At 34.4% G+C, this 72,089-nt stretch overlaps 6 protein-coding genes and 3 pseudogenes across 6 annotated transcripts; 4 read left to right on the plus strand and 5 right to left on the minus strand.

Annotated features, from left to right (window-relative positions):
• Nucleotides 1–158: 158 nt before the first annotated feature.
• On the minus strand, nt 159–1,303 carry LOC139880980 (DNA-directed RNA polymerases II and IV subunit 5A-like). Its single transcript, XM_071865528.1, has 4 exons — nt 1,103–1,303; nt 740–919; nt 396–509; nt 159–284 (listed from the first exon to the last, which is right to left on the minus strand). Exons 1-4 carry the CDS (start codon nt 1,301–1,303, stop codon nt 159–161), a joined length of 621 nt encoding a protein of 206 aa, XP_071721629.1.
• A 1,752-nt stretch (nt 1,304–3,055) lies between these two features.
• On the minus strand, nt 3,056–4,010 carry LOC139880966 (L-type lectin-domain containing receptor kinase IX.1-like). Its single transcript, XM_071865518.1, has 2 exons — nt 3,824–4,010; nt 3,056–3,738 (listed from the first exon to the last, which is right to left on the minus strand). The coding sequence occupies exons 1-2, from the start codon at nt 4,008–4,010 to the stop codon at nt 3,056–3,058; spliced, it is 870 nt and encodes a 289-aa protein (XP_071721619.1).
• Nucleotides 4,011–28,734: 24,724 nt separating this feature from the next.
• Nucleotides 28,735–29,148, minus strand: LOC139880967 (uncharacterized mitochondrial protein AtMg00820-like). The gene has a single exon (XM_071865519.1). It carries the CDS (start codon nt 29,146–29,148, stop codon nt 28,735–28,737), a length of 414 nt encoding a protein of 137 aa, XP_071721620.1.
• A 7,095-nt stretch (nt 29,149–36,243) lies between these two features.
• On the plus strand, nt 36,244–37,996 carry LOC139880968 (protein FAR1-RELATED SEQUENCE 5-like; annotated as a pseudogene).
• Nucleotides 37,997–43,530: 5,534 nt separating this feature from the next.
• Nucleotides 43,531–46,153, plus strand: LOC139880969 (uncharacterized). Its single transcript, XM_071865520.1, has 10 exons — nt 43,531–43,669; nt 43,747–43,874; nt 43,974–44,082; nt 44,193–44,232; nt 44,386–44,475; nt 44,592–44,691; nt 44,804–44,943; nt 45,061–45,163; nt 45,331–45,818; nt 45,898–46,153. Exons 1-10 carry the CDS (start codon nt 43,531–43,533, stop codon nt 46,151–46,153), a joined length of 1,593 nt encoding a protein of 530 aa, XP_071721621.1.
• A 33-nt stretch (nt 46,154–46,186) lies between these two features.
• LOC139880971 (iron-sulfur cluster co-chaperone protein HscB homolog) lies at nt 46,187–48,617 on the plus strand (annotated as a pseudogene).
• A 759-nt stretch (nt 48,618–49,376) lies between these two features.
• On the minus strand, nt 49,377–52,586 carry LOC139880972 (putative pentatricopeptide repeat-containing protein At5g06400, mitochondrial; annotated as a pseudogene).
• Nucleotides 52,587–53,847: 1,261 nt separating this feature from the next.
• Nucleotides 53,848–55,345, plus strand: LOC139880973 (fra a 1-associated protein-like). Its single transcript, XM_071865521.1, has 2 exons — nt 53,848–54,080; nt 54,943–55,345. Exons 1-2 carry the CDS (start codon nt 53,848–53,850, stop codon nt 55,343–55,345), a joined length of 636 nt encoding a protein of 211 aa, XP_071721622.1.
• A 9,781-nt stretch (nt 55,346–65,126) lies between these two features.
• Nucleotides 65,127–67,556, minus strand: LOC139880979 (fasciclin-like arabinogalactan protein 15). Its single transcript, XM_071865527.1, has 2 exons — nt 66,257–67,556; nt 65,127–65,188 (listed from the first exon to the last, which is right to left on the minus strand). Exons 1-2 carry the CDS (start codon nt 67,554–67,556, stop codon nt 65,127–65,129), a joined length of 1,362 nt encoding a protein of 453 aa, XP_071721628.1.
• Nucleotides 67,557–72,089: the final 4,533 nt, after the last annotated feature.

Raw genomic sequence — 72,089 nt, forward strand, 5'->3', positions numbered from 1 at the left:
CCAAACTCCTAAGGACTTCAGGTATCGGAGTTCACCTTAAATATTCCAGTACAGACAGATAACATAAATATTGGAAGGGGATCAAAAACACCATTTCTGTGTTCAAATGACCATCTTCTAATACTAATATATTCTGAAAACAAAAGTCAGTTTACTGATCAAACAACATACCGGTAGGTGACGTATCTGCCAGCAGTCTCACTAGGTCGGATAATCTTTACTACTTGTCCACGCTTCAGTCCATAATATCTTGCAACTGGATCAGTCAATTGAATACGGGGAAGCTGAAATCCACAAAACAATAACAAAAAAAGTCATCATCAAAACAAGAATAATAAACACAATGTATTACACATCTATGACAGCAGCTTATCAGTTGAAACAAAATCACTGACCTGTGTTTCCTTCACAGTATATCTCTCGAGCAAAGTCTTCTTCTCCTCAGTTGTGAGGACTTGATGTTCAGGAACAAGAACATGATCTTTTACATTGACCAGAAGCTCCGACTCCTGTGTTACAAATTTTAATGAAATATTAACATTATTACCCAATAAAAGAAATTGACAGTGCTCTAACCATTACAATTTACAACATTAACAAACCAACCAAGTACCCTGACCATTTTTACAGACCAAGTATTCAATTTTCAAGCAGACTTGAATCCCCAATATTTATGACATAGTTTTCGCTTACTACATTCAGATTTACAGGATGAGGAATAATGGAGACATTGTTATACCTGGAACACCTCTAAGTGGTATTTCCCGGAGGCCTCGCCAAGGGCTGACCGAGCCATGGGGGTCAATGGTCTTTGAACCACCAAGATACCTCTGAAAACATTGTCAGATTTCATCCGGCCCATGTAAGTCTTCATTGTCTTTACTCCAACCTTATCTTCATCTGGGAAGAAAACATAAATCTGGCACACAGGTAGCAAACATGAAATTTAGTCACATAACTGGTGTCCAGTTACAAAATGGGGGATACTGGTCATTGTAAATTCTACACAGTTTAACCAGGGCTAGTCCGGCACATGCTTTTAACATTATAGGTTTGATCACTAAATTCCAGTAAGAAATCAGAAGAAGAATAGATAAGATACCTGCTCTGAGCTATCATTCCGTTTAGTTTTATTAATAATCAGGTCTTCCCTTTTTATGTTTTCTCCAAATTTGCTTAGGAATTGTTCTTTAGTAATGTTAACTTCAGAGTCACCAACAAAATATCCACGATCTCTGAGCATCTGCATCACGGTCTTACGAATTCGGTAAAGCCTCCTGATTTCTTCCTCGGATAAAACCATCTTGTACCTGAAACAATGTAATGAATGATTTATGAGAGCCTGTAAAAACATGTATTTTTTCCACAGGAACTTAATAGCAGCAATTAAATTTAGTTTAAGTTTACACATCGTCCATGATACAACAATCATTAAGGCATCAGCCTAAGTGTAAAATTCCATATCGAACAACAAAATACAAGACTGGCGTCCAATAAATTCAAGCAAGCTAAATAATAATCGACAACGACACACAAGAGGGCACTTGAAGCTTTAAGCGAAACAATTGAAATTGAAAAAATGCCACAAACGAATCGAGTAAATCTAGCATAAACTCGATCAAGCATAAATGAATTGGGCACAATAACCACAATCACAGCACGCAAGTATTTCGTCAACTCAGTATTCCGTCAATCAAAATTAACAACAAGAACCAACACCACATTAACTCGATCAGCTTTAAATTTCGAGTGACACATCAGGATTTACCGAAATTGAGAGAGGATTGATGTTTGCTTTTGATCAGATTGGAAAAAAGTGACGAATGGAGGCTGTAGTGTTGACGGTGAACAGTGACGGAGTGGTGGTGGCGATTTACAGAGAAGTAGGACGGTGGTGCTTGGTGGTCGACGGCGGAGGGGAGGACTAGTGGAGACGAACTGAACAGAGGCGGCGCACGTGTGGTGGTGGTGGCGTGCGAGCGGGAGGAGCGTCGCGCGACGAACAGAGAAGGCGCGCGTATCTTTTTTTTTTTTTTTTTTTTTTTTTTATTTTCCGATCTACCTGCAAAAATAATAAAATAAGCATGGGAGAATACCAACAATCTCACGAATGAAAAAAATAAAGCTATTTTTTTTTTTTTTAAATTAAAAAACAAATAAAGCTAAAGATTTTTTTTACTTCAATCTTGATCCTTTAGGGTCCGTTCGTTTTGCGGTTTACGGATGTTCGAGCATGCTTAAACTTGTTCCAAATTGTCTCGAAAAACGTGTTTTTTTATTAAAAATGACAAAAAATACGTTTTTCGAAACAATTTGGAGCAAGTTTAAACATGCTCGAACATCCGTAAACCGCAAAACGAACGGACCCTTATTCTTTATTGACCATATTTTTTTTCTTAAAAATCTCAACTTCTTAATTTATTTTAATTTACCATTGATCTTCAGACGTTCTAAAATCTTTAATTTCCATGATCCTCGTTAATATTTTCTTTAAATTTCTTAGTCACTTAACATATATATTTTTTTAAGTTAGTCACTTAAAATACTTAAAAAAATATTTATAAAATCAAAATTAGTAGAGATATTTAAGTTGAAGGTCCTTTGTTACACGAAAACGCGTTGAGAGATCCTGTGTTGAAAAAAAATTGATTTAGAGATCTTGTTTTAAAAGAAGCTGAGCTGGAAATCCTCGTGTTGTTTTACCGTTAATTCTCGCCGACATGTCACAAACGTGGCTACATGAAGGTGACATGTACATCGTTTCCGTTAAACCCATAATAGCCGATATGTTACCCCATCAATGATTAGAAAAAAATGATTATAATTGGACAAGTTATCCCAAACACAAACACTACTATGCCCGAACCGAATCGATATGACCGAACCGATCACATTCAAGGACATTTCAGTGTACACGTGCTTTTTCATCCACATCATTTGCAATCTAAGGAAAAATAAAAAATCGATTCTTGTTCAACAAGAACATTTCCCAGAAACGAAAAAAAAAATGAAAATTGAAATTAGCACTGGTGAATTACTTTTTGTAGAAGCAGATTTAAACCCAGATGTCAATTTTCCTTGTCTTTGGCCTATACAAAGCGTAAGGATGCAAACAAGCAAGGCCAACTAACAATGTCCTCTTTACTTGCTCCTCTTCAAAATTTCCTTCGAGTGATGGGTCAATTGCCTTCGTCAACTCATTCCTTCCATACAATTCCCACACATAATCCAACAAATTGTCCACAAATCCTATGATTCCTTTTGATCTTCTCCCACTTACAAGCTCGAGCACCACCATTCCGAAGCTATAGACGTCAGATTCCGGTGTTGCCTTGCCCGTGAAGCTAATTTCGGGGGATAAATACCCTCGTGTCCCCGCCGGCAAAGTAGTTACCCAAGAATCATTCTCTAGCAACCTAGCTAATCCGAAATCACCCAAATGAGCATTGTACTCGATATGTAACAACACATTGTTTGGCTTGATGTCGCGATGAACGACAGGGTTGTGGCATTCCTCGTGAAGGTAATGCATTGCGGATGCTAAACCTATTAGGATTTTGTACCTTGCTTCCCAATCAAGAAATCTTTTCCCAATATAACCATCAAGACTACCATTAGGCATGTATTCATATACCAACAGAAGATTATCCACATCATGGCACCAACCTTGAAGTTGCACAATGTTTTTGTGCCTCAATCGTCCTATTGTGCAAATTTCCGCCATGTACTCACTTTCACCTATATAAATTAAATAATACTAATAACACACAAAAAGAAAATCATATAGGATTAATTTTCGTAATCGTATAGGATTAGGACGAACCTTGTTTGGAATTGGCCGAGATTTTCTCGACGGCAACAGTCAGAGAAGGATCGGACAAAATGCCTTTGTAAACACTTCCAAATCCACCAATCCCCAATAAATTCTCTCTACTAAAGTTTTGAGTTGCCTTTGCTAGTTGCTTGTAAGTATAAGTCTTCGGCTGATAATTGGCTGCAGCCTTTGACATGTTTTCTAACTCGGCCTATCTCCGAATCCTTTCCCTTCTCCTCCTCAACCACCTCATATTAAAAGCCACAACCACCGCTACAACCACCAAAATTGTCCCGACAATGGTTGTCAGCACGCCGATACTGACCTTCTCCTTTTCACTTAACCCACTATCAACAGACGGCATAGGCACTGAGAAAAAACTCCAGTTTAAAATCTGGTGGCTCTCCGGTTTTTCCTTACCAGTCGCTGCCGTGAACCCCATAAACCGTTTTGGGATGACGTCACCCAATTTGATCGGCTGATCAATGACTTCAGCTAGTGCTGTGCCATTGTCATACCCCATGTAAACTCGGAGCCTCTTTTGTTTCGGATTGTAGTTGATGAGACTTTGATTTCTTTCCCTGACGCGAGGAATATTCCGGTGGAATTGAGGCTCACGGCGGCGACAGGGCTAGTTATGCTCTCCGTGTCTATGCCTACGTGGTTGCTATATGGATCGAATTCGTTTACAAATGTGTCTAGCTCTACCGCTATTTGACGAACCACACCACCTATACATTTAGAAAACTGCAACTTTAAATTTCTATATTATTGTAAATGGTCTATGTAGATAATTATGATTAAAATCACACACATATACATGAGTAATGTTTGGGATAGAGACATAATATAACGACTAACATAGAATATTTATTAAACGATGATATGTGACATAAAAAATCTTGAATTTCTAATATTATTTATTTAAATTCAAAATAAACACAATTAAAATATTATATTTAGTGACATATGTCATCATATTATGAGTCACTATATCAGTCTCTATATTGACAGACAGCTCCGAATCGATCCTTACAGCAAAAAAGATGACACGGACACTATCCAAACACAATAAAACAGTTCTAACATTTGCAGCTAAGGAAATTCTATCAACAGAAAAGAACTTTGATGATCACTGCCTCCATAACATGAATTTGATGATGAAATACTTAAAACTGGGCTACCTCACACGGTTTGGGGTTGGAAATCCTAAAAAACTAAGGCTAGATTGTTTAGTTGTTCCTAAATACCAATACAGGATGAAAATTTTAAAACTGAAAAAACAAATGAAGAACTTTCAATTTTCGATCTTGATTTCATTAAAAGCTCATAAAAAGAATAAAGTAATAGTTAGAGAGTTTATATAGTAGTTCATACAAAATTTTAGACGTCATAATCTGCAAATTACAAAAACTGTAAAATGGAATTGCTGACTTGTAAGAAACTGGGAAAAGCATACTTGCTTTTAGGACCACAGTCGGATCAGCTACCATGTTGCATTTTTCACACGATTTTGCTTGGCCACTACTCTTCTCAAGTTTTAATCCTTCAGTTAGGTAGAAAACGATAATTTGCAGCTGGAAAAATCTCTTCTTCATCAAAATTGCAGATTAGACTTCAAGTGATTCAAAACGTTGACAACATGATCAAAGACATCCACCATTGTATAAAGCTTCAAAACACTCTAATGAATGATTCTATAACTTACTTCTTTAAAAAATTTAACTGAAAATGAAAATGGCTATTAGACTTATTGAACTGTAAACTAAAATAGACTAATGGCAATGATCAATCTCCTCTTCTCATGCTGAAAATTTACAGAAAGTTCCTCTACAATTTTTAAATGCATAATGTAGTTTCACGGAATCGAAAGGAACAAGAAATCTATTCAGCATACAAAATCCCCAATTTCTCACAGTAAACTCAACAACACAACTTATCGAGCTTGTGAATTATTCATTATTAAATAATTGATGAAATTGACTTAACCATTCGATTCGCAGCATCCAATATAGTGAATTTAGAGCTTTAAATCGATTGTTTTGATCAACTACAGCAAGAGAATTACTAAACCCTAACTTTATTCTTCGACAGACGAAAAAGGGAAGTTCTAAAACACAGTTTCATTGCCATAAATGGAAACCCTAACCTTCAATTTGGGCATTCGATTATGGAGATTTGCAGACAAATTACTCCTAAAAACGTTGTAGTTGAGGTCTTCCTGATCAGTTTGGCCGGTTGCCTGAGCTCCGACTATCCTCCGATCGTTCTGCAGATCGGTTTTCGTCTTCTCAATCGACAAGTTTTCAGTTAAGCCGACGAGGTCCCTCACTTTCAATACAGGTACACCAAAGTCCTCACATTTTTCACCATGTGCAGATAGGTCCAATCCTGCAGCAGTGTATCTTTTCTTCTCTGCAATCCCTGAATCAATCATGTTCCCATCTCCGGCTGCCAGTTTCAAGCCAGTCTGTTAGAACTTCATTTTAAATACTTCCAAAAAAGTTTTTTCAGCAATTCTATCCAAAACAGTTGCTTGATTTTCATTCTTTCTCTTCCCAATTCTTATTTTGACATCGTTGTTCTTCCTCTTATTTTTCTATTCAATCCTTGCATTGATTAGACTATCCAAAATATCTTGGCCTGCTGGCCTCACAAAACAAGCCAACTCAACATATATCAAGTCTCCATTCCAATCATTTCTATACATACATATATAAAGTTACCTTGAGTTTTCTTATCCATGATGCCAAGATAGGATCCAAAGCTCTCGAGAGGAGAAGGACTGTTATCGTGAGCCATGATGAAACTCATGCCATCAGCGAAGCCGTCGGATTTCGAGAAAGGAGTGATCTTCACCGTGAAATTGGAAGAAATCATGATAGGCCATGAAAGTATAGGTTGGTTAAACAAAACTCTTCCGATTTGATTCTCCATGGAAACGGTGTCGTTCACTTGATTAGGCTCGGGTCCTAAGCTTAAATAGCCATCTCCAGCTCTAATTGATCCCATGCATTTCAATCTGCTTCCATTGCTGCAACTGCTGAGATTGAAAGTAGCAAACCTAAATCGAGTTTCGTTCATGGCGAATGTCGAATAATAGAAGGAGAAGACGAAGAAGAAGAAGAGAAGACTAAAAAATTTGGTCATTTGGTCGTTGGTTTCTTGGATTAATTGGATTAAGTCAAGTGTTTATAATTTTATTTTTTTAGAAAGTCAAGTGTTTATATTAATTAATTATTTTTTTGAAACCGTGTTTATATTAATTAATAAACATATAACCATCATAGAAATGATTTATATTAAAAATAAACTTAGAGCTCGCACTATATAGACTCTTTATTATTATCATATAAAAATTTCATGATGAAAGTTACACGTGTGAAAAATATTTTTGAAAACAAGAAAGACGAAAGTCATCACTTGATGGCTAAGGTTTGTGACATGGATTTTCCACATATATAAATATATATTTGGTCTTACGAAAAATTTATAATATTCTTTGCCCTTTTTTTTTTTTTTATGCTCTATCTATATATATATATATATATATATATTTTTATGTTCTATCTATATTGCCCTTAACTTTTAGGCTTAACGTCCCATCTTATATTCATTTTTAGTAGTCTCCTGTCTTTATCTATTTAATTTCTTTAATTAATTATTTTCTATCTCAGACAATTAACACCACAAACTTAACAACTCTAAAGTCTATAATCTGATTGGATTAAAATTTCTTTGTTTAGAAAAGTCTCTGCTATTGAAAGTGGAATTTGATTGCTATCTAATTCAAAACCACAAACCTTTGGTTGGTCTCTCTTGGTGAGCACATCATGATCATATATAAACTTTAGATAAAAAATTGAAATTTTGTAAATAAACACAACATTTTCGATTTCTTAATTATTGCAGGGTTAACTATTTAAGTGAAGCAATTATATTTGTATTGAGATTTCGATGTACAAGTATATTTAATTATATAAATATTTAACAAACTAATTATTTTAATAAAGATTTTTCTATAGAATGCAATGTTGATTAAACATCACTCCATTATCATAAATTCTCTACAAAATTTAATATAAAAATTAATTATTTTAATCCATCGACTCTAATTAATATAGTCAAACCCATAATTAACTAAATTTTGTTACTATTTTATATTACTAAATAAATATTTTGTCTGATAATTAGATATATATATACTTTGTTTTGTAATAATATATAAATTGAGTTTATATATATAAAATTTTTTGTTATATCATATTACCATTGAATTCTTTTACCATATGAATTTAGATAACGAAAACTTTTAAGCAAAAACTTATAAAATATAAATTAATTGTTTGCAAATTCAACTTTACAGTACTTCTCAATTTTTTAAATATCAAATAAATTATATATTTATTGAATTTATTTAACTATTTTCACATATTATTGTCATTTGTTTATAAAATTTAATTGTTATACAGTAAAATAATCGAATTGAATTAAAATATAGTAGCTATAATTTATTTCTATGGATAATGTAAATTCTTCCTTCTTTTAAAATAAAGATTTAAAAACTTTAATTGATTTGTAGAAAAAGGTACAATAATTTTTTTATATAAAATTACTATTAATATTTGACTAGAGTTAATTTGACAAGAGTTAAACCACTGATTTTATATTAACTTTTGTATTTATTTAAAGATAATGGAGGTGATATTTATAAAAGGCGTATTTAAATTTTGTTTTGACCTTTTAAAATAATAAATAAAATTAAAAATTACACATCAAAATTAATTTAAATAATAAAATATAATTATAATAATTCAATTTTATTCTGATATAATGGATATAATATAGATATAATTGCTTCTCCTCAAAAGTTAATTATGCGAAACAGTCATGCAAATTCCGTTGAGCTAAAATTGGATTTTTTTTTATATGGTAAATGTAAGAATTTAAATTTATTGTTATAATATAAATTTGTTTTTTTTTTTTTAAATTCGATGAGATGGTATTTATAAAAAGTTTATTTAAATTTTGTTTTTATCTTTTCAAATAAAATAAAATTACACATCAAAATTAATTTAAATAATAAAATATAATTATAATAATTCAATTTTATTCTGATATATTGGATATAATAGAGATATAACTGCTTCTCCTCAAAAGTTAATTATGCGAAACAGTCATGCAAATTTCGTTGAGCTAAGATTCGATTTTTTTTATATGGTCATGTATAAATAATAAGATGTAAATTGTAAGAATTTAAATTTATTGTTATAATATAAATTTGTTTTTATTAAAGTTCGATGTACCGTAATTTATTTTGACCCCCCTCCAATCTCCATATGTTGAGAAGGAAAATTAAACTGTTCATTCCCTCGCTATTATTATCAAACATATGAATAGATATCAATATTCAATAGTATTAGTTAGTGGGCCCGTTCGTTGGACGGAAATATCGTACATTTGAAAATTAATAATTTAAATATATTATATAATAATTATATAATAATTATTATATTAAAAATTATTAAATACTCCCTCCGTATATAAATAGAAGACGTTTTTACTTTTTAGGTTCATTGAAAAATTGATGTATCTAGTCATCATTATTGTCTAGATACATTAAATTTACAATAAATCTAAAAAGTGAAAACGTCTTCTATTTGTATACGGAAGGAGTATATGTCAAATATTATATCAAAAAAGAATTATTTTAATTTTATATCAATTATAATTATTTTGATTTTATTTCAAAATTTACAATCCTATTAGAATCAAAATTTTATTTTATTTTCAAAAACAATAAATATAATAAAAAGTAAAAATTACATATCAAGATTTGACTTAATAACAAAAATTATAATTACATCTAATAAATTCAATTTTTCTTATTATTTGAAATATAAGATATGCTCATTTTAACTAAGAATAAGAAAAAAAATTGAATTTTTTTATTAAAAATAATAATTTAATAAAAATTTAAAAAGGAAATAATATATATATTATACTTTGATTAGAAGTATTTTTTTTAATAATACTTCCGTTTGAATAGGATAAAAGAATATATGTCCGTTTTAATTATTAATAAGAAAAATAATATAATAAATTTTAATTAAAAAATTATTATTTATTTGAAAAATAAGATATGCCCATTTTAATTAAGAATAAAAAAATTTGATCGATTTTATTAGGAATAATAGCTTAATAAAAAATTTAGAAAAATAATATATATTGTAATTTGATTAGGAATTTTTTTTAATAATACGCTCGGTTGAATAGGGAAAAAGATTAACATGCCCGTTTTAATTAGAAATAGAAAAAAATAATATAATAAATTTTAATTAATAAAATTTATTTATTAAGAAAATTAATATATCTAGTATATTATAATTGTATTAGGAATAAATTTTTATATAATAGATAGAAAAATTGATTAGGAATAAAATTATTATATTAGAAAAAAAATTGGTAGAAATTTTATTAGGAATCATTATGTTTTTATTGTGTTTTGATTTTTTAATTAAAATAGGGAAAAAAATAATATCATTGATATAAAATTATAACTTAAAATCTAATTAACTCAAATTCTAAAATATATGTGTCAAATTGCTATTAATCAATAAAAATAAAATTTTCAATTAAATTTACAATTAGAACAAATTGAAACAAATTTAAAATTAAAAAAGTCTCACTATTGTCTATAAGATTTTGACGCCATCCTATAATAAAACGATCTATAATCAAAAAAATCGAAAAGATAATTATTTCAATATAATTTCGTTGATTACACAACAATAGAATGTTATTATGGTGGGACAAAAATCAATCACAATAAAAATAAAACAAAGCTTCTATTAATTAATTAAATAATTAGCAGTTGATGAGGAAAAAAAAAATCCTACCAAAACTTCTTTTTGAAAAAAAAAAAAGCTAGCTTAGCAAAAGAAAATCGTACGAGAAACTTTTATTCTTACGAGTATAAATTTAGTATGGTACATATATCTATATATATACTAGTAAAGTAAAGATAAAAGAGAATATAATCTCATATGATTAGGAATAAGTTATTGGTAGAATTTTATTAGAAATCATTATTTTATTGTGTTTTGATTTCTTAATTAATTAGAATAGGAAAAAAATATTGACTTGAAATCATAAGATTTCGAACTAAACTCAAAAATTTGATTCCTAAATTAAACGCCATGTGTCGGACGTTAATTCGACAATAAAATAAAATTTACAATTAAATTACAATTGAAACAAATTGAAAAAATTCTCTTCATTATATAGAACAAATTGAAAAAATTTACTAAAAGATAATATTTTTCTTGATTTTTTTTAAGATTAATTAAAGCCATCTATAACTCCAAAAAGATTACTAACTTCTCAACTCCTTTTTTTCTTTTGAAGTCAACACAGGAATTTTATTACTCATTCATTGCATCAAAATCGACACAAGAAATCAACGTGTTCGGCAAGGTACTAGAATCAAACAAAACATAAGGACTACTAATTGACATTTGAGCTAGCATGTGTACCGCCTTATTACCATCTCTTCGAACTAAAGAAAATAAACACGAATTAAAACTACTCCTTGCCTAATGCTTTATCTCTTGAATCAGAATACCACAGCTAGCAAAGCTGTCATCAGCAACCTTCAATTCCGACGATTTAAGCGTCTACGAGCTGTGCGTGATCAACAAGACTATCGACGCGTGGTGGTCGGCGGAAGAGTGTTTACTATTGCTCTTTCTTGGAGAGTATATGTTTTGTATAGTGCATAGTTTGTCCATGATGGAAAGAACATATCGGTGTGAAAAATAGACCATGAAGTGTGCGCCCAATCATGAGCTTTTTAGACTTCCATGACTTTTATAGACATACATAATGATAAATGAGATTGGAGAAACATATTGGTGTGAAAAATAATAATTTTATTGATGTGGGAAACGTTCATACACAAACAAAGAAAGAAAGGAGCTAGCTAGCTTAGCTAGTCTTCTCATTCTCCTGCCTTGAAATTAAACTCTCTTAATCTCTAGCCTTACCCTCTCTAATATTCTAATCCTGAATACAATATAGGAAATGTCTTTACACTGAGAATTCATTATTGGGCAAGGTTTTAGGCGTGTAACATGCTTTCTTTGAGTTACTACGTGCTTCATGCAATTTTAGCCTCTATAAGCTCTTGTCGTGTTGAAGCAATGTGTGTAATCACGACATTTAGCACACATTTCATGCGTTTTTAGCACATGTCAACTCTTGATGTGTTTAAGGCAACATGTCTATATAATCGCAACATTTTGTCATTCAAGTTGTCGCGGTTAATAACGTTTCCAATCGCAACATTATTGTTGTTGTGGTTAAGGTCATATCGATTGTTGTCATGATTCAATAACCTGGAATGGTCGCGACAAGTCTACAACTTCAAATTATGTCGCAATACACAATTTTTATGTCTCGCGACATGTTTCCATCTTTAACTTTTCCATGTATGACGATTGTGACTTGTTGTGATCTGATCAACCTTCATCTTATGTCACAACAACCATTTTATGGGTTTTCACGACATCCTCTCACCTTTAGCTTATGTCAGGACTGTTGATCAAGGTAATGTCATGACATAATCTCCAACTTGATTTGCCGCTTCTCTTTCTTGATTCTCGTGATCGTAGATGCTTTGATGGTTATGACAAAGAATAGAGAACTTTATCTTCTAATCATAGATGATTTCATTTTCCCCAATTATTTCAACTTAAACGAACACTAGATTACCTAAAGATAGATAAATAACCTGAAAAATGCACAATCCGCACAAATAAATCATTTGCAGAGGAAATTTTACCATCGACTTAAAAGATAATTTAGACCTCAAAATAGGATCAACACACTGGGTTTTTATTAGGGACCCAACAGTAGGTGACTTATTGAGAGTTGCCATGACTTTGAGTGAGGATGATACCGGCCAACATAACTTTATACTCATCTTCATTGTTTGTACCCGTCCGGGCTAAAGAGGATAATGTAGTCCCTGTTGCCTGTATTATTTGTTAGTATTTGACGAGTCTTTCTAAGCGAAAGTTTCTCATTGATATTTAAAAAAAAACTTTTGAAAGAATTTCACAAGTGTATATATGCTCGACAGCCGTATGAGTTATGCTGTAAATAGGCAATGAGAATTAAGAAGATTCTCACTGAGTTGAAGGATAGTGCGATCATTATTTAGCTATTCAAAAGTTGCTATATCCATTGTCGAGAACCCTATTTATCATCACAAAATGACAAAGCATATGCATATTAAGTACTCTCTCCGTCCTTAATTAAGTGTCATCTTTCATATGCAAAATATATAGGAAAAATGATACTTAATTAGAGACGGAGGTAGTATTTCTATATAAGACAGCTTGTTGCGCAAATAGGAGATACAACTTGTGTTTTATTCTGGGAATTTACAGGTTGTTGATATCTTTACTAATTTTGTTGATATCTTTACTAATTAAAGCCTTGACTAGAACCAGATTTGAGTTTTTTGAAGCAGCTTATAGGGATATACTCTTCTACCGTTCAAAGATGAGATGTTGGTTGAAGGTTGCAATTCGAATAGCAAATACTTCCATAATGGTCAAATAAGAGTAATGCAATAATTTCAATTAAATAAGGGTGAAGTTGTGTTTTCGGATCTTGTAAGCTCATACTATGTTCAGGCCTTTTTTATTCACTAATCACTAGTAAGGGTCCCGTATAATTGCATGATTTACTTATAAAATCTAATTATAGAATTAAACTCTGGAATGGTATATGGTCTATTTATATAGATGATTGTTTTTAATCAGGAAGAATGGGAATAAAAAAAAGAACATAATGAGATTTTGATAAAGAATAAAGAGTTTAATTAGTAAGTTAATTTGATTAGGAATAAATTTTTAAATGATAAATAGGAAAATAAAATCTATGTCCCGAAGTTATATTCATCGATAAAACGACATGTGTTGAATTTTTATTTGACAATAAAATTTACAGTTGAAACAAATTGAAAAGTTGTTTTTATTATCTACTCCCTCCGTCTATTAATACATATTTTTTTAGCCCTTCTAGATATATTTAAGAGATATATATATATTCATTAATATTAATTAAATACATCTCATTTTGATTGTATGAAGAAAAATTAAAAAAACATGTATTAGCGGACGGAGGGAATATAAGATAAGAATATTCAAGGAGCTAGCAAGTTTCTTATGCCATATAAATAGACATTGTTCTGTATTAGGTCAGTTAAGACAACTATCCTTTAACACAAAATATATTAATTTGTCTCCCTCAAAAACCTCGATTGTGTTCATATTATCTAATCATATTTAATCCGGCCAAAATCATCCGGTCTACATAAGTAATGAATGAATACATACATGATGAATCACATCTATAAGATTTTATGCTCATCAACTCAATTTAGAAGAGACAACAAAGGAGAGAGTTGATCTTAAGTCTATGCTTAATGAGTTGCATTGTGTAACTCGTGCTTAAAATCTTTACGGAAATAAACATCAGCTACCACCAAACAGATTCATGTCCATAATATAACTTTGGAAGCTTCATCGTTTAGGTCTATTAGCTAGTTTTATTAACTAGCAAGATAAAATCAAATACTACCTCTGTCTTGATACGGAGGTAGTATGACAGAAGAAGCTCCTACTCTCTATCTGCTTGTCTCGACTCTCGACAAATAACAAAACTATCAGCTTATTTTGTGATTATAGTTGTCCTTAATAATAGCAAACTGATCAACATCAGCGTTTAGCTTTTGTCCTACGATCCTAAACCTTCTTTCACTCAATTCCGAAGTTTGATAGTCAGAGTTAGCAAAGAGAATCACAAATTAGCAAACTAACTTTGAGCAAACCCTAAAAAGAAGGATCATAGATAGAATCATATGCATCAATTTATACATGCATACATGAACGTTAGTTAATTGAAATCACAAAATAAACTTACAAATTTTAGAGACGGATTCCGGAGCTTGTTTGTGCTTTCAAGTAGTAAAGTAACTGCGCCGATCATCAAGCAAATGAAAAATCAGTGTCATATTCATACCATAACAGAAGCACTTTGCATCATTTTTAAGTAATGAGCCCGAGGAAGCAATGATTTTAGTTTTTATTATTAATATTATGTATATAATAATAACATGGAAGAAGGATCGATCAGACATTAATGGAGGATTGGACGTCGTCTACCTGATTGAGTTAAAACAAATATTGATGAAATTTCGTTTTGAACTATTCGTATAAACCCAAGGAGAGGGTTTAGACGACCGGGGTTTTGGGATTTGGAGGAAGGAAAAATGAACCCTTTTTTTCGTTTTGTTGTCGTAATTGGAATTTTAATTTCTCTCGCTATATGTGGTTAATTAAAATCCATATGTAATTCTTAAAAAAAGAACAATATTTTACCGAACCGAAAGCACCTAAAGTTGACACCATTAATATCCCACATCAGATAGCTACCAATTGCGTATTTCCGTTATAAATTCATGGGTCACCCTCCCTCCTTGAGTTAGCTTTTAGAGTTGCGTAACTCGAATTTTCTCAAAATGGTATCATAGAATAGTCCGTTTCCGATGTTCCGAATTTAGCGTGCCTTCGGCTCTGGGCCGTCATTAACTCCATGCACCGGGCGTCATGTGAGTACCTTGAGCATCCTTATTTGCTCTAATTCAATAACAATCACCTTGAAACAAGTTTGACAAAACCATCTCCTCCCACCCTAATTTTCAGCAATAAGAAAATATATCCATCTACCTCCTACCACACTGTTCGGATGCATGTCGCTATATCTGACAGTCGAGAGGGTGGTCATAAACACAAAAACACTCACCGCTTCAATCCTCATATATCTAAAAAAAACTTCTTATCGACACCCTAACATCGATAGAATATGAGGGAACCTAAGAAGTCTCAAAATGCATGTATAGGCTCCAAATCTCGTATAGAGGTAGAGAGGTGACTATATCAAAATAAAACATCTACTGCGAACACAGGGCTCACAAAAAGAGCCATGTCAACACAATATCTATCCACTCCCTAAATATCCCGATAAAATACAAATCCCAATTTTCGAACACTCCATAATTGCAACCTGCATGATGATGCAATCTATTTTATCATTTTTTACATTTTTTATTTTATCTCCATTCCAAACCGTCTTAAATCTCTTTTTTGTTTATTCCAGTATAACCCGTGTCGGAGCCAGGGGCAGAGGGTGTGCCACGACAACCGCCAAGCTGAGAAAAAAATTATTTAGCATGTGTTTGTATGTTATTTATAAATAAAATTTTGTATAATTGAGAGGTTAAATCTATACCACAATCAAGTTGATTAAGGCTTTTAGATATTAGGTTGATTTGTGTGTTTGTTGACGTAGTTCGAATCCCGTGACCTATTGATGGAGGATCATGCCCTCTAAGTGATATATATGATCGGCTCTAGTTCTTTATGTCTTCGTTCCTTCCTTTTCACCCATGACGTCAGAAGGAAGAGAGAATGCCCTAGTTTTCCTACGATTCTTGTTGCTCAAGAAAGAGACCATAAAGCAACAAGAAAGAAATGAGAGGATATTGTAGGATAAAGGAGGAAGATCAAGGATGAAATCATCACTTAACCAAGACTGCCACACGACACGATTTGAATTAATTTGATCGAACCATTTATTCAATGATTGAATTAATTTGGATCGGTTTTGTGCCTTTAATTTCTGCCCATATGTGTGTCGTTTGGGCTGGCTTTTCGTTTGAAACAATGCTTTAAATTACCAATTATGTGTGTTTATGAGGGAGTGTTAAATGTGTGTAACCAAAAAGAATTTGGAGGGCCAGGATATCTAGCATTTATTTTCCTTTTAAATTTGCACATTCTTTGGAAATAAAAATTGAGAATTTGTAGAGTAAAAACGTGGGAAAAACCTTTTTGTTGTGAGAACAACTAAATCATCTTAGTTTTGTGTGTTATTCTAAAGACCACCAGTTTCGTTGATTAATCTGAAAATCGTCCAATTTGTCGATTTACTCTGAAAATCGTCAGTTGTTTGTCCATCTCCTTTCCACCCACCACAGTTTATATAGTTCCACCAAAAATATTGTTTCTCTCTCGATACTCATCCGATTAGCGTGAATCCAAAACCACAATAAAGAAGACTTCTTGAGGTACAATTTCGCTTAGGTTTCGATCAATTCTGATTCGAATTGACCCCATTATCGTTGTTCAAATTCTGCGCCAAAACAGTCGTTACACTTTTGCAGGCCAAATTTTCAACGAGCATAAATCACAAACCACTCTGTAGGAAATTTTTATTCCAGTTCCATTTGAAAGAAGACATCTTTCTTTTCAATTTGACATCAAGTTTGACCCTTTTGCGTCCATAATTCCGTCCGCAATCAACCTCCAAAATCGATCCTTGTTTACTGCCCACAAAACAGTTTTACAATTTTTCTTGTTTCCACTTCTCCGGCTAAAACTCTCTCTCCGTCTCCGTCACCTATTCTTTTCTTTTCTCTTTTTTTTTTCCATCATGCTTACACTTTGCAGTATTCACCTACAAACAACTGACATCACTTTTTTTCCATCATACTACAATTAACAGTTTTCACCTAGAAACAACTAACATCACCTACAAGTATTTTTTTTTTCTTTTTTAGGGTGCTTCTTTTATGTGTTAAATAATATAATAAAATAGTTTATATATACATAACTAAGAAATATTGGTTTATAACATAAAAAAAGATTTAATAAAAATAAAAGAAAGTATATTTTTCTATATAAAGTCTAATAACTTCATAACAATTAATGTGTTACTAAAATGATTTATAAAAATAAAAGAGAGTATATTTTTATATAAAATCTAATAACTTTATAATAGTTAATATGTTATCAAGATTATTACGAAACTTTTGAAGATTTGAATTTATTTTAATATAAAGAAGTGTTTGGCAATTGACGACATAAATTTTAAACATATTATTGATCAATTAATTCGACAACTCTAAATTCAAATCATGGCTTCATATTCCTGATTATAACAAATATATCACCATAACCACCGGTACAACCGGCCGGTGCTGGTTGACTAATATTAAATCCAATCGATCGATATTGAGTTGGTGTTGACCTTCACCAGTCCACCGGTTAATAGTAGTCCCTACTAACACTATTTTCAACATCTTGGAATTTCATAAAATAATTTTAATTATTTTTGTCATTATTTTTATACTAGAGTAATATTCGAATATTATTTTGGGATTGGTATAAATTAACCTATGCATTTGATACATATATATTGTTTTTGGAATTTTATTTTATATATGAGATAATATATTTTATACTGATAAATTTTGTATATTTTAAGTTCGTTAATAAATTTTTGTTTCATACTTCATTTCATAGTCTATTACATTAGAAAACTACAAATGAAATGATAAACAAACAAAGAACTAAAAGCTTACTAAATTGAATTATCGGAAAAAAAAAAAGCTTACTAAATTGTAACTTAAAGCTAACATTTTCGCCGTATCCTTTTGTTCTTCTTGATCTTGGATATTCTATTATCGATTTACCAAGACTTGAAAAGATACTATCATTTACATACACCATAAATAAATCTGTAGCACAGATAAGTCATTTATGTATAATTTTGGTCAATCTCTGAGCATAAAAATAATATAGCAAATATTTGGTTAGCACTCAATTTACACGACACTAAATCTGATTTGAATAATTATATTTATGTTGTCACCCAATTAAAATGAGTTACATTTTTCAATCAATAAATTAAATAATAATCAAAACTATACATGAGCGGTGTTAGTTCAAACAAAAGTCGCATTATCTAGCCAGAGAATGAAATAGGAACAAATTTATTTAACAAAATAAATATGATTTTATGAATCTAATGAATGATATTAGTTCATACCAATCATGCGATTTCTGGTGTACTCCTTGAAGTAACATGTCAAGAACAAATATCTTCCAAAAAATTTATTCAAATAATTACAAAGATTTTCAGGCTCCAATGCAACAAATTTATTTTCAGAATCAATCAAGTCAAGAGGTTTTCACCATTCCCATTGCTACACACATTCATAATTCCTCATTCGATATGCATTATGAAAATTTAACAAAACTAAAATTAAAATTTATCAGGAGTACTATGCCTTGCAATGTATTCGAAAAAATCGTATTGATTCTCTCATAAGTATTTTGTGGTCCTCTTATCATGCAATTCTAAAAATAGGATAAATTCCTAAACTAAATATCAAAAAAAATCGATCAAAGCCACAATGGCACAATCCAAAATGGCAAAATGCAAGTGCCGAAATTGAGAAATGAAAACTGAAATAAGATTGATATTTGAACAAAAAGGGTGCATGCATGAGATTAGAGATAAGAATGAGATCATATCCAAAAGACTGACGAAAATAAAGTAGAAAGGCATGGGAGAAATTGTCGTAATTCTTATCAACAGAAGAACAACGAAACTTAATGATGATGATACAGATTTTGAGTTTTGACCGGAGATGGTCAGTGACTCAGTTAGACTGTTTTTGACCGGATTCAATTGAGACAAAGAAAATCCATACCCTATTTATTACTGATTAAATCCAAACAATAAGATTGATTTTTTATTCTTTTTTAATATTTGAAAAGGCAATTATAGTAAAAATTACTATTAAATATAGAAAGAAAAAATTTCATTGGATAATAATCCGAAATTAATGGGAGGCCTGAGAATCTTCCAATTTTAAAACTCCGTTTTAATATATTTCACTATACTGATTTAATAAAGGATATTTAAGAGTCAATTTTCATTGGATATCAATTAAATATCTATATATTTTGAAATTTGAATCAATTAAATATATCGGTTTATTAAAAAAAGTCAAAAGATTAAATTGATTTGGTTAATTAGTTATTAATGACGTCAAAGTCTTACAAGTTTACAACTAATCAGAATTTGATCGTCTCTCTCCAATCTTCCTATGATCCGTCACGAAGCTACGGAGTATATCTAAAAAGCCCTTGAGAAGAAAAGAATCACGGATGTCGTTAGCGACGGTGTGCGGCGAGTTTAAATTTTCTTTTGAACTTAGTCGAATATATTTTTTACTCAATCAAATAAGGAAGTTAAGATCTACGAAAACTTTGTATAAATATGTGTAATATGTGGATAGCAGATGGATGATTAAAGCATACATTGATAGCAGATGGATGATTAAAGCATTCATTAGATTCAATCGAGACAAACTTTATTCATTGGACATGATAACACTACTAGAATGTATCATTTTATCAGCGAATTATTTCCAGCAGAATGTATATCGCTGCTAATTCGCTATAATTACCGGCGATTATGTAGCCGGTATATTATTTTCAACGAATTTGCAGTACTGGAGACATTTGCAGCGGCAAACATCGTCGGTAAATATTTCCAGCGATATTATCGGCGCAAGAAAATTGCTGGTAAAATGATTTCCAGATAATAGACACTACTGACGAAGATTTCCAGCGAAATGATCCGCCAGTAATATTTCCAGCGATATTACCAGCGCAAGAAAATTGCTGGTAAAATGATTTTCAGATAATAGACTCTACTGGCGAAGATTTCCAGCAAAATGATCCGCCGGTAATATTTCCAGCGATATCACCAGCGCAAGAAAATTGCTGGTAAAATGATTTCCAGATAATAGACTCTACTGGCGAAAATTTCCAGCGAAATGATCCGCCAGTAATATTTCCAGCTATATTACCAGCAAAGCATTTCGCTGGTAAAATGATTTCCAGATAATAGACTCTACTGACAAATATTTCCAGCGAAATGATCCGCCAGTAATATTTCCAGCGATATTACCAGCAAAACATTTCGCTGGTAAAATGAAATCCAGATAATAGACTCTACTGGCGATATTACCAGCAAAGCATTTCGCCGGAAAATTATGCAACTGTTTTCAGCGATATTGCCGGCGACTATTTTCGCTGGCACTTTTGGCACGGTTCTTGGACCCGCGGAAATACTAGCGAACTTTCCGCGATATGTAATATTCCATCGACTTTGCCAGCGAACCCGCAGCAAAATGTAATTCCTGCACATTAGTGGCGAATGTTGCGCTGGTAGGTTTATCATTTGATTTGATTGTTGAATTTTGTGTCTGACAAGATTCTCTGTAGAAAATAAATAAATAATGAATTTAACTTGCATAATTAAATTAGTCGCTGGAAAGTGGTCGGAAATTTTCCTGGAAAGTTTTAGTTCCAGCGAATTAGCAGCGAATGTTGGGCTGGAAAACTAATATTATGATTTGATTGTTGAGTGATGTATGTAAGGTGATTCCTGACAAAAAAAGAAAGTAAATATGGTGATATAAACGTTTTATATCAGCTACCTATACTTAAAGGAGTCATCGAGTTACGATATACCGGGGACTTGAGAAACAAAGTTGTCTTATTCGAGTGCGATTGGTTTGACCCCACAAACCGCAGAGGTACAAGAGTGAATAAACAATTCAACATCATCGAAGTTAAACGGGGAGGTCAATATGGAAAATATGATCCTTTCATCACTCCTCAACAAGTCAGGCAAGTTTACTACTTGAAATGGCCAGCTAATGTCATCAAGGACTGGCGAGTGGTGATTGAAACCAAGCCGCAAGGTATGATTGACATCGACAAAACTTTGGAAGTCGCATATCAAGCAGAATGTATTCGGCAAATTCATACATCTATCGATGACGAGATTATTGGCAGTGATTTAATTGATTATGATGCTCCACTCGAAGAGGTGCAAATGGTGGCCATTCAACAATCGGATGGATTTATCGACGATGAAGATGAAGGACATGTTAATGATGCAAATAATGAGGAGGAAGAGTTTAGCGATGATGATGATTCGTTTGAGAGCGATTAAAATATCGAAAACCTCTAAAATTTATATGTATGTGGAAAAAATAATAGTCTATTGTTACTCCTTTCATAAAATTATAGCTTCGCCATATATATTATACATTAATGTTCTGCTTTTACAAAAATTTGTCGTGAAAAAAATTTAAAAAAATTTGACTAAAATTTGACATTCCCCCCAAATTTTTAATATACTTGACAAAAATTTGACAAAAGTTTTAAATAATTTGACAAAAATTTGAAAAAAAGTCCTTTAACATTCCCCCCCCACCCCCCCCCCCCAAATTTTTGATGAAAATTGAAAAAATTTTGAGCCTTTTTGTCTTTGTCTGCCGCTTCATTATGTGTTCGCATGTAAAGGAAAGCTAGCTCTAATTAATCTCAAATTTGTTTCCTTAAAAAAAAAGAAAAAGTCAAAATTGCAGATCTCACTCTCGGCGACCCACAGGTACTCCCTCTCGGCGAACTGTGGCTGGTGTCTCGGTGACCCAACTGTACTCCCTCTCGCCTGAACTGTGGCTGGTCTCTCGGCTACCCAATTGTATTCTCTCTCGCCTGAACTGTGGAGTGTCTCTCAGCTACCCAACGGTACTCCCTCTCGGCGAACTGTGGCTGGTGTCTCGGCGACCCAACGGTACTCCCTCTCGCCTGAACTGTGGCTGGTCTCTCAGCTACCCAATTGTATTCCCTCTCGCCTGAACTGTGAAGCGTCTCTCAGCTACCCAACGGTACTCCCTTTCGCCGGACCGGACATTGCTCCGTCTCACTCAAGTCTATCCCGCTCATTCGACCCTACCCTCACTCAGTTATGAAGATGAAAGGTTTGGAGCCCTCTCCCCAATTCAATTTCTTCATCAGAAGTTATAATTTAACCAAATCTCTCTTGCATGTCAAATTTTTTGTGTTCGAACAGTGAAATTACAGCATTTAAGTTTTCTATTGAAGCTTTGGGTTGACTCTTTCAATGCTGTATAGCTGATCTGGGTTTTCTATTCTCTGTTTTTGTCTTTTGTGTTGTTTTGTTTTGATGATTCAACTCGTAATTTGTAGTTAAAGTTGTGTTAGCTGTCATTTTAATCTCGAAATTTTCCTTTATAATTGAGTTCTGATTGATTCATGGTGGTAGACCTTTGGAAGACTTTGATTTATTTGAAGAATTATGTTGTCGATTGCTGCCAATTTTATCTAAAATATTGATCATGTCATAAACCATTTTAGTTAAATTATACATTAATTCTTCTCTTGTTGATTTTGCTACTTTTTCCCCATTTTGAGAATACTCGAGACATCCTCCAAATTCCGTTTTGTTTGTATCTCATTGTGCATAATTTTAAGGCAATTGTAATGTTATTATCCTTTGCTCTCTGGCACAAATTTGAAACGATGCAAAATTTTGGTTACTTTTGTTTTCTCTCTGGCACATTTCTGAAATAGCAAGTTCCGTTACTGAGTCTTGCTCCAACTACGGTTGGGTATTATAAGATAAGTCAATGATAGCTTGAGAACTGAGACTGTGCTTTAATCCTCTTTTTGACAACTGGGCATTTTGGGTCTGTGGGCATCATTTTATTAAATTTTGTTATCTGTGCTATAGGCTTATAGATTCTGTTGGAGGGAATTCCTCACTAGTTATATGTTTTTTACTACCTGTCCCAGAAGTTAGATTCAGAATTACTTTATGCGGACTTTGAATTGTAAGAAAATGTTACCTAGAAAAAGTCATTTTCCGTTCTGTTATGCTATAATTTGTCGTGTTCGAAAACAATATGCTTAGTTTAGTTCATATAAATATGATCAATCCACCATGTAGCAAAATTAAAACCTGTCATTGTGATTCAGAAATGATTAAATCACATATAAAGTAGAGGCCTGTTCTGTTAAAGGTAAGTTTGAACAAATAATGTGTTCTTGTGTTTTGTAGTAATGACCTGTTCTGTTATTATGTTAGGTATAGTTTAGAATCTCACTTGATTAATCATTCTATTAGATATAATTTTAATTAGTGACAGTAGTTAATTGATGATTTCGTATGGCTGCAGGTAAAGTCAATGGAAAGAAAAAGAATATGAATGGAATTTTCATGAAAAGGACTCCAGAAATATTGAAAAACAAAATTCACGGAGTCATGAAGAAGTATGGTATGCCTCATTGCTTATCTACATCTCCTCCACCAGTAAACAATCCTCCATCGAAACAACTTTCTATGCCTCATCGTCTCTCTACATTCAGAAAGCACTCCTCCTTCTTTCCTACCTGCTGGTTTTACTACGTCACCTTCACCTCCATTGGAACACGCTCGGTTCACAACATCTTTTGGGAGTGCTCAATTGTCGGCTAGGAATTTCCTTCCAAGACAACCGCCTACACAGATGGAAGAGCAACATGTTGAGGATATTGATAATGTTAATGATGACGATGATGATGAGGAGGAGAATGACCATGAAGAAGACAATGAAACAGTTGAAGAAGAGTCTCTTCATTTATCAAATTCACAAGGAAATGTATCTGAGCGGGGGAGCAGAGTTGAACAGACAATGAGGCGAACAAGTAAATTTATAACAATTGGTGATGATAACAAGTATGTATTTTCAATTTTATTGCATTATTTATTTTTGGCATGTTAGTACAAAACATAATTATATAATTTTATACAGCTGGGTGGCAAATACTGTGGGTGCAAGTGCCTTGACTGAGGTTATCAAAGGATTCTACGAAGATTGGATAAGCTGGAAAATGGTCACAGAGATTTCAAAACGGACAATGTTTCTGGAGTGGAAAGTAATAATAAATAAATTAAATAAATGTATTGATTTTGTTAGTGATGGTTGGTATTTGTAAAATTTTATTTTATCGACTTTGTTAGGGAATGGTGGGAGTATGATGAGGATGATCGTGACATGTATAAGATATTTAACCGACGGGGAAGCAAACGACTTTCTGACATGTTAGCAGATGCAAGGAAATCACCAGATACGAAACCTGAATGGATTGGGAAGGATGAGTGGATATCATTACAAACTTATTGGGGAAGTGAAAAGTTCAAAAAATTAAGCGAAACAAATAAGAAAAATCAAAGTTCAGAGGCTAGTGCAAAGCATACTTGTGGCAGCGCTTCAATGGCGACGGCATTCCTGAAATTGGTTTGTACTCGATTCTTTCTTTACGATTGGGTTTATATTTTAGTTTTATAGCTGACGAGTTCTTTGTCCATACCCACAAGAACAAAAAAGAGAAAACATGGGTTGATAAGAAATCAGAGACTATATATGTAAGTTTTCTATGCCTTTTTTTCTGTGGTATTACCTTTTTATTTTGACATGGTTTAACGAAATGGCGGAAATTTCTGTCCTTGGTATAAAAATACATTCTAGTAGTGGTAATCCTTTTCGATCTCAAAGTCTCTTTTTTTTTTAATTAATAAAATCTTCGGTTCCATTCTTCATACTCTTTTATGAAAGTTAGCTAGATCGTTTGTTTGGATGTCTATCCTGGTTCCTAGTATAATTTGTAATTGTGTGAAAATTGTAGTTGGATATTGTAGCGAATATTTCGATGGAATATCCGCCGGTAATTATACCAGCATTTATGTCGCCGGAACAGTGCTGGTAACGATGGAAGACCACGACCAGAATATGGTGGCGAAAGTTCCGCTGCAAAAGTCGCTGCTCGATATTATCGCTGGTAATATCGCTGCCAAAGTCGTTGGTATAATTTACTTATTATGGTGACGAAAGTTTCGCTGCAAAAGTCGCTGCTTGACAATATCGCTGGAAAAGTCCCTGGTATAATTTACTTATTATCGTGGCGAAAGTTTCGCTGCAAATGTCTCTGCTTGACAATATTGCTGGTAATGTCGCTAGAAAAGTCCTGGTATAATTTACTTATTATCGTGGCGAAAGTTTCGCGGGAAATTTCGCTGCTCGAAAAATATCGCTGGTAATATCGCTGGAAAATTCCCTAGTATAATTTTCCAGCAAGCGTTTAAGCGGCCATCTATTTTCGTTGGTAAATCGATGGTAAACCGCTGAAAATCGTCTTTCCAGCGGATTTCTAGCGAAATGGTGGAAATTTCTGTCCTTGGTATAAAATTACATTCTAGTAGTGTAAATAAGATTCAATCGAGACAAACTTGATTCATTTTATTCATTGTACATGATAAATAAGTTCATAAAATATATAATTCTTCTTTCGTCTATGAACTGTTGGTCGATCAAGTACTCTCAACGCCGGTAAAATATAAAATTAGTGGATCTAAAACAGATAAATAGAACAATACGACATGAAATAGAACAAAAAATTTGTAATCGAGTGAATGATAATCATATTTATGCTGAAATTTGAATCTAATATGAGGCTAATCGTTGAAATCTAAGATATTTGGATCCTAAATACTAGTTTAAGTTTCGATTTAGTTCTAAAACTTCTCTCAAAATTACTAATGCAACATAAAATTAAAGGCTTTTAAAACAAAGAAACAAAGATGATGAACTTTAATGAAAATATTTGAATCTGATTTTTCATTAACACTAAATCTCATAAACCGAATAAGGAAGGAAAGAGATCTTATATACTGATCTCTATCAACCCTAGACGTCATAAAATTTTGATTCACAATGCTGGAAAAATAAATTACAGGTAGGAAAATGAAAAGTAAGAAAAAAGTATTTTTAGAACCACTTCTACTCAAAATATCAAAATGCTCAAAACGACCGAATTTCGCTTGCTCTTCACCTCATATGGATCCATTTTAATCTTCAAGTTAAATTGTAAACAATCGAGATGATGACTTTACTGCTGCTGTAACTAAACTTAAATTGCAGAAATCACAACACAAATGCTCATAATTGACTTTTGCACTTGACTTTTGATTCAGGCTCCCAAATGATAAAGTACCAATCCAGAAACTACTAAACTTTTCCAACTCAAACTGATTACACTACTACCGAACTTTTCCAACTCAAACTTCTTTGATTGATTAAAACTGAAACTTGGATTGAAAATGCAGAAATTAAGCTAAAACAGCTACTTTGAGTACCATGATCATTTTTGAGCTCTTTCATCACAAAGTTTGCATACAAACATCTTCACAAATACTAATGTGTGCTTTCTAAATCAAAATCCCAACCAAAAACAACTTGCAGTAGAAATCCCCAAATCACAGCAGTCATGATGAACAATCGACAACTTGAGCATACATTTTATTCATTACTACTTAATCGATCAAATTGACTTAACCATTCGATTTGTAGCATCTATTATAGTGAATCTAGAGTTTTGAATTGATTGTTTTGATCAACTATAACGAAAGAACGACTTAACCCTAATTTATTCTTGGCGAAAACTAAAACCCAGAAACACTATACCTAAAACCCTAACTCGAATTGGGGCTTTTCAACTGAGAGAATTGTAGAGCAATTACCGATTATGTCGTTGACCGGCATGATTCCCTGAGTCGACTGGCATAGGTCCGGTGATCCGCAAAATCGTCCACCGTCCGGCAGAAAGTTAATTGCATTTCCGGTGACGTGAGTTTCAAAAATTACAACAGCGTCCCTGACTTTTCTTGCAGAAGCACCAAAGTCCTTGACCTTTTTTCAGTGTTCAATTTCATCCTTCATAGACAAACTAGCAGGGTCTTCTCCAATCTTTCCTGAATCATTTCCAGTCTATCCAGTCTTGATTTCTTTCATCTCAGAATCATCCAAGCTTCCTAGAAGAGATTTGATAAATGCATTGATGTCGATTTTGATTGCTTTATCCACGTGAGATTTGGATTTCTTCAACTGCAAGTTTTTTATAAGCTTTTTTCTTCTTAGCTTTATTTACATTGGAGCATATCGAGCCTTCAATCGTGTCCTGAAATGCAGGTTCCATGAAACAAACCACTCAAATAGCTCCTCCTTTATTGAGTGGGACCTGCATTCCTATCATCTTTTCCAAGAAATCAAACCTCCATTTCTGAAGTGGTTTGATGAAGATATCTGCAATATGAAATTGTGTTCTATAAAACACAATCTTGACAACTCCTCCTTCTACCAGCTCCCTCGCAAAATGAAACTTTACCTTTATGTGTTTGGTCCTCAAATGGTCACTTAGATTCTCTGCCATTGATATAGCAAAAGATGAGTCACAATAGATTGTAATGCAGTCGTTCTTCAATTCACCAATGTCCAACAAGACTTTTTTGAGCTATTCAGCTTGTTTTGCAGCCATGTTCAAAGCCACATATTCTGCTTCAGCTCTGGATTACGCAATGATATTTTGATTCTTTGATCTTCAAGTGAAAATCCTACTTCCAAAGCTGCTGTAATATCCACTTCTACTCTTACATCTCTTTCATACTAAATTCCTAGATTAATGTTGTGCTTCACATATCTCAGGATTCTTTTCAAGTAAACTGCATGTTGCTTTGAAGGATTTGAATTGAAGCAGGCCATCATATTCACAGGATAAGCCAAATCTGGCCTAAAAGCACACAAGTACATTAGAGAACCTATCATGCTTCTACACAAAGTTGTATTAAATTCATCACTTGGCTTTGTTGGCTCCATTTTCAGTTGATTCTTCATAGTTGTAGAGATTCCATTGCAGTCTTCCATCTGGAATTTCTTTAGCATGTCGTCTACATATTTTGTTCTGATGTATGAAGATTCCAGTGTCACTTTGCTCTATCTCCAATCCAAGAAAGTACTTCATTTTGCCCAAATCTGCCATTTGAAACTCAAAATCCATCAATCCCTTGAAATCTTCCACAAGTTTTGAACTTGTCTCAATTATCAGTAGATCATCAACATAAAAAGAGCAAATGAGTTTTGCTCCTCCTTGACACTTGACATAAAGTGTGGCTTCACTCTGACTCCTTGTGAATCTATTTTACATCAGGTAAGTATTTATATTAGAATACCAAGCTCTGGGATATAGTGCCTTGATAAGCCTATACACCTTGTGTTCCTCTCCCTATTTTACAAAGCCATCTAGCTATTTTAAATAAACTTCTTCCTTCAAGACTCCATTGAGGATTACACTCTTCACATCCATCTGATATACTTTCCAACTATTACTTGCTACCAAAGCCAATAACATCCTGAATGTGTCCAATCTTGCAACTGGAGCATATGTTTTTTCATAGTCAACTCCATAATCTTGCTTATATCCCCTCACTACTAATCTTGCTTTGTATCTACTAACACTTCCATCTACATTTAGTTTAGTCATATACACCCACTTTGTATCTATCACCTTTGTGTTCTTAGATGGCTTGACTACTAAGATCCAAGTTCTATTGTCCACAATTTCATTCCATTCCTCCATCATAGCTTGCTGCCATTTTGGATGCTTTTCTGCTTGCTTGTAGGTCCTAGGTTCAGTGCTTACAGTCATAATTTCTTCCATTTTTTCATCAGGAAAGTTTTTTGCAATGCATATGAATTCCAGGATGTCCTGGATCTGCAACTAGTTGTGCCTTCTCATAAATTGACTTTAAGCTCTTCTTTTTTCTCGGCTACATGTCTTCTGGAGTTGTGGTGTCAATATCTGTTTCTTGAGTTCTAGGATTTTGTGGACTTTCATCGTTGTTGAGCGGCTCTCCTCCTGAATTTGATGATTCAAGAATTTTCTTTTCTATGTTGTTGCTGTCTCCTTTAGTCACAGGGGAAGTTAACAAAGGTGTTTGAGTATTGTTAACTCCTCCTAGAGTTGATTGTGGTGTACCTGCATCAAAATGGACAAACTGATTAGGAAATACTGGTGATCCCTCATCATCTGATGAGTTTTCACTTAGTATCTCATCTATAAGTGGTGGTTGCATTAGTATCTCATATAGAACTCTCCCTAGCTCACTCACTGTTGGTTCGATCCATTCAAATTCAGTATTTTCATCAAATTTAGCACTCATAGTGACTATGATTATCTTTTACTGGCTCTCAAATCCTGTAACTCTTAGTCTATCCAGAGCTATATCCCATCATAATCCCTTTCATTATTTTCTCTGACATTTTCTTCCTTCTCTGTTCAGGAATGTGTACACAAGCTATGCAACCAAACATCTTCAAGTGATGAACCTTTAGTTTCTCTCCAAACATCACCTCAAAAGGTGTTTTACCCTTTAAGGCCTCAGTTTGTAGTCTGTTCTACAGATAAGCAGTTGTGTTGCAGGCTTCGGGCCAAAATTTTCTTGAAACATGCATATCAAACATCAATATTTTTCCCATTTCTACCACACTTCTTTCTTTTTGAAACTCCATTTTGTTCTATTTAATAAGGTACAGTTAATTGCTGGAAAATACACTCCTTTTCACAGTATGCTTTGATCTCATTTGAAGTATATTCTCCACCTCTATCACTTCTAAGGCATATCAATTTACATCTAGCTTCTACTTCAGTCTGTGCTCTCTACCTTTTGAACATTCCAAACGCTTGGTCCTTTGTTTTTATGAAATATATCGAGGAATATTTGGGGAAATCATCAATAAATTCTAGATGATACCTATTGCCTGCAATAGATGGCATTTCAATGGGACCATAAATATCAGTGTGTACTAGCTGCAATTTCTGTGTTGATCTCCAATAGCTCTGTGGAAATGAAGCTTTCTGGCTCTTTCCCTTTACAGAAGCCTCACAGACACCTTTCATCTTTGCACACGACTTTAGAATGCCTTGTACAACTTCATTTCTCTACATTGCATGTATATTGTCCAATCCTGTATGTCCAAATCTTCCATGCCACAACTGTGTTGTTTCTATAATAATGCTATAGAATGCTCCTTCTACATCTTCCATTATGATTTTGAACATTCTATTTGTCTGTGAAATTCTGTGAACTAATTCCCTTTCTGAGTTAAAGATCAAACACTCTCCATCTTCAAAGTATACAACATACTTTTTCTTAAGTTACTGTCCTACACTAATTAGGTTTTGATCTAACTCAGGAATGTAGTAAACATCTTACAAAATGGACTAACCAGATTTTATTTCTAGCTCTACAGTTCCTTTTCCTTCTACATGCACCATTTCTCCATTTCCAAACATGACTGCATCACCAACATTTGAGTTTTTCTCCACAAATGCTTCTTCCTTCATTGTCATGTGATTGGAGCAGACACTATCTATGATCCATGTATTCCTTTTCTCTTCAACTTTTTCCACAAAACAGCTTTCTACCACAAATGTACTTTCTTCAACATGATTTTCACTTGTCTGACCTGTTTGAGAAGTTCCAACATCTTGGTTTAGAATGTTTGAGGTGTTTGGTTGGTTTGAAGGAGTTCCAGGATTAGTTGAAGGGCTAGTTAGGCTTGGACAGGTTTGGTGATAGGCTATTTGAGATACTTGTGAATATCCATCAATGTTTTGAGGTGCAGAATAGTTCAACTGATTCATTGGAGCTTGCTATGGTTGAATCTGAGGTGCTGGAGGTCCCATAGCATAGTTTGCTTGGTATGAAGTTGTTGCAAATTGTTGTTGTTGTCCAAGTGGTGTGAAATTTTCATTTTAGTTTGGATGTTGAAACTGTTGAGCTTATCTTTGCAGTGGATGAACTTGAGGCAATCTTCCATATTGTCTACTTTGAGGATTTTGTTGATCATCACACCACCTGTTGTAACAGACTATTTCAGCGTGGCCCTTTTTTCCACAGTAACTATAAATGGCCATTTCATGCCAAAAGCAATTTGCTTCAGAGTGATTATTTTTCTTGCAATGCCTACATTCTGGAAAGTTTCTCCAATTCTGTGGTCTTTGGCTTTGAAAATTGTTGAATCCTCTTTCTCTAGATCTTCTAGGCCTTCATGTTTGATTCTATTGATAAAACTGGTTCTGATAAAGCTGAGTTGGTGGTCTTTGGTAACTTGGCTAGTAAGATTGATTCTGGTCGGCTTATTAAATTGATAAGGTTGATTCTGGTAGATTTGATGGTTCTGTGGCATTTGTTGTTGCAGAATTTGACTTGTAGCAGGCTGTGATTGAATTTGTTGAGCTTGGTTCATTTGCTGAGAACTTTTAGGATTGGCTTCTTGATTCAGTTGGAATTCATTTGTTGGAATGGTAATTGGTGGAATCTGTGAGTGTCTGAATCTTTCACTTTTAAAAGCTGTAGCTTCTTCTTTCTCCTCCTTATCTCCATACCTATTCTTATGAATCTCTAATGCATTGAAAAACTCTTCTAAGTTCACCAAATCAGGATCTCTATTGACCTATCTATCAGACTTTCTTCATCATACTTAACATTGTAGAACTTCATTTCCTGTAAAATCTCCATCAATCTAGTCCTAGTACCATTAACAGTCTTCTCTTCTCGCATTTTAAAGTCATAAAACCTATTCTCGGCCCTCTTAGCTTTTATCCTTCTTGATAATACAGTCCCCTCATATTCTACTTTGAGAGTGTCTCAAATATCTTTAGCAGCCTTGCACCCAACTACTTTCCTCAATACACTCAAATCTACCATACTCCTTAACCAAATATGTGTCTTCTTATCTTTATCTAAATCATCATGTCTTCTTTTCCTCTGAGTTTCAATTGCCTCTACACCAACAAGCGGCTCAAAAATACCATTCTCTACTATGCTAAGACACCCTGAAGTATCTAAATGATCCCTAGCAATCACAGACCACATATCAAAATTTTCCCCTTAAATTTCTCTATTCTAACACTATCCTTACCTATATTAGCAGCTACTAACGCCATCTCCTCCTGTTTCCTTCACAGATCCCAGTAAAATAATCTGAGGATCTGGATATCACTGTTGGTCGACCAAGTACTCGCAATGCCGGTGAAGTAAAAGATCAATGGACCTAAAATAGATAAATAGAACAATACTAAATGAAACAGAACAAAAAACTTGTAATCGAGTGAATGATATCATATTTGTGCTGAAATTTGAATCTAATCTGAGGCTAATCGTTAGAATCTAAGGTGTTTGGATCCTAAATACTAGTTTAAGTCTCAGTTTAGTTCTAAACCTTCTCTCAAAATTATCAATGCAACCAAAAATTAAAGGCTTTTGAAACAAAAAAAACAAAGATGATGAACTTTAATGGAGATACTTGAATCTGATTTTTTATTAACACTAAACCTCATAAACCAAATAAGGAAGGAAAGAGATCTTACATATTGATCTCTATCAACTTTAGACGTCATAAAGTTTTGATTTACATTGCTGGAAAAACAAATTACAGGTAGGAAAATGAAAAGCAAGAAAAAAGCACTTTTGGGACCACTTCAACTCAAAATATCAAAATGCTCAAAACGACCGACTTTTGCTTGCTCTTCACTTGATCAGGATCCATTTTAATTTTCAAGTTCAACTGTAAAAAGCTGAGATGATGACTTTACTGCTGCTGCAACTAAACTTGAATTTTGCAGAAATCACAACACAAATGCTCATAATTGACTTTTGCACTTGACTTTTGATTCAGACTCCCAAATGATAAAGTACCAAGGCATAAACTTTTACTACATTACTACTGAACTTTTTCAACTCAAACTTCTTCATTTGATTGACTAAAACTGAGACTGGGATTTAAAATATAGAAACTAAGCTAAAAGCTACTTTGAGTACCATGATCATTTCTGAGCTCTTTCATCACAAAGTTTGCATAAAACATCTTCACAAACACCAATGTGTGCTTTCTGAATCAAAATCCCAGCCAAAAATAACTTGCAGTAGAAATCCCCAAATCACGACAGTCATGATGAACAATCGACAACTTGAGCAAACATTTTATTCATTACTACTTAATCGATGAAATTGACTTAACCATTCAATTCGCAGCGTCTATTATAATGAATCTAGAGCTTTGAATCGATTGTTTTGATCAACTATAACGAAAAAACGATTTAACCCTAATTTATTATTGGCGAAAACTAAAACCCAGAAACACTATACCTAAAACCCTAACTCGAATTGGGGCTTTTCAACTGAGAGAATTGTAGAGCAATTACCGATTATGTCGTTGACTAGCATGATTCCCTGAGTCGACTGGCATAGGTCCGAAGGTCCGCCAAATCGTTCACCATCCGACAGAAAGTTAATTGCATTCCCGGTGACGCGAGTTTCTAAATTTACAGCAGCGTCCCTGACTTTTCTTGCAGAGTCCTTGACCTTTTTCCAGTGTTCAGCTTCATCCTTCACAGACAAACTTGCAGGATCTTGATTTCTTTCATCTCATAATCATCCACGTTTCCCAGGAGAAGGAGCATTCTTGAATATATGGAGTTCAGGACAATTGCCATCTACAACGAGTCAACGACTCTAAACCTGCATAGTTTTAACTGAAAATCTAGTCCACCATCGGCGAACAAAACGCATACCGCTACAAATCTCCACTAGAACGTTTATTATTTAGCTTGAGGCAGATTTGTATTTCTCAGGCAGCTGTTGGAAATGCATTTCTAGAGATGTTGAGACCATGCATGATTGTGGAAAAGCATAGTTATGAGAAATGATCCATTACATGATGTTAGATTTATACTGTATGCTATCTGGACTAGTTTTTTTCTTTTTTTTAATATGTAGACTAATACTAATATATAAGTCCTTATAATTTATGGCCCATTTCAGTAGTGAGGTAGCTTAGTTTATTTGAATTTGACTGTTCTCATTTGTTGATTGATGACACCAAATAAATATGAGAAAAACCCTTGCCTGAAAACAGCTCTACCTAAACAAGACATGTTCACAAAGTGGCTATATAGTCGATCATTCATGGATGTGGGGAGTAGGGTTGGCAATTTAGATCCGATCCGCGGATTTTCGATTTGATCCGATCCGATACGATACGGCAGATTGGATAAAAAATCTGATCCGTTGCGGATCGGATTCGGATCAAAAAGTATGCAGATCGGATCGGATACGGATATAGAAAATTATTGTCCGAAAAATCCGATCTAATCCGATATATTATTATATTGACATAAATATAAATATAATATCATTAATTTTATTACTTATCAATAAATCAAAAGCACAATACACATAATTCATTAAATAAAGTCTAATTTTCAGTCAATTTAATTAAAATAAAGTAAAAAATAATTAAAAAAAGTCTTAAAATATAAAAATATTTGTGTACATTTGACATTTTATATTGATTAAATTAAATTTTTTGAAATTCGGATCGGAGCGGATTTTTATTTTTTCTGTGGAGATCGAATTCGGATACTAGTTGTGAATATCTGCGGATCGAATTATAATGTCCGGATTTCTTTTCGAATCGAATCGGATAAAAAAATTAAGGGAATATCCGATCCGCTCCATTACCAACTCTAGTGGGGAGGACTATCTTCATTAGGTAATTCAAAACCAATAAAAGAAATCAGCTCTACTTTTCCATTTTTTTTTTCACGTCACAAAATTCCTAAACTGTCAATGTAGAGAACCTTATAAAAGATTTTTGTAAGTTATTTAAAAAAAAAAAAAGAAAAAAAAAACTTTTGAAAGAATTTTACGAGTGTATGCTCGATAGCCGTATGAATCATGCTGTAAATAAGCAATGAGTATTAAGAAGATTCTCACTGAGTTGAAGGATAGAGTGATCATTATTTAGCGATTCAAAACCTGCTATTTATCATCACCAAAAGACAAAGCGTATGCACATTAAGTATTTCTATATAAGACAGCTTGTTGTACAAAAAGGAGATACAACTTATGTTTTATTGTGGGAATAATTTACAGGTTGTTGATATCTTTACTAAAGCCTTGGCTACTGACTAGAGCCAGATTTGAGTTTCTGAAGCAGCTTTATGGGAAAATACTTTTCTACGGTTCAAAGAGAAGATGTTGAAAGTTTGCAATGTGAATAGCAGAATACTTCCATAATGGTCAAATAAGTATAATCCAATAAGTTCAATTAAGTAAGGGTGAAGTTGTGTTTTCGGATATTGTAAGCTCATACTATGTTCAGAACTTTCTTATTTACTAATCACTAGTAAGGGTTCCGTGTAATTGCATGGTTTACTTATAAAATCTAATTATAGAATAAAATTTTAGAATAGCATATGGTCTATTTATATATTTGATTGTTTTTAATTAAGAAAAAAGAAGGAAAAAAAATGAGATTTTGATTAAGAATAAAGAATTTGATGAGTAAGTTGGATAAATTATTATGTGTCATAATTTGATTAAGAATTTAAAACGATAAATAGGAAAAGAAAATTTTTACGTCGAATTTCAATTCGCCAATAAAAAATCATATGTCGAATTTCGATACGACGATAAAACTTACAATTAAAACAAATTAAAAAATAATTCATGTTGTATACATAAGATTCAAGGAGCTAGCAAGTTTGTTATGCCATATAAATAGACATTGTCCTTAGATACAAAATATATTAATTTGTCTCCCTCAAAAATCTCGATTATGTTCATATTATCTTATCAGATTTAATCGGGACCAAAATCGTCCGGTCTACATAAGTAATGAATGAAATACATACATGATGAACCATAGTTATAGGACGAATGATTATGGTTGGTCTTTAGCTCTATTTATGGGAATTAATCATCACAAGCAAATTAATTATTTTTTGGCGCGACATTATTATCTGATGAGATTACAGAGTCTTTCAAATGGCTCTTTGAAATTTTTCTTATGGCAATGTCGGGAAAGCATCCACAAATAATTCTTATTGATCATTTTGCAGCCATGGCAAATGAAATTGTACAAATATTTTCTGAAACTCATCATCGCTTGTGCATCTGGCATATTTATCAAAATGCTGCAAAAAAATTGAGTCATGTATTTCATAGGTACAAGAACTTTACTTCTGGTTTTAATGCTTGTATTTATGGATATGAAGATGAAGATGAGTGGTTAACAACATGAAAGAATATGTTAGAAAAATATTCTTTAGTTGATAATACTTGATTGGAAGACATATTCAAATTAAAAAAAATGGGCCATGGTATACGGAAGATATATGTTCACAGGTGACATGAAAAGTACTCAACGTAGTGAATCGATGAATCATGTTCTAAAAGATTATTTGAAGCCAAAACATGATCTCTTGACTTTTTTTGGACATTATTCACGTATGTTGGTTGATAGGCGATCTAAGGAAGTGAAAGTAGATTTTGAAATGTTGCAATCAGTTCATTATTTAGAACTTGATGTTGATATGTTAAGATGTGCCGCATGAGTGTATATAACAGAAGTTTTTTAAAAAAATTGAAGTAGAATATCTTGTTTCATTGAATTGTGCTGTTGAGAAAATAGGTTCTTCTGAGTTTTTTCATGAAGCAATACAAAGTTAGAGGTAAATATAAAACTCAAGATCACTTTGTTGAATTTGACAAGGCAACAATGACAGTTCTCTGTAGTTGTATGATATTCAAATTTGTTGAAATTTTATGTTCTCATGCTTTGAAAGTTCTCGACAAAAAAGGCATAAGACAAATTTCGTCCTCTCACATTATGAAGAAATGGACTAAGGATGCCAAGGATGGCATTGATACTGATTACCCTGGAATTTACACTAATAGAAGTCCTCAAGAATCTACTGGAAAGCGTTATTCCGCTTTAAGTTGCGAGTTTTGCGAGGTTACAACTATTACAACAGAAGATGAAATGTTTTGTGCTCATGTTCATCGTACTTTGACTCAATTGATGAAAGACTTGCAAGAGATGAAGAAAACAAGTGGCATTCAGAATACTTCACAACCTGTGACTCACAAAGAATATTCGGGACCTGTCGTACGTGAAATCAAAACGAAACCTACTGTTGGACGTCCAAGAGCTAGGATAAAAGATCCACTCGAGAGAAAGAGAAAGAAATCTAAATCAACAAAAAAACAAAATAGGTTTGTTAAATTAATATTATAGTTTTTTCTCATTCTCATAGGGTTAATTATTTCTATGATAATCTAACTTTTCTTATAATTTTATATCTTGCAGCATGTTTCAACTTCAGACGTACCTTAAGATCTTTCGTTTGGTCGTACAAATTTTCAACAGAGTAACAATGTTTCTACACCTATATGACGATCGGATTATTTTAGCCAATTGATGGAAAAGGTAATGAATGATTAAAATGTTTAGAAGAATATTTATGCTATAATATTTTATAAATTTTTATATTGTTTTAGACAACATCAACTCCCAATTTCATCAACTTAGACCAGAATTTTGAAGGTGATGATGCCAATGACTTCATCAATTTAGGCCAAAATTTGGAAGGTGATGATGCCGATGACTTGGAAGATGATGATATCATTGACTTAGAGAATGATGATATAAATGACTAATTTATTTGAATTTTGGTCTTTTGGATTGTTGCAATAATTTTAATCAAATTTTAAAAACATCAGTGTTTGATGTCTTAGTTTTTTTGTATAAGATCACTTTAGTTTTATTTCATACTTATAAGATTAGTTCTTTTTGCATAAGATCATTTTGGTTTTGTTGATGAAGCTTCTTTTGCTTTAGCTATAATCGAAAGTTTTTTAGATAGGAATAGAATTGGATTATCTTTTTGTGTATAGTCTTGTCATTACCTTTCTTCGGCTAAAGGATCACATTTAAATGCAGATCATATTTATATTTAACAATTTTATTAGTTAAGATTAGTATTTTGTTCAAGATGTATTCTTTTACTTTAGACTCAAGTCATATAACCAAAAGACATGTTGCTTTTGACCATATTGAATAAGCAAAAGACAATGACTTCGTTTATTAGATTTAAAAAAAAAAACTAAATCAATTGTGAAAGAAAAAAATAGACAGGAAACTACAATATGACGCCAATCACTGAAAGTTCCGAACAAAGGAACCTAAAAAACATCGGCTTATTTTTTGATTTTTTTTTGATAAAAGAGCATCAGCTTAATTGTTAAAGATTAATTTTGCTTCAAGTGTCATATAAAGTCTTTAGAGATTTTTAAAATATCAAAAAAGATCCTTATTTTTTTTTTAGGCGTGTCTAAATTTTTTTTGAGTTATTGCCGCGTGTCGCATTCGTAGGTGGCAGATGAGAAGATTCTCTCCTTCCACAGGAGTGAAGTTTCTACTCAACTCAATTTATTTATTAGAGACAACAAAGGAGAGAGTTGATCTTTAAGTCTATGCTTAAATGAGTTGCATTGTGTAACTCGTGCTTAAAAAAAAATACGTAAATGAACATCAGCTACGACCAAACAGATTCATGTCTGACGGTGTATTTTGACCTAATTTGACAGATTAGTGCGACTGTGCTAACAGTGCCAAGTTAACACAGTATAATAAAACAGTACAGTAAGTAAATAACACAGTATATGTTCACGCAGTTCGATTTCCCTACTCTGCGGGGCCTCGCCCAGTGGTAAACGACACTCCACTATTCTTGCAACAATAGGACAGTTATACATATTACAATTCGCAAATTAATAATCAACTTCCTATTTCACTAAGTGTGCTAATCGTTCTACCTTACACAACCTAATCAAAACGGACTAGGACTTACACAGTTGCCTTACCAAACGGGTAAGGACTTTCCTGTAATGACCTCACTGATCACAGGCGCCAGTTGCCACACCAAACGGGTATGGACTTCTCGCAACCATCTTTCAGATATACAAGTGTCGATTGCCTCGTAAGGACTTCTTACAACCCTCTTTCAGATTGCAAGGACCCTAAACAATGCACTTCCACAGCAACTCCAACTAGTTGAATAAGTGCTCTCTTTAATCACTCTTGTGAAGGTGTAAAGGTATGAAGGTGTAAAGGTTGAAGTCTTCATCTTCCTTTTATACTTGAAATCAAACCCGTTATGAATAAGACTCCTTAATCAGTTCGGAATCTTCTTCATCAATGCAGAATCAAATCGGAAATCACCTTCCACAAAACAGAAATCAAATCCCTATCAGAATAGAGATTGTTTCCCTTTAGAATCCTTTTACTGATATACTTTCCTTTTGCTCAGGATTTGATTAAGATTCCTTCTCACAATAGTGAATCCACCAAATCAAATCTGATCTTCAATCATATCAAATTAGATTCTTGTTCAAATCAAATAGGATCACAGTAATACTTTCCTTTCCGAATAAGTCTCCTCCATATAATAGGAAACTCCTATTTAAATCAAATCAAATCTGATCTTTGACCATATCAAATCATATCACAATAAGGATTCTTCAAATTACTAGTTTCCACACGTGACTTGTACTGTAAGAAGGAAACAAATCTTCTGTATAATGGTTTTGACGAAAATAACCAACTTACACAAACTATTGCAGCACTGTGCAAACTGTATCTGGTAATACGGTTTCGCTTCACAAGCAGTTTGCACCAACAATGTCCATAATATAACTTTGGCGTGCGCGGTTTCTTTATTTAGATCAATAAGCTAGTGAAGCTCCTAAATTTCTATCTGCTTGTCTCGACAAATAACAAAACTGTAGGCTTATTTTGTGATTATAGTTGTCCGTTAAGAATAGCAAACTAATCAATATCAGTGTTTATCTTTCGTCCTACGATCCTAAACTTGTACTCGATTTCGAAGTTTGATAGTTAGAGTTAGCAAACAAGCATGGAGAATCTCAAATTAGCAAACTAACTTTGAGCAAACCCTAAAAAGAAGGATCATGGGTAGAATCATGTATATCTTCAAACCCTTTGAGAATAAAAGAATCAAGGATGTCATTAGCGACGGGTGACGACTAAGCAGGCAGGAGGATGACGACTTAGCAGGGAGAAGGTAGGTGGCGAGTTTGAGTCTTCTTTAGGTGAAGAGGGAGAGGTTAGTGTTTCTTTTTAGGTCCTGAGCATGCTGCTGCTTCAATAAATTCATGCTCATCTAATCATATCGGGGGTGCAAGATTAGATTAGTGTGCCCTGCAAGTACAAACATAGAAAATAAATAAATGATATAGACAAAGTCATTAGTTACAAGTTGTATAAATTGAGAGAGTGAGAGAGATCGACTAGCCTTTGTAGAGGATGATAGATCTCCGAAACAGAGAGCCATAGATGTGACTGTGCGAGGCAGTGTAATTTGTGGCAATACACTCTTTTCCTTTGCTTTTAAAGGCAAAAAACTAGGGGCCTGTTCAGTAGTGGAGAATTTTCGAAAAAATTTCGAAAATTTTCTTGTTTTTCATTTCTCAAGGAAAACTTGTTCAGTAGTAAGTTTTCGTTTTCGTTTTTGTTTTTCACAAAATTCTCTGAAAAATGAGAGAATCAAATTTTTAATTTTCAAAATTCTCAAGGGACTGGAATGAAAATAAAAGGAAACGTCAGGGGTCAAAATGTAGTATAACCAAAAAAATTGCAGATATACTCTCCCTTTGACGAAGAAGACGACGACGACTTCGGTGTCAAAGAAGACGACAACGACGGACAATCAGCTCCGACCAGGCCGATGGAGAAGAAATCAGCTCCGACTGTCCATAAGCCATCCTTAGTGTGACCAACAAATCGGCGAGCAGAGATGCCGGCTGCGAGATCCCAAAGGCGGAGCTTGCCGTCCCATGAGCCGGAAAGAGCGAATTGACCGTTGGAGGACAAAACGACATGTCATTTCAAAAAAATCCCCAGCTATAAGACGACGACGACGATGAAATTGACGACGAACGGATGGGAGCCCCTCAGGAGGGAGTACTACCTAGGCGAGCAGCAGTCGAGTTGGTATGTCGTGTTGGCGGAGGATGTGGCCGACGTCGGGATCACCGGAGGTAGAGTGGTTGATGGCCAAGGGTTGAAGTTTGTCGAGATGTTTGATGACATGAAGAATGTGATTTTGATTTTGACTAAAATTAGGGATTTTGACCAAAAACGAAATGAAAATTGTATACTAAACACATTTTGAAAAAAGATGAAAATGACATGAAAATTAAGAATGTACAGTAATTTTCAAAAAACGAAAAAAAAAAACGAGAATTTTCATTACTGAATGGGGCCTAGAGTTTCCACCACAGATTGGGCCTGACGGAGTTTACCTAAATTGTTCATTTTATAAGCCTGGCTCCAACAAGCGATCACTTAACACATAATTTTTTATTTTATTTTTCAAATAAATAAGTTGGAGCCTTACGTAAGTATGAGGTGATCAAAACCAAACCAAGCACATATATAGGCATAGCCGAACTAAACAAATTGACTAAAAATAAAAATTGAACCGAAATATAATCGGTGTAAATTGGACCAACATATAATCGGTGTAACTTGATTTCAAACTACACCTAATTATTAGTTCAGTTCGGTGTTGTATTCTCTTTTTACTAGCTCACCTCAATAAGAGAGTGATTTTTACAATTGCATCAATAAAAATTCTGTATGTACTTTAACTTTTGTTTGGTTTGATGGTTATGAAGGTATAATAAATTAGAGTAAATTGAATAGATTGTTTGGGAAAAAAATATTCGATGAGAAAGAAAAGATAATGAGATAATAATAAGTTTATAACTTTTAATAAATCACACAATTTTAAATACTCCAATTTGAAGTGTTGCCAAGAATTAACAAGTTTTTATTTTCCTTCAAACTAAAATATCCCTACTAATCTTCTAACGTAATTCCTCTCCATCAAAATTAAATCCAGAATATCATTTAAAAAAATTATTCACAAAATCGTTCAAACCCATAAAAAATATTAAACTCCGTATTACACAAACGGTTACTTATTGTATATTACTACTACTACTTATTGTATTCTTCCTCTCGGGTACTTTTTCATTTTCAATAAAAAAAATATCACATGTCAGATAAATTGTTTATCTATTTTATTTGTATTTTTGAAATTTTAATATTATTGTGTTTTTACGAATATTTTAATCATTTCAACTTATAGTGTGCATGGTGCGTGTGTGTATTTAAATGACTCGCCAACTTATTGCTCTTCAGTCATTGAATTTTTCACATGAGTTTAGGTATAGCTAATTTACATTACAGAGGTCAGCATAGCAGTCAGCTGATTTGTTTTCAATTGAATCGGTGGTCCCCATCGTGTACTCCTTCTATATCCTCCTCCTTTGGCTTCTAGAAAGAAAGTGCTCATAATAAAAAAATTCAAACTTTTTTGGGGGTAATAAAAGTAAAACCTTTTACCAGTAATAATAAATATAATAATAATGGACTTATTCATTCTTACATGATGGTGATCGACTACTTTCCTCCTTCTAGATTGAATTGGCATTGTAATCAGAGTTGGGTGAGAGCTGAAACCCATGTTCATTTTTCCCAACTAGGTGGTCACATCATCAGCTGACTTTTGTCTCTGTGTCTGCAATTTCATCAATCAACAGTACACCATACGGGATTTGCGATAAAGGAGGTTTCATGTGAGTTTCGCTTTGTAAAAAGTTTCAAACTTTTCCATTCTATTGGTATCTGGGTGATTACAAGTAGCAAAGTTTCATGCTTGATTTAATTTGTCTTAATTTGCATAGTATATATATGGTTGTAGCTGTTAGTTTCCCTTGTGTTATCTGCAAATTCAGTTGTTTGTTATGGAGCTGTTTGATACTGTCCGTTGACAAATTTCCATGCTTCAGGAGCTACTGTTTGTGATCAGTTTTCGTGGGTTTATCTTCCTTCCATATTGCTCGTTGCTCTTAGTTTCTGTCAAGGTGTTGGAAATTGCATTTGTGGAGCAATTTGATTGTATGAATTAATGGATATCTGCATTATGTGTATCTGAATATTTTTTTTCTTAAGTTTGGATCTCAAGCAACAATTCATTTCGAATTCTTTATTGGTGTCGTGATTTTGCTTCATAAGATTTTCTGTTAATTATTTCATACCTGCTATTTTGCTTTTGACGTTCTAGATTTTGCGAGGCTGTCTTCCTTAACTTGGAGATGCGAAGATGGAGAAACAACAAAAGATTGCTGGTTACAGAGAGAGGCTGTATAAGACACTGTCATCTGCTGAGTTGACAAATAAAGAGACTCTTAAAAGCCTCATCAAGAATCAACTTGTTAACTCATCACAGAAAGAATTTGAAGGTCGGTAGTTCGTAATGTTTTGTCCACTATTTACGATGGATACTTAGATATCGCTTGCTTTTATCTTGGTTGTGCAGGATGCAGCGAGAGTATTGTCGAAAAAAGGACTTCCGAAGTATCTAATTTCCTTGAGACGTTAAGGAGTGCTTCCATATACGACCAGCAGTTGTCGAAATTCACTGAACCAGCACATGGTGAATGGAAAGTACGTTCTTCAAGTTGATAAAGTAGTATTCCTTCATTTTCCTGCTCTTTTCATATGATCTTCTTTCAATGACTGTTCTTCCCGATGTAAATGTAATAGTTAAAACAGGATACTGAAGAGTTTCGAGTCATGTATCGTGAAGGACCTCAGGGTACTCCCTTTCACTCACTACTCGTGGAAGGCTATGTGGATGGGCCTGTAGATGTCTGTAAGTTAAGCTGAAATCCTCCCAGACAATAGTTTCATCCCAAAGAAACTACTATTCTGTTACATGGTTTTTTTATATCCTTGTGAAAAAGATTCTATTCTTTGTTGTAGGTCTGTGTATCTCTTGGGAATCAGAACTCTATAAAAAATGGTGAGGATAGTTTCTTCGGAGCAATTGATTTTGTTTAAAAGAAATATTGATAATTAAACTATGTTGGTACATTTATTCATCTTTTGTATTAGTACATTTAGAAAGATTACTCGCCGTATTTTACACTATCTTTGGCTTTCTTTTCTTGTCTAGGTGGCCCCAGTCCCACGTCCCTCCTTTCAAGGTTGCAATTTCGAAATGTTTGAAAAGAATCCGGATTAGTGAACAGATATCTTTAGTGAGGTTTGACCCCATAAACACTGTAGTAATTGTTTCAGTTAGTGCCATTCAAAACCATCATATTCCATTTGATTCCGTGAATTGACAATGTTGATTCTTTGTATATTCCTGGAAGAAAGGATGAAGCTTATGTGGCCGTTATCGACTAGAGAGGCTGTCGTGCACTATTATTTGTTTGAATACCTTCAAGATGATCTCATTGTTGTTCTCGTGAACACGGTAATCATTCATCACAGAGGAGTATATTTTGTCTAGGATTGCATTTTATTTTCCTTTCCGGCAATCTGTATTTTGAATTGTAAACATGACCTAGTTCAGATTTTGTTTTCAGATCCCTGATTTGCAGAGCATTGGTAAAAATACCCATGGTTATACCAATGACGGAATCCCCGAGGCAAAGGATGTCATCAGGATGGACATGGTGGGAGGCTTTGCCATACAGAAAGTGTCCCATGAAAGAAGTTACTTTAGGTGAGTTTGTTGTGTTCTTCAAGATGTTATAAATAAAGAATACGCGAGGAGGAGATAAAGATTGTTAAAAATCTCTTATTCTGGTTACCTGAAACACTGTCAAATGTTATTTTATAGGACAATAGCAACAATGGATATAAAGCTGGACTTTGTTCCTCCGTCGCTTATTAATTTTATCTCGAGGCAGCTTGTTGGCAATGGTTTCCAACTGTATCAGAAGGTACATTATCTTATGTCATTACTTGAATGAAGTATGACATGACATCGGTTTCCTTTCTACCATTCCCTTCGACAAATACATATGCATTTTGGACGTAACGAGTTTTTTCGGACAGAGCCATAATTAATTTTTTGTTCCTGATAGTTTTCACTTTCGACAATCTGCAGTCCGTGACGTCTGTTTCAAATAATAATAAAGATTACAGCATGGCTTTGATGGACCCACTTTATACTCGTATACGGGATGTTCTTTACTCCTTAAGTAAAGCTGAGAGCAACTCTGATGAAGAGGATGAAACTAAACCTGTCTCAGAGCATGCCCAGGTTGAAGTGACGAAAGGGTTTTGTGAGATCAAAGAAGAACAGATTAAAGAAAGTGGAAAAATAGAATATAATGGCAAAGAGACCAATAAGCTTGTTGGCCAGCCGTTGTTAAATCATACTAATATACAAGTTAGAAAGAAAGTTATCATCAGGCCTGAGGTAGAACACGCGTTAGGGATTTTAGATGAAGTCATTTCTGTACTTCGTCGTGAATCAAACGAGACAATATTGTCTTTAGAGAATAAAGAAGTATGTCCAAATAGTGAGGTATCGAGACAAGAAAGCAATTTTTCACATGATTCTACAAACAACAGAGGTGTACATGATACCAGGTACTGGTGGTAAAAGAAAACTTCCTCCACACTTTTTTACATGTCTATGTTAATTAAACAGTTAAATTTTATCATGCAGGAACATGGCATCAAATTCTTACTCCAACCATTACCATTATAAAGTAGCGCCAACATCCCCAGAGGAATTTTTCTCAATTCCTATTGGTGACAACGAGATAGGTTTCTCTTCCCATAAAAATCCTGATCCGAGTGAAGATAACGAGCAACTTAAAGCCAACTTGCATGAACATAACAAGAATACAAATCAAGGAAAGAAAGTTTATCTACACAAAAAGTTTAGGCCTTGTTGCTTCTTCAGTTCTGGATCAGTTTAATATACAAGAAAGGTAGTGATAAAAAGATTTGACATGAGATCGAGTATCTTCACTTCTGCAGCGGCAATGACTTTACCCAATAAAAAGGTTATCTTGTGTCAGGAATATAACTTATAATGTATGTATTTAAGAGGGATCAGTCGGCAAGAAGTCAGTTTTTCTTCTAACTTGTACAAACTCTCACTAGAGCCATGTATTGACTAAATCCACTATTATGGTATGATTTCCATTACGATAAATAACCACTTGCCTTGCGATGATTGCATTCCGATCTTCTTCATACATACTACAAGAATCAAAACATCATATATTTTGAGACGGAATGAGTATGTTCGGTATATAATGACGTAGCTAGACCTGCTTATAGCCGGTTAGGACCCTGAATTAAATTAGAGCCGATCTTAGTCAAATTCGGAACTGGACCAGTCAACTTCGGCCGATTCAACAAACCGGCGAAACCAGTTACTCTTCGCCGTTTTATTATTTTGGGACCGTCGAACTGTCGGTTTATTTTATTGGTTCATGAAAACAAATATCACTAAAATTTAAAAATATATAAATAATAGCTTAAATCAACAAGAAAAAGTTTAAAAATTAAATTTGAACCTGAAGCGATCCTCATGAACGTATATTGAATTGACCATAACCGAAAATGAACCGCATGACATTCATGTATCGATTAAAATCTTTACTAGCCAATCTGAAACATGTTCATCGAACTGGCCCGAACAGTCTGAACCGTCAGTTAATTGAACCGGAACCGATCAGAACCAGCCGGTGAGCAGGCCTAAACGTGGCATATTAACAGGACGGCACTATAAATCCTAACAATAATATGATGTGGGATTTCCATTACGACAAATGATTGTAATGTTCAGGTAGAGGATTGCAAGGTTAACCAAAGTTTAAGTACCTATATGATATTCCATCATCCTTAAGGATCTTAACTATCTATATGTAAAAAACAAATTACTCGAGACTCCCCGATCAGAGTTTGCTGAAATTTGATGTTGAACAAAACTAACAAGCTCCTCCAATGGAGTCCTTGTATTCATGCAATGACCACCAGACCCTTTTCTCCTTCGTTCTCTTTATTCAATGATTCTCTCAACACTTTCCATTCTTCTTCTTCGTCCTTGAATTTCATCACTGTTGGGTTTTGTAAGAGCAATCATATTCCTAGTCACGGAGAAACCATCATAAATTTAATGGCCGGCGAAATCTCTGCTCCGAAGCTGTTCAGAAATGCTGGAACTGCAACGATGTAGCTAAAACGTCGCCATTTCTTTTTTGCGACTCTTGTCGGTCCATTCAACCATTCAAGCCTGCCATTGATTACTTCCAGATTTTTGGATTGTAAGTCTCCCTTTTTCATCCTGCTATTCGTTTTTTTCTTTCCTAATGGAAGATAGAATAATTTGGTAGTTTTAAATAATGTTGAACTGAGACAACAAGTATGAAATCAGGACATAAATTTGGAAGCAAGATACAAAGATTGGCAAAAAACTGCATCCTGATTTGGTTCATTCAAAATCCCTGGTAAACTTCGAATTAGAATGCAACATATTATTCTTATTGATACTGTCAAGTCTTATGTGACTTTCTGTTAATCTTATATAGGAAGAAAAAGAATATGCTGCACAACAATTTGCTCGTGTTATAATCATTGCCTGGGGAAATGTACATTGTAAGTTTGATTTTGTCACACACAGAGTGAGGCTAGAAACTGTATTTTCTTAGGCCTAACTAGTCTTTTCCATTATATTACGAATAGCTGAAACTTGAAGGAGTGAAAGTCGATGAAGAAGAAACAATTTCAGATCCAGAGCTGTTGGCTGAGGTAATACGAGTAGATTTCAATTTGGTTCGGTTTTTAAAAGTTTTTTCTGCTGTTTTATCCTAGTCTAATCTGAATTTGTAGGTGATGGAGATTAGGGAAGCTGTTGAGGAAGCACCTGATTCTCAGGCTCTAAAGCAGATTCAGTCCCTGGTATGAGTAATGAGTATGACATAGTCCTTCTTTTTCCTTGGATTTCGAAAAGATGAATGGATCGGGGATGTTCAAATGTTTCGGTTTTTATCAAGCATCTTAAGTGGTAATATATGGTCAATAGAGGAACCTAATTAATACTCGGGATAATCAGTCAAGTTGGGTTAAAAAAGAACCTAATGACTAGTTGAGAATCATCATTAACTAGTTTTTGCACATGCACAGAGCTTATTCCAACCTGTATGCCTTTACTTTCTTGGGAACTTGAAGTAAATTCGTAGGGTTTTGTTGGCATGTATAATTATGTAACTTTTTTTGTTTTTCTGACAAATCCAGATACATGGGAAATTAAAACACTGGTCCAACTACTTTGCAAATGCATTTCAAAACAAGAAATTTGAAGATGGTATTGCTGCAATCAGGAGAATGACATACTATGATCGTGTAGATGAAGAAATCGTGAAGAGGCTTTGATTGAATAATGCAAAAATATTTATGTAACTTAACTTTGACCGTGCTTTCTCTGGGTTTAGATTCCTATCAATGTTTCGTTACCATTTTGTGGCAGTAGTCTTGTAGGTAATGAATGATGTCTTTCTGAAGTGTGACGAAATTCAGATTGAAGATTCACTGCAGTCAAAATTCATGGTAATGCATTTTTCATCTCTTAACCATTTCTTGAACCCATTGGTGCTGCATATAGCTGCTCTTGAATGTCAAATTTCTTCAAGTACGCCATTGATCTTCAAGTACAAATACGGAGTATAAGTTAGTACACACATCAATAGGAATAAGGCTGTGATTTGACCATCTTTTCTTGCACTCGTTGTTTTCAGGTAATTGAAGACCTGATGTGATCGAGCCTCTCTCTTACTTGTGAACAGAATTATGGAGAAATTCTAGATGCTAACCTTATTGTCGGAATAGTTTCGTATATAAGGAACTCGTGCCAGCATTTCTAATCTGTTACTTGAAGTTGAAGTTATCATTCAATTCAATTCAATTTTTAATATGAATATACTTGAAATAAAAAAATGCCATGTCTAATTTTAATTTGAATAAAATCTGTAATCCGAACAGTTTAATTTTGTTCTTTCTGATGTATATGGATACTCTCCTTTTTTATCTATATGAGACAAATGGGCAATGTCGATGGCTTCCATCTCTTAACAATGTAGTCAGTTACTTCCCCGCCAAGAAAAATTGAAAATCAAGAAAGCTGATATAAATGTATCACACCAAGAACTTGCGTTTATTTTTCAGGTCTAACTTGTTTTGCAATACAGTTTTAGCTAGTTCTTGTTTTCCTTCCCTATTGAGTCCAAAAAACACTGTCCTGAAATTAACCGTACTGGGAATGATACCATTGTTGGCCATGTCAGATAGAAGCTCCATGGCTTCCTCTGATTTTCCTGCATTACAGAGACAAGAAATGAACATGGAGTACATCTTAAAATCCGGCAATGGTCCATCCTGTTTCATACGGTTGAAGACGTCCCAGGCATCAGCAGCCTTCTCTGAGTTCATGTACCCTCGTATCATGGCTGAATATGTGACCACATTCGGCTCGCAACCATCGCGCTGCATTTTCTCAAAAATCTGCAAAGCTTGATTTATCCTCTTCTCCTTGAAGAAATAGACTATGAGGGATGTAAATACATGGACGGAAGGATTAACGCCAGCCTGCTTCATGGAATCTATCTTAGCCAATGCTTCTTCAAGCCGCCCCTTCCGTAGTAGAGCATGGACAAGACTGCCATAGACATACTGATCCAATGTCGTTCGTTCTTCCCCAATCTCATCCATCAGTTCCAAAGCTTCTTCCAATCTCCCAGCACGACAAAGAGCCCTAACATACATTGAATAGCTAAGTGAACTTGAGTAACCAACTTTGCATAGAGAGCTTATGCAGCTTCTTGCTTCCACGAGTTTACAAACTTCACAAAGGCAACCGAAATAAGTCTCGAGCAATTCTTTGTCAGGGACATGTCCGGCACGCATCATCTCCTGGAATTTTCTAATGGCTTCATCTACCTTTCTCCCCTTTTTACCACAAAATGATATGATCAAATATTTGTAGGTTTTATCAGATGGACAAAAACCATTACCTTTCATTTCTTCAAAGATGTCTAGAGCAATTTCTGTTAGACCTGTCCGACCATATTGCAGTATCATGATTGCCCAAGTATCTGGTGTTATTGGGTGGCCATTCCTTCTCATTTCATAGAAAAGGCTTCTCATATACTTAAAGTCTTTCCCTCTTCCAGAGACTTTAATAGCCATGTTGTAGGTTTCTGCAGTGTGATGATAGCCTCTTTGTTTTCCTACCCATACGAAAAAGTTGAGTGCAATATTACCTATTACATTGCTATTCCTCAAAACCTCAGTCACAAGTTCTGGCGTGAAATGAAACTACAATTCTCTAGCGCTTGCTGCATGGAGCACCATTCCGTAAAGGAGGATAATATCTCGCAAAATTGTTTGCACATTCTTCCCATTGTATCCTTTCGAAATGGGCTTCACCAAGTGATCATCTTTTTCAGCATGCTTGTCATTTGTTCTTTGCCTCTCTAGTTTGTTATAAACCTTTTGAACTGGTGCCAATGATTGATTTTCCATCTTCTTTAGCTCCTGTTCATTATAATCCTGGACAGATGTATCACTACCACTGGATATCTTGTTAGACCAAAGCCCGCGTGTCATTTTGAGCTGCTCTACTTTTTTTATATTTTCAGTCCTCTCCTTTTTTTTCCATACAAGATATAACCCAGCGACATATATCGTCTCCAATTTCTATCTTGGAAGCCTGCATTACATCAAAAACCTTGAAATCTCATCCGTCCTTGAAATTTTACAGAGCTCTTTCACGAAAACTGAATAAGACTTCCAAGTTGGTCTTTCCATGCTCCGAAACACTTTCCATGCTTCAGAGGTATTGTTTTGGCTAACATGACCTGCCATCATTGCTGTAATAGCAACATTATCCGGCTTGACTCCTCGTTCTATCATCTCATTCATATAGGCCACAGCCTCTTTTGTAATCTTTCGATCTGAAAAGTCGTTGCATTAGCTCTGTGTAAGTAGAAGTAGTAGGCAAGTATCCCGACTCCTTCATGCTTTCAAATACTTCTAGTGCTTTAGAGAGGTCGTTTTTCTTCAGATACCCACTGATAACAATACCAACAATCTTCCCATCAACCAACTTTCTTCTCTTCATAATGTCTATGATTTCCAAAGCATCTGAAATCCTATCATTCTTACACAGTCCTTTCACTAAGGTCTCGAAATACTCGGGTTCAATTGAAACGTCTTTATTCTTGAGGTCCCTAATCAATTCCAAAGCTTCTTTAATCCTCCCAGAAACACAAAAGCTCTTCAACATAGACCATATATATCACGTTCCGGCATCTGACAAACCTTCAACATGTCATCTGTTACAGACTGAAGAGCCTCGATGTTTCCCGATTTCGTAATGGCATTAATTAACATCTTGTACAAACTTAAATTGAGCTTCATATCCTTCAGTGCCATCTCCTTGTAAAACTCAAGTGCAATATCACCTTTGTCAGCATTACAGAGCCAACGAATGATTACATTGTATGCCCCTTCATCAGGCTCACAGCCACATTTCTTCATCTTATCGAAGAACGTCAAGGCTTTTCCGATCATCTCCACCTTTCCATACTGCGAGATAAGACATGTCCAAGTCCTAATATCCTTCTCGCAAGAGTTGGTCTCCATTTCATCCAACAACTTCTCCACCAACCCAAACATTTTTACTTCACCAGCCAAAGACAACATGACATTGTAAGTGTCAGTAGTATGAGAAAATTCCGGTCTTAGCTTCACCCAGTTAAAGAACCTTATACCCAAATGTGGCACTTTGAAACATTTTCTCAACACTTTCCCAACAACCAATGGATGAAACTGAAAACCTGTCTTCTCTAACCTCTCCTCCATTGAAAACACACCATTTTCCTCCATAAGAATCCGTGTAACCTCCTGAACAAACGAACCGACACCAATTTCATCCAAAGTTTCCATTCGAGCATCCTTGAGAGCCCCGGCATTCTCATTTCCTGACGACCCTTTCTGCTCAGCATTTCTACAAACAGTTTCTGTACAATATGGGTTCTTTCCACTTGTAAGGTCATTCTTCGAGTGAATTCCACCGGAACTTGTAAACACGGATGAATCTCTATCTGGAATAAATAGATTATCAGAGTCAGCTCCTAAGATCTCAGTGATTTCCCTGAACAATGGAGCAAAATTATGACTAAACCCAGCAACCGGTGATTCTTTGTTTCTGGAAGGGGATTGTTTTTGTTGGGTTTTCTTCTTGTATTTAGAGAGGGAAGAAAGATTGAAGCTTTGATCTTTCGAGTGGGAAAGTTTACAACTTGGTTTTGAATGTAGAAATTGAATTCTGCTTATATGCCTCATCGTGCGTTTCAATTTTGTCTATAATAAATAAGTAGCTGTTTTAAATCGTCATTTGTTTCTAGGGACCTTTTGTATTATCAAAGCATTTTCCGAAAAGTCTTATTGTTTTCTCTCCGATATCTTCACAGTACACCCAACAATCATAACACGAATATTTCGTTTCAATGGTTAATGCACGAAACGATAGAAAATTGCTCACAAAACTCACAAAACGTAACTGTTTTAAAATGAATATTTCGTTTCAAAGGTGTTTTGTTTCTTTATTATTTTTTATTTAAAATGAAATTGAAGACTGTGTAAATGAGGTTTAAGGATCGATCGCGTGGTATTGACACATAGACATTACGTATACAAAATTTGTATAAATAGTATTATTTTAATAATTATTCTTTTCATTCGATTTTGTTTATTCAAAAATATTTTTTTATCCATTTATAAAATTAATGTGGAATTCCATTCTATCATTTATCCTATATAAATGGTGATTTAAAATTTAAAAATTATAATATTAGTGATTAGAAATAAATTAATCAAAAATATACGTTTATTTACTGTTTTAGTTTGTGTGAAATAGTATTTTTGGACAAATAAAATGGGATGGAGAGAATAATTACCCTATAATAATATGTTTGACATATATATACAATATAAAAATATGTTAAAAAATTAGTAAAAAAATTACTCAAATATAAATATATTCTACGTATCTTATAAATAAATACATTATAACTTCGATAAAATAATATTCAATAAAATAATAATCTCGCTAAAATAATAATTTTGTTCGGTCCCAACTTATAATTTTAATCGAAATCATATATCGATAAATTAATATCTCGGTTAAATAATAAATTTTTCGAGTCTCTTTAATATTAATTTAAAGAGATTTAATTGTATGACATATCATTTTATAAAATTTAAATAAAAATAAATTAAAAATAGAAAATATTAAAAATATATATATAAACAAAATACTCGCACCACGTCTTATAACATTCATTGATCTGGAAGTAAATATGATTTGAGTTTTTACCAACAAAAAAATTAACCTTGACAATGTTACAATTCATGAAAATGCAGTCCTATCATAAAAAATAAAAAATAAAAAAAAATAAAAATCCAACCCAAAAGTAGTTGGGCCAACATCTTCTTGATCCATGAGGGGAGGGTTCGAGAATCGAGACACATACATAGTAGTATATAACTTGAGAAAGAATAGGTTCGAGCCGGACGGAAACCAATCTGTACATTCTGGAAAATCATGGGTTGGATCACAGACGAAGAATCAGGTGACGACAAGGGTATTGTTGATTTCAGCTTCTCACGACCATCACACGGTGACGATGCTCAGATTAAAGGCGGTTGTGACGCCGGAGATCAGTGCTCCACTAGGAGTGTCGTGCGATCCCAGTGCAAGACAGAGGAGGTCGAGCCTGGAAAATTCATTCGAAAGTGTGAGAAAACTCAGGAACTTCTTCGTGACTGCATCGGAAAGTGAGTCTAATTTCTTATTATAGACTCTTCATATCATATACTAATAATGTTACTTGGATAATTCACTGTAGTCAGTTATCCAATTAATAATTTATTTTCAATTAGAATGATTGAATTTGAATGCATGAATGAATTTATTCCTCGTAAACTATAATGATTATGGGTATGAGAAATTTCATGCTTTTAGGTTATTTGATCCCGTGGATACCATAAAATGGCCATGTTGTGCATCAGGGAGTATATCGATAAAATTAACTCATTCAACCTAGTTGTGAGAATCATCATGATTGTGTGTGTTGAAAGTTTATTTTCTGTTTTTTCCATGCATTGTTAATTGGAGTTTCTTCCCTTTTCTTATCTCTGGTAGCTACTTTCGTAAAATCAGAAAATCGCAGTCCTGTCGTACATGGTTTACCAATCAAATTTTGGTATCTGAATGAATGATGAAGATAGTTTTTGAAATGTTCTGTGACGTTTAGAGAGATGATGTGTTTTTGTTGTCGATAATAGTTATGAACTTAGGAATGAAATTGGCATGTGTATGTTTGTTCCTCTTACTAAATTTCCAAGATTGTATATCCCTGAAAGATGCACAATTGAAAATTGGCCTCTTAGAGTTCAACGTCACATTCATAAACAATTAACAGAAATGAATGGGCGTGTGTGTTGGTTCTTAACATTGAATTCTCTGAAAGTGGGAGGTAAAAGATTTCACTAGGTTCTGAAATGTGGGAGAATAACATACTTTATATTATTATTAACCTAGGTAACTACTTTATGTGTTGTGGTCATTTGGATTTGGGAACTTAAAGCTTTCGATACAAACATTTGATAACTTTTCTTTCCTTCTTGCTTTGGTTAGGCCTGTCGAAGTGCTGCAATCCACCAAAGAATATACTGAAGAAGATGTCTCTAATCAAGTAGCTGAGGGGTCACCATTTCCAATCGGCAAGTCTCAGGATGGGCCATTTTACTTCCCCGGTCTACGAAATGATATCGAAGCCATCGATCGGGATATTCGCGGTGAATTTGAATCCATCGAACAAGAAATTTTCGGAGGTATCAACCATTTCTTTGGCGCCGCAGACAAAATGGTGAACAGTTTCTTTGATCTATTTGGTCCGCCGAGCGTCGACAATCGTGACCCTCCATCTCAGCCATCTTTGAGGCGTGGAGTACCCATTGAAGACCGTCCCCACGCACAAAAACCAGCACGTCGTGATGGAGGAGATATTGATCTTGCTGGCCTTGCCAAAGATGTCTGAAGTGGTTTGCTAGGCATATATCAATATGGACTTTTGTTCTTTCCTTTTATATTTCTGATACAAAGGGAACACATGTATATTTTTTGCCTCCTATTTCCTCATCCGAACACATGGTAGATATATGATACGAGTAGTTAATAAATGCGCAAACATTATTGATTTTATTGTATGGTTATTCAGTGGATGTGCTTGCGTCTGATCAGCCATCATTCTATTTTTGTATCCAAAATAATACAAATGGCATTAGGGGTCAGGCAACGTGAGAGATGAGATGACAAATCACGTTGCTCGGTTTTGCCATGTCAGCAACTGAGCTATAACAGAGACAAAAACAGCCCACCTGCAACCTCACAACAAAACATCAAAATTTGTGAGTAACCCACGTTCTAAACAGTGTATTTTGTTGTCTTCAATCATTGGTCTCTTGTTTTTCGTTTACTCTTCTGCCCTCGATCATTGATTATCATAGTAACACTGTGAAAAATGTCTGATCTACCTAGAGTTCTCCAGTAAGATGTAGTAGAACATGATGACTTATAACATTTACAAGTTGCTATTACAATTACCAAAAGATGAAAAATCGTGATTAATGCGGAAAAGTTTTCAACTTTGATCTGATGTAGAGACAAATATTAGAACCCTCGTGTAAATTCAGAATCCGGAACAAAGTAAGTTGACAGTTTCCCTGTTGAGAAACTAGTATTAAAGAAGATTGGTCAATGGCATTTATGTAATTGGTCATATGAATCAATCCACTCAACTCTATTGCCAGCTTTCATTCTTAGCTCTCCTTCTTCTTCTTCTTCTTCTTCTTCTTCAAGACTGTGCTGGTGTTGTGTGCCACTGCTAAATCCCAAAAGGCTTTAGGCTTAAGGTTTCATCACTTGCGAGTTTGGCTTTGTTAGATTTCAAGATCGCAAAGGTAATGCCTTTTAACTTTCTTAACTTAGCCACGTCCTTTCTTTTTCTAAGCTTTCAGGGTAGATTTTGTCATGGTCATGTTTGGTATGAACTGCATTTGATTTAAGCTTTGAAACACCTTTTCTGTTCTGTTTTTTATTGTTCAAGGCTTTTTCCATTCAAGATGAGTGTATTATGAAAGTATGGTTGGTTCTTGTAATCAGATTGCACAAAATATTTTAATTGGGAGGATCAATGTGACATTAAAACATAATTTCACAAATAAAGTTCTCTGTTAATAACTGCCAGTTTAATAGATTTATAGAGACAAAAATTAACTGTAGTTGTGCAGGAATTTGATATTGTCAAGATATGGGGTCCACTTCTGGAGTTAAGGTTGAAGATGAGAGTATTGTAGTTCAGATGGAAGGATCTGAACAGATTGCCGAATCTAAAAGCCAAAATTTCAATGACTCAGCAACTGAAGCTGTTGTGATCTCATCAGAAAGTAAACTTTTGAAGGTACCGTGTACTGATGCATACATACTGTTTGGTTTCACTGACCGTTGTCATGTCATGCATGCATAACTTAAATAGTTCAAAATGCCTGCGTACAGGACAAGAACAGTAAGAAAGCAAAGGACGGTAAAACGTTCAAGGATAAGTTAGATCTCAAAGACGCCGCTGTTCCATTTTCTCGTAAGGTCCTTTCTCAGAGTCTTTCATTTGCATCCAAAGGAACTCGTCCCGATGTCCTACAAAAGAAAAGTCTTGATATGTATCCGGGGAAAGCCAATTCCAAACAAATTCAAGCAAATCTTCCAAATAGAGTGCTGCATCAGAAATCAAAGATCAACGGAGCTCCGGCCAAAAAGGCTACTTTAGCATCCACGCCTAGCACTCAACGTGCTTCTGTATGAAAAATTTTCTACTCCCTTCGTTCCAAAATACATCACAGGAAAAGAATGACGTATTTTAGGACGGAGTTAATGTTTAATATCCTTTGTTATACCATTTTTATGCTAAACTAGTGCCCTGTCCTTGTTTATATCAGCCAAGTAAACCCAATGTTTTGAATGCTGGTGCGAATAGCCACTCACTTGATGCTTCCTTGTAAGTCACTCACACTCCCATTTTCGTATTAATCCTTCTCTTTGGAAACCATTGAATTATATGTAGTAACTGTTTTACATGTTACAGGCCAGCCTTGAAACCAGGAATAACTGCATTGCCGAGTAAAGAGGACGATGACAGTCATTCGTTTACTTCGTATTCTTTTTAAACTTGGAACTGAAAAATATTTTATGTAGCTCGTACCATATTCCAGCTTACTCATAATGTGATACTTGATTTGGTGATAGAGGAACTACTTCCCATTCCCGGAAAAGTACTGGTTCTGGATTTTCTTTCAGATTGGTCGAACGTGCAGAAAAGAGAAAGGAGGTTACTACATTCGTTCAAGTTCTGATTTCATTTACTTTTACATTTTTATCATTTAATGCTGAATTGAAAAGGGAATGTGGTTACCTTTCTTTCGACAGTTCTTTGCAAAGATAGAAGAAAAGATCCAAGCTAAGGAAGCTGAAAAAACCAACTTGCATGAGAAATCAAAGGTATTGAAACCGTTATATCCGATTTCCATTGAGCTAGAAATTTGTCTGAACTTTGCATTGTTATCATTGAAATGATTATTTCTATTCTGCAGGAAAACCAGGAGGCGGAGATTAAGAAACTAAGGAAGAGTCTGATGTTTAAAGCTGCACCAATGCCAAGCTTTTACAAAGAACCTCCTCCGAAAGCTGAGCTAAAGAAGGTAAGTGACCGATATAAAGGTGCTTAAATCGTGAAAAGTGTCTTACCCGTCCAAAATACTTCATCCATCTCAAAATACATGTCTATTTTTACAGTAGAAGGGACTAAAATTTAGTATATGCATTCGATTACATTGATTATGTCTTGATTGTCTGATCATGTCTTTGATTTGTCTTAGATACCAACCACGCGAGCGGTATCTCCTAAACTAGGAAGGCATAAGAGCTCTTCAGCCATAACAAACAGCTCTCCAGAACAAATGGAGAAAGAGCAGAACAATTCGACTAAGCTTATCCAGAAAATAAATGGTCCAACCACCTTTTCCAAGAAACCAGTCCGAAAATCCCTTGCCAGAACTCAGCTTCAAAATCCTACGACCTGTAAAGCCGACGGATCCAAACCGAGAACAAGTGAAGAAGGGGAGAGGCATAACCAAGTAGAGAAAACAATATCCAATATCGAACAAAGTAAACCTGAAGATGAGCTGAGCAACATTGTGAAACTTTCTGAATCTGAGGTGGTTATCACCGAAAACAAACATTCTCAAAATGGCGAATCCATTTTGTCGACATTGCTGAATCCTCCTGATATCATGCCATGGCAAGTGACTGTTAGTGGTTAATGATTTCAGATTGTCATTCTTTTGAAAGAGATGTGAATGTATCCATATGAATTTTCTGTGCTCCAATTCCATATTTATAATGTTATACATACATGTAATGTCATATCTTTTGTTCATTATAGGCTGTGTAATTTGGTTAAAAACTCAGTCCGGGATGATCAGAATGTACAACTCATGCATTGAACGGAGATTTCTACTGATTGTAAGAGTTAAAATTCATATTTATAATGTTATACTTGTAATGTCTTATCTTTTGTTCATTATTACAAGGGTGTAGTTTGGTTAAAAAGTCATTTTGGGTGATCAGAATTTATAAATCGTCCATTCTACGGAGATTTCTACTCATTAAATATAAGAGTTATTTGATCAGACTTTATGAATCATGCATCGTAGAATACAATGCATGATTTAAATTCTAATCACCCAGCATGAATTTTTAACCAAATTACAAAGCCTATAATGAAAAAAAAAAAAAGACATTACATGTCCTAATAATCCTATGTTGTCCTGTCAATCGTCATATCCCGTCCCACGTAACTAGCAGACACAGAATGCATATGATATAATTGCCTAAGTGTGCTTTACTGAAATTGTACCTTACCAAATTGCAACTCTGCTAAAGCACATGTGTGCATATGTTGTATTCGTTACGTTGCACTCCCAAGTTTGTTCTAAACTACAACTCCTCCTTTACTCTTAAAATACATCATGTTTTGTCTTTTTAGATTCATTTAAATAAATATATTAGAGAAAAATGTCAAATATCTGATCAATAGTAGCTTGACCAGGTGAGTAGGCAAATCCGTGTTGTGGATTAAATCGAAACTAGTTCTTGTAATTTGTCTATATATTACATAATTAAATATTGAATCATTTATTTGATATTATGTGTCAATAATGAATGAGAAATGGTAGTGCTTATAGTTGTTAAACTAAAATGTAGTTTAATCAGTGTAGCTAAACTGAAGCATAGTTTAGCCAGTATGATTAAACTGAAGCGTAGTTTAATCAATGATGTAGAAGAAGTCTACAAGGTTACACCACCACCACCACGCACACTCGGCCCGGCTCAGCTCGGTTCGATCCTTGGAATGATGCCGATCGATGATGAAAGTACAGATCAATTTAGCCGGTCCGATATATTTTGTCCAAATTAATTAGTGAGATTTTATCTCCTAATTAATCTATCGTGAATAGTGGACTTGTTCCACAAGTCTACACCGTTTTGACTTCCTTAATTAGTGGGATATTATCTCCTAACTTGAAAAAAGAATTTTATCTCCCAATTAAATTGAAATTCTCTATTGCGCAAGCCTTGAAAGATGATTGACGTCCAGTTTTATACTGGATAGAGTGTAATCCGAATTAGTTTAAGATTATGAGTCTTGGAGTGCACTCCAAGTCAATATCTTTCAACCCTAACCGACCTATATAACCTATAAATACCTAGCTGCTCTATGGGTTTAACATCGAAAGTTTAACAATTTAAACATACCAAACATCCGAAACCCTAGCTAGCATACAGGTTTAGGCCGTCCATCTTTCTGTCTTCTTCCTCGAGTCGTCGCCGGAGAACTTAAGCTATCCTAAGTTTCAGAGGACGTAGATTACATATTATGCTTATGATCTAGTCCAATAGAAATTGTATCTTGGGAAGTTGTACGTCGTTTAAACCGAAGCATAGTACGTGACGTATTACGCTTTAAGGAAAGTGATAACATCGACATTCACTGTTTGTGTCTTTCTTTCCCTTAAAGCTCTAATTATCAATTTTATTATATGCATGTTATATGTTGTTTAATTCGATTTATGCATGTGCTCATATGTTCATATTATTTTGTTTATTCTTGAATTAATATGTTCTTGTCGATTCAATTATTATGATTATGTGATCAATAAAATTCAACGTATTATTCAGTATTCAACTTTTCATTATCGAATTGTTAATCTATTTTATACTTTAATCATCATCGGATGATTACTTTCAATTCCATATAATATTTCCAACAAACTATACATGAATGCATAATACATATTTATTTGAATGAATCTTTTCGAGACAGATCTAGTAATACAATTACTGTAATAATTTAAGATCTTGACCAGTTAAAAACTACAGTAAAAATGATAGTAGCCAGATGTTTGTCAGGCTTGTAGCTAGTTAAATGGAGTGATACTAGTTTGTAAAAGAAAATTGGGCAAGCAAAAAAACCCTGAAAATTTTCACTAGAATTTAAAAGTAAAGTATATATCACGATAATGTATCACACCAAAATTGGAGGTAAACTTACATGATGACAGTACCTAAATGATGTAGTAAATTATTTTAAAAAAGAAAATTGTCAAAGATAGTTTGTTAATTAGAAGTTGATTAACAGAATTGCATAATGTGGATTGCTGTGGAAGTAAAGCTAACGTGCCCCTTTTTTTAGAGGAATTAGCTAACGTGCCCTTATTCATTCATGAATATATAATAGCGAGATCGTTTTAACTTTAAATATGTTCTAATTATAAATTTAATAGTAAATTTTATATATAATAGAGAGATTTTTTTAATTTTAAATTTTAAATTTGTTTTAATTGTAAATTCAATTATAAATTGAATTGTAAATTTTATTATCAAATCAACATCCAACACATGACGTTTTATTAACGAATAATAATTTGACATATTTATTTAAGAATTTTGAGTTTAGTTAGAAATTAAATCAAAACAAAATAATAACATAATAATTTTTAATAAAATACTACTAATTATTTATTTCTAATTATATAAAATTTCTATTTCTATTATCTTTTTCCTCTGGTTCACATATATATATATATATATATATCAATTTTAACAATATGTCGATTCTTTGTATAGATGATCGGTTAGTTAGTGCAAGGCATCAATTGATATTCGATCCACTCCCTTTTTTCTAGCCTCCTCTTTAGGCACAGAAGTTTCATAAGCACGCATCACTAAAATTAGGAGCGAGATATATCCTAAAAAACATGTAGAAGAGTTTTATGTATGATGACAATACTTCTTCTGGAAAGGAAAAAAAAAATAGCTCTGAACATGTTATTTTGTGAATCAACTTTGTATAACAGCTGTGTCTATCTCAAAACTATGAACATGGAAAATCGGTCTTCTTATATCGAGACTTTTAAATTTATTCCAATTATAAATTCAATTACAAATTTAATTATTAAATTAAAATTCGACACATGACGTTTTATTGATAAATAGTAATTTGACACACGTATTTTAGAATTTCGAGTTTAATTAAGTTTTAAGATACAATTTTAAGTCAATAATATTATTTTTTTCCTATTTAATTGAAATAAAAAAATATAATGATTCCTAATAAAATTCTACCAATTAATTTTCCTAATAAAATAATTTTATTCTTAATTAGGAACATTTCCTCACGAAACTTATTCTCATTCTTTCTAATTAAAACGGGCATATAGTTTCGACATGTAGTTTTTTATTAGCGAATCAAATTTGACACATGCATTTTTTCCTATCTATTATTTAAAAAATTATACTTAATAAAATTATAATAAACTATAATTTCTTATTAAACAATTTTTTTTAATTAAAATTCATTATATTCTTTTCTCTTATTTCTAATTAAAATAGACATGCCTTCATTTTTACTATTAAATCGTGCATATTATTAAAAAAAGTTATTCCTAATCAAATTATAATATATATTAAAATTTATTATATTATTTTTTCTTATTTCTAATTAAAACGGACATATCTTCTATTTTTCTATTTAAATGGACATATTATTAAAAAAATTATCCCATATAGGGAGCGCCATTGACTTAATATATATAATATATGATACTTACACATATTTTCATGACTTGGAAATGTTCTTTCCAACTAAAAAAGAAAAAGATATTCTAAAAAAAATGTAAAAAAGAAAAAAAAATATGCATGCATGTTACACAATTATTCGGAAACATAACTTTATATTGCCAAATCTAAAGGTTGGAAATTTGGACATAAATTTAGAAGTTAAATAATTACTATTTTCTTTTTTCGAGATATGTCTGCTTATTCATATTGGTCAGTACAGAAATTGAATCGGCTGGCTGGGGTGAAATTTGGACAAGACACCGATCAATCAATTCGTTTATTTTAGTTCGAGTTGGGCCGATTAAGTAAACAGAACTTCGATCGATTTATTATCGGTAAAACATATTAAAACAGGCTTTCTAAAATTGGGTGTTTCTGGAGTCTCCTTATAAATTAGCATTGATTGTCCAATGAGAAAATTCTAATTTTTTTAATATTTTTATTAAATTATTTCTCTTATATATAAAAAAAAAGGTTGTGACTTTCGTCCGCCTAATGGAAGACAATAAGAATATCGACAAAAAACAATGGAAAATCATTCAGGGATCGAGAGAGAGCAGACAAAATGTTTTATATACATAGTGCTTTTAAAACGATTTCAATAATTAGTAAATAAAATCAAGATATTTAATTATATATTTTCTTCATTTCTCGTTGAAAATCCATAAAAAATGACAGGTATTTTTTTTTAGTAAATTAAAATCAAGATAATTATTTTTTGGGAAAAATTTGCCTCCAGCAAAAGGAAAAAGGAGGAAGACTGGATTTATATACACAGTTGTAATGTAGGTCAAACATACAATTATTTAAAACAAGAAAGCGTACGTAGCGTATTTATGAAAGTGTATCTAAATTTTTTCTTAAAAAAGAGATCTAAGAATCAACAACGAATCAGAAATAGACATATGGTAAATTAATTTTTTAAAAATTTATTTATTTTAAGGGTGTGTTTGGTTAGTAACAAACTATTAAAGTTTTTTTTCCCTTATACATAAATATTGTGTTAATTATTATACCGTATAATAAATTTATGAATCCTAAAAGATAATCGTCAACGGCGTTTTAATGCAATTTTATTAATATACTATTTTACCTAACAAAACACAACTTTAAAAGAACAAATTTTAAAAACCATATTTACCACATGTCTATTTTTGATTCGTTATTGATTTCTATCCCTCCAACTTACGCACTAAACAAATTTTTTCCATATTTTTTTACACGCAACTTTTTCCTCTTTTTTTTTTTTAATTTTTTTTACGCATTTGCGAAGCTGTATTTGTAACTACGATATACTCCGTATTGTTATGATCAGCAACAGAAATTCCTAATGACTTCATTCATATTCAGTTTCTAGCTGTTACAAGCTGTATCCAACCGTATTAATGTGCAACTCATATCCAACATAATTAATAATTTCCTGATACGTATTTATTTTTATTTCCTTGAAAGGAGATATGTATTTAAATTACAACCATATACATCACAACAAAATGACAGTTTTATAAAAAGAAATAAATAAATCTAGACATGACTTTGACTATCAATATTAACATTTCAATAAGCTTTGGATTTGCAGTGCCTTTATCTTATTTAGCTTAAACATCATTAATTAGTCAAAGGACTTTTTTTTTTACATCATATCCCTCATCCTCATATAAAATTTAAGCTAAGATTAAATTCAGCTCAAATAATAGAGCAAAAAAAAAAAAGGTCCCATGGGGACCGATTACCCCCTTCAAAATTCAGCTCAAACAATAAGATGCACTCCTTCTGTATCTATTTAGATTTAAGAGATAATATTTTATTTATTGATTTATTAAAAAATTAATATATCTAATTATTATCAAAATATATTATATTTTTAATGAACCTAAAAATAAAAATACAACAATTATTATCAAAAAAGAAATACAACAGGTGTACGAGGTACACATCAATTTTTTTTTATAATATATATATATATATATATTCGTTCGTTTCACCAGAAATCAAAAACAAAGCGTACATTAAACTATTTTTATTATGTGCCGACAATAAGCACCGGCAACGAGTGGCCCATACTAGCGGTCTATTGAATAATATGATCTGTCAAACACCCAATTCCACGCTCAACATTTATTTTTCGTTCTTTAATTAAATAATTATCAGAAGAAAAATAACCTAGATATTTGATTCACAAGCAAAAGAAAGGTACGGCAAAAAGGACACAACCCGTGAAAAAAGAAAAATAAAGGGTCGTTCTCGTTCAAGTAATAAAAATAAAATTCAACTTCATAAACAGAAAAACTAAACAAAAATAATAAAAAAATTGATATGTAATTACAGTATTTGTTTCTTTATAACAAAACATTTAATCCTCTCTTGTGGCGTCTTTCTCCACTTCCTACAACTGTATAATCAACATAAGAAAATAATACTACATTAATTATTTTTTAATAAAGAAAAAGTACTCCTATATTAATTAATTAAAAAGTAATGAAGAGAAAGAAAAGAGACTAATTACCATTTTCCATTTGTTTACACGGGGTTCTGATTTCTTCTGTGTAAAAAAAAAAAAAAAAAGAATAATAATTTTTGCAGCTTAATTATTGACAAGATCTGATATATGATCCAAGCATCGTACTACATGTTACTTCCATTAATTTCCCTGCATAAAACAGATATTAAAACATTAATTAATAATCATTTCATAGCTTAAAACCTACTTAATTGTGAAAATTAAAAGTAGATATAAATGCCATGGAACTCTGTTTAGGACATCTAATTAGCCTTTGTCAACTGTCATAAGTAGATATAAATGATTAACAATGAGAAGTTAATTATGAAGACAAGATAACTAATTATTTTTGTGGTTCACAGCTAAATAAGACTTCTCTTCTTGTGACCTTCCAAAATCACATGGTGGCAACAACTGGCAACGGGTCCATATTATTTATTTATTCAAGCCATAATTAGTACTTGCTTCTAATTATTATCATGTTATTACTAGTAGGAGTATAAGTTTAATCTTTCTTTAATTACTACGTAACCTCATCAAATCTTATTATGATTATTCTATTAAGTATATCGTAAAGTTTGACCCACCACCAAACACTTGATTTAATTAAACATAAAATTAGCTAACCATAAACTAGTTCTACATGTAATTATCAGACTGCACCACCTACTTAAAAATATATTCATAAAAAGGATTTTAGCTAAAATTTCATCAATAAAATACAACAACAAAACTTCAAAAAGGAATCAAATTTACCTAACTACATAACCAACTATTCACTAATGCTCCATTCCAAATTAAACCCTCGATGCCCAGTTTCCGGTCCAGTCAAAGACACATTTCTTTCAATTATCTAACCAATTGGTACATACCAAACTGAAAACCCGATGCCCTTTCCCGGTCCGATCGAACTAATTCATCAAATTCACCTAACCCCCCCACATACTAATCCAGTGTCAAATCTAAATATCTAATACTCCATACCAAATTGAATTAGTAAAGCCCTATTCCGGTCCGATCAAGTAATTGACCAAGTGAAACATATAATATACAATACTAACCGAAACCCTAATGCCTTTTCCCGGTCCGATCAAAAGACAGATTAATTAAATACTTTTTTTTCTTGTCGATCCTATCAAACTAATAATCAATCAATGATATAAAGCAAGTAGTGTTATTAGTAAATGACGATGAAGTAGAGAGTTAATTAATTAGTACCTCTTCTAGGCTTGGATGAAACCTTTTTAACAGGGGCGGCCGGCCGATTCTTATCGCTGGTCGTCTCCTCCTCCTGAGGGAAGAGAACTCCATCAATTCCCTGAACCGAAATCCTACCGTCCGTATAAATATCAGGGTCGAACAAATAAGCCGACCCGTCCCCATTCCCGAATTTCACCGACCCGTCGGCCTCCTGAGCCCTAACTTTATGCGGCAGCCGCAATGTGTCGTAATTCACTTTCCCAAACCTCCTCACCGAATTGTACATACTCTCTTCCGTTTGGTATTCCGGTATTATATGGTAATACATTATCTGCTCCGGCGCGCCAGGCTCGCTAAGCTGATCGGTCGTCAGCTTACCCATGGCTTCGTCGTTCGGAGCAAGCACTGTCAGCACATAACCTTCCGACACAAGCCGCCCCATTTCGGTGGCCAACGACGTTAAGTTCACCAAAATATCGGCCATTTCGTTATAACCGCCGTAATGGAGGAGGGTGTGGATAAAATCTTTCACCTGAGCATGCCCGTCGAAGTGGTGGCGAGCGCCGCCTGGTCCCGGTGCCGGCGCGGGAGCGAGGGAGGGTCCAGGCGCCATCGCATCGTATATCGGCAAAACCGGCGGCGCGCCGACAGGAACTGGCGCTGCCGTTTTCTTGAGCCGGTTCGTTCTCGGGTCAACTTCTGGCGCTCCCTCCGGCTTTATCGCCGAAATGGATCTCAAACTCCGTCGCTTGTTAAAATCTTCTTGCACCGATCTAGGCACCAAAAGCCTCTCGATCCCGTGGATGATTCCGTCGGGTCGGGTTATATCATCGAGTCGGGTCACCTCAGCCAAATGACCCGAATCGACGAATCTCTTATTTCCGGCGTCCTTCTTCAACTGAACATGAGCGTCTCCTAAAGTCAAATGCTTGACCGGACCCGAATTGGGCCACTCCGTAGATCCGACTCGGTTGGGGATAATGTGGGACATCAAAAGCGTTTGTAAGGACTTGAGATTTCCGGGTTCGAGCAGGAACCGTTTGAATTCCGGGTCGAGTTGGCGCTCGAGAGCTTCATTCTTTGGTGCAAAGATTGTGATGTTGTGTTTACCGACAGCTTCTTCGAGTGTCTGTAAAAGAAGAGCCTTTTCGACGAGTTCGGCTAACTCGGTGTAATGTGAGTCGAGGAGTGCAACAAGGACCGAGTTGGAGTTTATCTGAGTTGAATTTGATAGTGTTTTTGCAGCATTGATGGAGGTGGAGGTCAAAATGAGAGCAAAAATGGTGAAGAAAGTCGTACCATAGATTTGAGAATCCATGGTGCAATTTTCTCTAACAAAAAAAAAAAAAAAAAACAGAGACAGAAGAGAGATTGAGAAGGGTTTGGTCTTTTTCAGAGAGTGATAAAGTAAAGGTGGAGACTTTTGTTATGTATTGTGATATAATGTAATAATGTGTTTGTGTTTGTGTTTGTGAATGTGAATGTGAGTTGGGAGAAAGTGAAAAATGTGATTTTGCTTTGCTTTGGGTTAGGGGATAAGTTAGGACACGCGTTGGGAGAGTGACTAGGGCTTTACATTTCCGCAAAAGCAATTCCCACAAACAACCATAAATAAAATAATTGTTATATGTAGTACTAGTAGTATTTATTTATTTATTTTACTTCAATTTAATGAATGATGAGTACTAGCTTTTTAACACAGATTTTTTGGGAAAATTGTGCTTTATATCATTTTTAGATTTATATGTTTTTTTATAATGTTTCAGGAAATTACATATGTATTTTTTTTTAAATACATGTAAACATTTGGAAACGGAAACTGTGGAGGTGGACGGATGTAGTCCGACCGGCAATGAGAATGCCGGTCGGACTACTTAGTTAAGCCTTCATCCTTAATTAATCACACCGGCAAAGGCATGGACGGTTTTGCAAAAGAAGACCGGCACTTTATGTATAAAAAAAAAAAAAAAAAGGGACCGGCACTTAAAGTGCCGGTTATGTAAAAAAAAAAAAATAGGGACCGGCACTTAAAGTGCCGGTTATGTAAAAAAAAAAAAAAAAAAAAGGGACCGTCCCACGGTGGAGATGCATGCGAGACAAATGTCGGACCCTCTCCTGCATGCAAGACAACTCATTACAAGTGAGATTCCTGAAAAAAAACAGCCCCTCTCCTTCCCCATATATACAAACCTTTCATTTTCATTTCTATCACTCTCAAACAATTACTTTTACAGACAACTCTTTCTCACTCAATTTCTATCATTCTTGGTTTTCTTTTAGTCAAGGGAAGTCATACACATACGAGGTAAATTTCCCTGTTTCCATTTAGTTTTCGTTGCAATTTAATGTATTTCTGCAATGTAATGATGTGTTACGAGTTGTAGAAAATGTTGAGTTCATTCCAGGTTGTAGTTTTGTTCATTTCATTCTGAGTTGAGTTCATTCCAGGTTATAGTTCTGTTGAGTTCATTCCAGGTTGTAGTTCTGTTTAATTCATTCCAGGTTGTAGTTCTGTTTAATTCATTCCAGGTTGTAGTTCTGTTGAATCCATTCCAGGTTGTAGTTGTGTTGAATCCATTCCAGGTTGTAGTTCTGTTGAATTCATTCCAGGTTGTAGTTCTGTTTAATTCATTCCAGGTTGTAGTTCTGTTTAATTCATTCCAGGTTGTAGTTCTGTTGAGTTCATTCCAGGTTGTAGTTCTGTTGAATCCATTCCAGGTTGTAGTTCTGTTTAATTCATTCCAGGTTGTAGTTCTGTTTAATTCATTCCAGGTTGTAGTTCTGTTGAATCCATTCCAGGTTGTAGTTGTGTTGAATCCATTCCAGGTTGTAGTTCTGTTGAATTCATTCCAGGTTGTAGTTCTGTTTAATTCATTCCAGGTTGTAGTTCTGTTTAATTCATTCCAGGTTGTAGTTCTGTTGAATCCATTCCAGGTTGTAGTTCTGTTTAATTCATTCCAGGTTGTAGTTCTGTTGAATTCATTCCAGGTTGTAGTTCTGTTTAATTCATTCCAGGTTGTAGTTCTGTTTAATTCATTCCAGGTTGTAGTTCTGTTGAATCCATTCCAGGTTGTCGTTGTGTTGAGTTCATTCCAGGTTGTTGTTCTGTTGAGTTCATTCCAGGTTGTAGTTCTGTTGAGTCCATTCCAGGTTGTAGTTCTGTTTATTAAATAGGAGATTATTAAATAAAATTCATTACATAGTAATTAATATGCGGCATGTATATTTTTTAAATAAATAATTTATGGAGACGGTTAAATATTTTGGGTTGTTAGAATATATATTCAATTGAAATCCTTTTAATAAAATTTATTGGACCGGCAAATATTAATTTTATAGCACTAATTTTTATTGTTATTTTTTCCAGATTATGGCGGCGAGATCCTCTTGGACGGCGCAGGGTCCTATTTCGGATGATCTATTGTGGTTTCAGCCGCAGCACAGGTCCCGGGACATATTTTCGTCCGGGGAGGACGTCGAGGATGCTATGAGGATAAGGAGAGCTGACTTATTCTTCTGGGAGTGCATGGCGGACGACGAAGGGTATGCAACCCAAGAGGTCATGGACTTTATACGGTTGATGGGTTTCGGATTGATTGCGAAGGTGGGGTACATGGAGTACGACCACCACCTCCTTACCGCACTGGCCGAGCGATGGAGGCCAGAGACACATTCCTTCCACCTATCTGTCGGCGAGGCCTCCATTACCCTACAGGACGTGGAGGTGCTGCTCGGACTTCGGGTCGACGGTGCCCCCGTAACTGGCACCGAGGCGTACGACCCCGACATCGATGGGTACCTATCTCGATTACTGGGCTTCGTGCCGGAGAAGACATCCAAGACCGGCATAAAATTGACAAGTATTAAGGCCCACCTCCAGGGTCTGCAGGGGACGGAAATTACCGACGAAGAGGATGCGCTTCAAAGGGCGCGATGTATGCTAGCATTTTTGCTCGCCGGCTGCTTCTTTCCAGACCACAGCCAGAACAAAATCGATCTATTCACACTGCGCCTACTAGAAGACCCAGAGAGGTGCGGTTGTTTCAGCTGGGGTAGCGCCCTTCTGGCATATACATATCGCGCACTATGCGATTCGGCGCGATATGGTGAGAAAAACTCTCTTATGTGCGGTCTGCTCGTCCAGTCATGGGCATGGACGAGGATATCTAAGTCAGGCCGAGGAATCGTCCAGGGCATGAGCTGCCTCCTCCGGACTCCCCACTTGCTGCAAAGTAATTTCACTAATTCCTTATATTACAACGACTGTCATTAAGATTATGTTTTTTTTTCAGTTTACTAAAATGCTAATCGACGCAGGTGGACGAGACCTATGTCCAGGACTACCATCACCTCCCATTCACTAGTAGGGTATAGAGATCAGCTCTCGCTCCTGACTCCATCCCAGGTATTTAAAATTTTTCAGAGAATTATTTTTCGAGATATTAATTTATTTGTAACAATTATTTTCGTCATTTCGTTTCAGTTCGATTGGACACCGTATGTCGACCTCCTTGCCGGTCTACCGTATGGATGTCGTGAAGGCGAGAATATATGGATGTCCAGAACTTACGTCCACTACTTTTATGTTGTGGAGGCTCACTACCCTGACAGGGTGATGAGGCAGTTCGGTCGCCTGCAGCATGTGCCACAGGCACCTCTAGATCAGCCGGGTACTGAGAGCTTGCACCGGGCGAAGAGGTCGTCCTACGCTGTGGACTGGGCAGCTGTTCATGACTGGCACGTTCGTCATTGGGTCCGACGTGCGCACCATGTCGTTGAGGGCCCGCCGACACTAGCCCCGACAACGGTGCCCCGTTATGAAGAGTGGTATCTGGATAGGACAGTCCGATTCGTTCAGCAGCCCGGTCGGGCGCCGTCCAGCGGGGGTTACCATGGCCATGCGGCTACGGTTAATGGCTTGGTACGTAATGTTTGTAACTGTTACGGTGATGTTATGTTTTACTTATCAATTCATTGTTTAGGTGATATGATGTTTTACCTATTAATTCGCTGTTTAGTTCATGTGGTGCTTCACTTATTAGGAATTGTTCTGTGGTGTTCATTTGCAGAGCCACGGGTTGAGCAGAGTAATATACGATGTGCAAAGACTTGAGGCGTTGTTGAGTGGGAACGAATATCACCGAACGTGTACTGAAGGTTTCGGTAAGGTCTCCTCCGATCTCCGTAATCTGATGGAGGCGTATGGTGTGCCGATATTAGAGGAGACCGCCGTAGCTCCGCAGAACGTCGTTCAAGTGGATCCGACGCAGGGTTACAGGGCCCCACAACGTAAAACATTTCTACAAAGGCTAGGCAGTCGGATTACGGGTAGCGGGAGACGACGCAGAGACCGACCACCTGAGGTACCTCCTCCTCCTTATGTACCTGCTCCTCCTCCGCCGGCCACTGCTCGTCATTCCGTTTCCGATTTCAGGCCCGGTCCTTCTCGGCCCCCTGGGTCTTCTCGTCATAGTGGGTCGTCCGGTCGCCCCACATCATCACATCGTGGAGGTGGTCTCCAACAAGAGCCAGGTGCACCGCCAATCGACTTGGAAAATGTGCAGTCTGATTGGCCAAGCGGCTACACTAATCTATTCACTTCCACCGATCCTACTGTCGAGGACTTGTGCGACACGACCTCTCCGTATGTCGAGTTCCCCCAATCAATGGCGGCTTCCGGACCTCCCACTCAGCCGGGTACTTCTGCTCATGATTTCATGGGCGCCCTGTTTGATTATCCTATGCCCGCACAGGATATGACGGCTCCGATCGATAGCGGAGTGGACATTAGTTTAGGGATCGGTTCGAGCTCTCGGGGACTTCCCGAGACGTCCACAGCCGGGTTATCGGG

The sequence above is a fragment of the Rutidosis leptorrhynchoides genome, unplaced genomic scaffold (genome assembly GCF_046630445.1).
Source record: "Rutidosis leptorrhynchoides isolate AG116_Rl617_1_P2 unplaced genomic scaffold, CSIRO_AGI_Rlap_v1 contig10, whole genome shotgun sequence".
Lineage (NCBI taxonomy): Eukaryota > Viridiplantae > Streptophyta > Magnoliopsida > Asterales > Asteraceae > Rutidosis > Rutidosis leptorrhynchoides.

Excerpts from the sequence above, each read along its gene's own strand:
- LOC139880979 (XM_071865527.1), bottom strand. The coding sequence starts at position 67,556 with ATGGATTCTCAAATCTATGGTACGACTTTCTTCACCATTTTTGCTCTC. Across the intron at positions 65,189-66,256 it reads TTCATCCAAGCCTAGAAGAG|GGAAATTAATGGAAGTAACA; the intron begins GTACTAATTAAT and ends TGTTTTATGCAG.
- LOC139880980 (XM_071865528.1), bottom strand. The coding sequence starts at position 1,303 with ATGGTTTTATCCGAGGAAGAAATCAGGAGGCTTTACCGAATTCGTAAG. Across the intron at positions 920-1,102 it reads GGAATGATAGCTCAGAGCAG|ATTTATGTTTTCTTCCCAGA; the intron begins GTATCTTATCTA and ends CCTGTGTGCCAG. Across the intron at positions 510-739 it reads ACCACTTAGAGGTGTTCCAG|GAGTCGGAGCTTCTGGTCAA; the intron begins GTATAACAATGT and ends TTTGTAACACAG.
- LOC139880969 (XM_071865520.1), top strand. The coding sequence starts at position 43,531 with ATGGAGAAACAACAAAAGATTGCTGGTTACAGAGAGAGGCTGTATAAG. Across the intron at positions 44,233-44,385 it reads TCAGAACTCTATAAAAAATG|GTGGCCCCAGTCCCACGTCC; the intron begins GTGAGGATAGTT and ends TTTCTTGTCTAG. Across the intron at positions 44,476-44,591 it reads GAACAGATATCTTTAGTGAG|GATGAAGCTTATGTGGCCGT; the intron begins GTTTGACCCCAT and ends CCTGGAAGAAAG.
- LOC139880973 (XM_071865521.1), top strand. The coding sequence starts at position 53,848 with ATGGGTTGGATCACAGACGAAGAATCAGGTGACGACAAGGGTATTGTT. Across the intron at positions 54,081-54,942 it reads CTTCGTGACTGCATCGGAAA|GCCTGTCGAAGTGCTGCAAT; the intron begins GTGAGTCTAATT and ends TGCTTTGGTTAG.
- LOC139880967 (XM_071865519.1), bottom strand. The coding sequence starts at position 29,148 with ATGGAAGAAATTATGACTGTAAGCACTGAACCTAGGACCTACAAGCAA.
- LOC139880966 (XM_071865518.1), bottom strand. The coding sequence starts at position 4,010 with ATGTCAAAGGCTGCAGCCAATTATCAGCCGAAGACTTATACTTACAAG. Across the intron at positions 3,739-3,823 it reads CTCGGCCAATTCCAAACAAG|GTGAAAGTGAGTACATGGCG; the intron begins GTTCGTCCTAAT and ends TAATTTATATAG.